This window comes from Apium graveolens, unplaced genomic scaffold, assembly GCF_009905375.1.
Source record: "Apium graveolens cultivar Ventura unplaced genomic scaffold, ASM990537v1 ctg6117, whole genome shotgun sequence".
Lineage (NCBI taxonomy): Eukaryota > Viridiplantae > Streptophyta > Magnoliopsida > Apiales > Apiaceae > Apium > Apium graveolens.
Genome location: NW_027419232.1, coordinates 45,206 through 117,294, shown reverse-complemented (window position 1 = coordinate 117,294; position 72,089 = coordinate 45,206). Strand labels below are relative to the sequence as shown.

Below are 72,089 nucleotides of genomic sequence, written 5' to 3'. Positions count from 1 at the left end.
TTTTCTTTTTGTAATGGATTAAGAATGAAATTAATAATGGTATATACCAAATATTGGTACTGAATAAGAATAATAGGTTTGCTAAAAACTTCTTTCGCTCCAAACATACCAGTATAGAAGAGATAATGTATTTAAACTTCAGAATTGAATAATTTCGATAATTGAATAAAATTCTCTTTGAATGTTATCGATGTTTAAGTGTACATACGGGCTGGTGGGATTTATAGTCCCCACTAAACCGAAAAATAAAAAAATAATAATAATCATATTACGGTATATAGATATAATTTTTGCCCCCACTAGGGAATTTTTTTTATAAAAGATGTTTGACTTGTATGTTTTTAATTTATTTTAGTGCCCTGCCCCTGAGTTAAGGTTTTCTAGCTCTGCCATTGCTTTTTGAGTATAGATTCTTGTGGATCTATTAGTTAGCACATATTTAGATGCTGTTTAGGAAGATCAGGGAAAATAAACATGTGTTTAGCATGGCAAATACTTGTTTTTGATATTTTATTTAAGGATTTCAGTCCAGATCATGCCTTATAGCATACCTTCTTAGCTGTATTTATTAGTACATCACTTAAAAATAGAGATTGAAAGTGTATTACATAAGATGTACATATGCAGAAGTTGCAAGTAACCCTTGTAAAGCTCGGTATGGGTATATATGAATGTATTAGGCATGTGAAGAATACAGAACCTAAGTTTGTACACCTTTCTTTACTTATGTTTAGATTGTAGAATATTATTACAGAAGTAATGCAAAGTTTTGACTGGTGATAATTTTGTAAATTTGAATTGATTATGAAATTAGCAGCGCTGAATTTAATGCCTACTGGTATTCATACGCAGTTTGTGCTGCGACGCTTACATGGATCATGGTGAAACGTTATGCTGAAACATCAAAAATAATGCCAGCCGGGATTGTTGCAGGGATCAGGTAATTTATATCTTCACATCTGCAATTTGTTCATTTAAATTTGCAATTGAATCTGTATAAGATTTTGTTGAATTTACTTATGTGAGGGGTTTCTTAGCACCAGAACAGTCAGTTAATATACATTTTTTGGTCATGGATGCGAAATTCATTTTTAGAGGTTGTCGGCCTTTTTGACATATACCTCTTTGTCCATAATTTAAATAGTCACCTGAATTTCTGTTGAACCTGTATTCCTGTAATTACATGCTACTGCAATGCTTTGTCTGCGTTCTGCTGAATTCATGTCACCAGATGCCAATGTGTGCACTACATTAATGAGCTGCCTTTACTGATCAGCGAGTGAGAAAGTTGTTCTAAATCGCCAATTAATGGTATGTTTCTTTTATATTTTACTTACTATATCTCATATTGCTTTTAGCAATAAGAAAAAATGTCGTATTTGATCTAGGTGGGAGATTTCCATCTTTTGGGTTAAGGAAAGGTTTTTGAAGGATAATGCGGGGCTTTCAAGTACCAAGGCTCAAAGCAGGACGAAAGCCGACATTCATCACAAATCAATAAAGGATCAGAATAGATCTTTCAATAGAGGAAAGCAACAATATTTCAATATTTGGAATCAATCATATGATCAACAAATTCAAGTATCAGGGTTCTCGAGCTTGAAGCTTCATATTAACATAATCAACTCTTTTCAAAATAATATAAACCATTTCCATTTTCAAGAATCAATTTACTGAACAGGATGTTTTAGTTCCCTTTTTAAATAATCACTTAGAACCCTTGATTGGATCACTTTATCTTTCCATTTCATTATATACGGGTAATCAGCCCGTATCGACCTCCATTCCTGTCTTTAAGGTACCAATCGGCATAATTTCAGCCTTAAGTTGGACTAGCCCCACTAGCCTCTTACCATGACTGGACTAGTCCCACTAGCCTCTTACGTCCCAATCTAATCCATCAGGAATTCATTTGAAAAACCTTGAGTTGGAAAAACAAATAGGTTTTCTAAAATTCATTTTATCATTACCAAGCATTTGAAATCATTCGGACTCTTTCAAGTCGAAACTCATTCTTAATTCAGATTTTAAGGAAACAAAGTTCAGGGAGTGATTCAAAGATAAACAAGGAACAATTCATAAGGATTCTGTATTAAGGATAACAAGGCACTAAATTAAAAGGATCAGCATCTGTGTAGGGATCAATAGGGTGATCGAGAAAATAGGGTATCATTAAACAGGATTAACAAGGATAATCAGAGTGTTCAATATAATCCATGTCTTAATAGATAACTTGAACAGAAAGGACAGATTATCAAAGGGTTGAATCATTAAGCTTATCAATAACAGTTTAGGAAGAACAAAGGCAGGGTATCTCAAATCAATATCAGGGTCTCATAATTAAACAGTTCAATACTCTACATGGTATGAAAAACATTCTCTTTATAACCATTTACACAAGTAATCAGAGTTACTTGCCTGAATTTGCTTTCCTGAAGGTTGAACTACTGCCACCTAGTAAATCATTTCCTAGCATGAATGCCCTCACACGCCAAATCTACAATAAAACCAAACCTTAATCAGATTCTCAACTCTCGTTCCCGGAACGATCACTCAATACGATAACTCGATTACATCCTTGACTCGAGTATACAATTATAGCTTATACGCATAGCACATAGCACATAGCATATAGCATATCCCTTTCTCGTAACTTTTATATCTTTATATATACTTAACCATCGAAGGTTCTTGCTTAACCTTAGCTATTTCTCAAATCACACTAATATAATTCTTACGAGTACATGGTTTATTCTTAACTAAACCTTTACGACCATAATTATCACTTATGGTTATCAAAATTAATCAATCTCCACCTTAGCTCACATAAACATATAACACAATCCAAAATCTTTAAAAAGAATCATTCTCTTCTCTTTTATCCTCAAAATTCGAATCCAAATAAACATATAAATCACATAATCTATAAAATTACTCATGCATTGACTTAACATCAAAGCAATTCCTTTTTATTCCTACATTCCATTCGGCTATATCCACAAAACACAATTCAAAGGTCGAACATTGACATGCAAGCATTAGATTTGCTTAAAACTTGAAATTAGTCCAACACTCATCCTTTTTAGCTTATTTTTAACTTGACATTTACATGCAATGCTACACATTAACATGCATCACTAATTCCTTTTGTAAATCAACATGCAAATCTCGAGACTAGCTAATTAACCAAGAATCAAGTTATTAAATTTTAATTCCCTTTTCATTAGTACAAAACTCGACCAAAGCTCAACATGCAATAACAATTTCACTTCTTTTAATCCATTAACCATACTAATAACAATCCGTAATTACTTTATTCAACAAGAAAATTAAATCAATTATTCCAAGGATCAAAACCATTCGGGTTTTCAAGTAAACAACACATGCAAGTGATTTCTCTTAATCCTTTAATCACAAATCAACCCATAATCAAATCGACAACTCATTTCTAATAATCACTTATCAATTTAAATTTTAGAATCAAAACCTTTTTAAAATTTAAACGATCCAAGCATGCAAACACCGAAATCAACTTTTATGGTATTAGAGTTCAGTTTTTAACATCACAACTCACCACCGGTTCACCGGAGTTCATCACCGGTGGCGGTGGTTTCTCGGTGGTGCCCCAATTCGGGGTTTCCAACCTTGAAACCTCCGATTTATGTACACACAAGGCACATGCAAGACTCACTTGGCTTTGAAACTCATTTTTCAATTATAAAATCATCCCCTTAAGCACATACTAGACCATATACACACACGTACACACGCATCAAGCATGAACACACACACACACACATCGAGCTTGCATGCAACAAAATATTCACACATGCACATTCCAATAACCACTTTTGTATGATTAGCAAGAGATTTTGAGAAGGATTGGTGATAATTATCAAAGAAACAAGTGGTTTACCAAGAGAAAAGAAGAAGATCTGAGAGAGAGAAAGAGAGAGAGTAGCCGAGAGAGTGTGTGAGAAAGAAAGAGAGAAGAGAGAGTGATGGTGCTCGGGAAAAAGAAGGAAAAGGGGGAAGAGGTTGAGTTTTATACTCAATCAAAATTAAGGGCATTTTAGTACATTACTAATTCCCTTTTTATTCTTATTTGTTCCTTCCTTTTTACTAAAATATAACAAGGATTAAATATAAAATATATCTCTCTCGGGAAGTCGAGAATTATTGAAAATTACAATTTTAATACATAGGCCTCGAAATTAATTTTCCAACCATTACTCATAATAAGATTTTGAGCGTACGATTGATTTTATATGAATTTCGCAATCTCGCCTTAATAATATCATTTTCCACATAAAATCAATTTAAAAATGCAAAGATCACCAAATTAATCCACTCATCATTTTTAAAAAGTCTTTAGGACCACTATGAAGAAAACAGAACAAATCCCATGTTTTTATCTTACTCGAATGATTTTATAAAAATGCGCGAAGGTTAATTAAACCTTTATTTAAGTCACATAATCCCTTTAAAATTCATAAAATTGTCACAGAACACATAGTCATGCACACAGACAACAATCTCACATATATAATCACGTAACGACTCAGGTCTGATTATAGAATTTATCCTTCTTTAATCTTCATCCTTTTCTACGCGTACCAGGTCACGTTCAGCCTGACGGCCCGACGCTGAGCGTTTCGATTACGCTTCTCATTATCATTATCAATTAACACGTCACTTATGACGAAATACTTTATTTACACATTCATTTCATTCAATCACACATAATTCACATTTTATATTCTTTCACTCCTTATTAGGACGGGTTCCGTTCTACCTGATGGCCCGACACCACAGCTTAACTTCTAAGCTGACTCTTTAAATTGGAACATTTTTATCTATGATCCTATATTCTAATATACAGAAAAGACAATTATTCAGCACTTAGTCACATAATTATAATCACATCACATAACACATACTTTATTGACTTAATTACGTCACAAAATTCTCAGTCGTCACAATCTACCCTCCTTAAAAGGATTCTGTCCCCAGAATATAATCTAAGCAAATAGATGGGGATACTTTTCTTTCATTTCACTTTCTAATTCCCAAGTCGATTCTTCGACTAATGGATTTCTCCATAACACTCTAACTAGAGGTACAACTTTATTTCTAAGCGTCCTTTCTTTTCGATCCAAAATTCGCACTGGCTGTTCCATATAGGACAAATCTGGTTGGAATTCCACTGGTTCCAACTCGATCACATGGCTCGCATCAGTATTATACTTCTTCAGAAGAGATACATGAAACACATCGTGCAGATATTGCATTTGCGGAGGTAGCGCCAATTCATACGCCACTTTCCCAACTCGTCGCAATACTTCAAATGGTCCAATGTACCTAGGAATCAGCTTCCCTTTTTTTCCGAATCGGGTAAAACCTTTCCAAGGAGATATCTTTAACAAGACTTTGTCTCCAGATTCGAATTGCACATCTTTCCGTTCTTGATTTGCGTACTTTGCTTGGAGATCTTGAGCTGCAATTAATCTCTTTCGAATCGTTTCAACCTTTTCCTTCTTTTGCTGAACTAGCTCTGGGCCAATTAACTTACGCTCACCAACTTCGTCCCAATAAGTAGGGGATCTACACTTTCTTCCGTACAACACTTCATAAGGCGGCATGCGAATACTCGCGTGATAACTGTTGTTGTAGGAAAACTCAATTAAGGGCAAATGATCGTCCCAATTTCCTTTGAAATCTATTGCATAGGTTCGCAACATATCTTCAATTGTCTGAATTATCCTCTCACTTTATCCGTCTGTCTGCGGATGATATGTCGTACTCATTTTCAACTTAGTTCCCAAATGTTCATGGAATTGTAGCCAAAATCTCGAGTTAAACCTTGGATCTCTACCAGACACGATAGATACAGGAACTCCATGACGCATCACGATCTCATCCAGATATAATTTGACCAACTTTTCCAACGAAAACCTTTCATTTATCGGCAAGAAATGTGCTGACTTCGTCAACCGATCGATTACCACCCAAATCGCATCATGATTTGACTTTGGTTTTAGGTAATCCTACCACGAAATCCATCGCTATATGTTCCCATTTCTATTCGGGTATGTCCAGTGGCTGAACCAATCCGTTTGGCCTTTGATGTTCCGCTTTGACTCTTTGGCACGTGTAACATTTACTTATCCATTCCGCAATTTCCTTTTTCATGTTGGGCCACCAATAACTTTCTTTTAAATCCTGGTACATTTTCGTACTCCCAGGGTGAATTGAAAATCTCGAGTTATGCGCTTCTTGCAAAATCTCGTGCTTTAGTTCCACAACATTAGGTATCAAAATACGTGAGTTAACACGGTATATCCCTTTTCCATCCTTTTGAGCTTTAATTTCTTCTCCCGTCAACTTATCCTTTTCACGATTCATCACTTGCTCTTGACAACATCGAATCTTTTCCAGAATCTCGGGTTGAAACAACATTGCATATATAGCTTCATCTCCACATTCTGGAGTCTGCACCTCTATTTCCATCTTTTCAAAGTCCTTGATCAATACTTCTGATGACGTTAACATATTCAACCTTTCTTTTCGACTTAAAGCATCAGTTACCACATTTGCCTTTCCAGGATGGTAGTTTATCGCACAATTATAATCTTTGATCAATTCCAACCACCTTCTTTGTCGCATATTCAATTCTTTCTGAGTAAAGATATACTTTAAACTTTTATGATCCGTATAAATCTCGCACTTTTCCCCGTACAAATAATGCCTCCAAATCTTAAGGGCAAACACAATTGCTGCCAATTCCAAATCATGTGTTGGATATTTTTGCTCGTGCGGCTTGAGTTGTCTTGACGCATATGCTATTACCTTCCCGTGTTGCATTAACACACATCCAAGTCCTTTATATGAAGCATCACTGAATATCACAAATTCTCCTTTATCATCTGGTAATACCAACACTGGGGTGGTTACCAATCTCTTCTTTAACTCTTGAAAACTTTCCTCGCACTTTTCTGTCCAAACAAACTTCTCGTTCTTTATCGTCAATTTTGTCAACGGAACGGCAATCTTAGAGAAATCTTGCACAAGTCTTCTATAATATCCGGCTAATCCCAGAAAACTTCTTACCTCCGTTGGAGTCTTGGGTCTTTCCCAATTCATTATAGCTTCTATCTTGGCTGGGTCTACTTTAATTCCTTCTTTATTAACTATATGACCAAGAAATTGCACTTCCTTTAGCCAGAATTCGCACTTTGAAAACTTAGCATATAGTTTCTCTTTTCGCAGAATTTCCAAGGAAATCCTCAAATGCTCTTTATGATCTTCTTTCGTTTTGGAGTAAATCAGTATATCATCAATAAACACAATCACGAACTTATCCAAATACTGCTTGAACACTTTGTTCATAAGATTCATAAATACAGCTGGCGCATTCGTCAAGCCAAATGCCATTACCAAAAACTCATAATGTCTGTATCTCGTTCGGAACGATGTCTTGGGTATATCTTCCGCTTTGATCTTTAACTGATGATACCCAGATCTTAAATCAATCTTTGAGAAACACTAAGCTCCTTTTAACTGGTCAAACAAGTCATCGATCCACGGTAGAGGGTACTTATTCTTGATTGTCAACTTATTCAGTTCGCGGTAATCAATGCACAACCTTATACTTCCATCCTTTTTCTTTACAAATAACACCGGTGCGCCCCACGGAGATACACTCGGTCGGATCACTCCTTTGTCCAACAATTCTTGCAACTGAGCTGCCAATTCCTTCATCTCGATCGATGTCATGCGATAGGGAGCTTTTGACACTGGTTCCGTACCAGGAGCCAAATCAATCGTAAACTCGATCTCTCTGTCTGGAGGTAGTCCAGACAATTCATCAGGAAACACATCCGGGAAATCTCTTACTACCGGAATATCCTCGATCTTCACAGATTCTTTCTCCACGTCCACGACATGAGCCAAATAAACTCCGCATCCTTGACGTATTAATCTTCTTGCCTCAATAGCCATTAGAATTTTCTTCTCTTGCCTCTTTCCTTTAAATATCACTTCTTCACCATCCTTGGTTCTTAACTTCACCTTTTTACTTTTACATTCTATTTGCACTTCATGGTTTGACAACCAATCCATTCCTAGTATGACCTCAAATTCTCCTAACTTAAAAGGAATTAAGTCAGCAGAAAAGTGCCGGCCTTCTATAGTCACATCACAATCAGGACAAATCTTACTAGCAATAACTTTCTCTTGATTTGCTACCTCTATAATCAAATTAGGCTCTAGAGGGTACGCAACACAATTTAACTTATCAAGAATACTTTCAGAGATAAAAGATCTAGTTGCTCCAGAATCCATCAAAACTTTTACTTCTCTGAGTTTATACAAGCATACCTACTACCACGTCCACATCTTGCACCGCATCTTGCATCGTCATGTTAAAAGTTCTAGTTCTGGGTTAAGCTGATGGTGCTGGGAGAGACGGCGGTCCAGCAATTCTGAGAACATTAGCCTTCTGAACAGGCTCCTTGCAATTCCTGGCCATATGGCCCACTTTACCACACTTGAAACAAGCCAAATCAGGCTTCCTTGCTCCACTTGGGCATTCTGAAGAATAATGCCCCTTCTGATTGCACTTAAAACACGTTATATCCAGCTTATTACACCACCCCGGGTGTCTCTTTCCACAATTCCTGCATTCTTGAATCTGGGGTCTGCTATCCTTCCCCGGTTGTCCAGCTTTCTGGAAACGGTTCTACTGAGCTCCATTATCGGGTCTAAACTTCTGGAACTTTTGGTTTTGACCTCCACCATTCTTCCCAAACTTCCCTCTGAACTTTGAGCTTCCTTGCTCTTGCTCAGAGCTTTCAAAATTCCTTTTTCTTCCTTCGTTTTCTCTTCTTGCAGCTTCCCGCTCACCTTCCACTATCATTGCTTTTTGAACCAAAGCAGCATAATTCTTGATCTCCAACATTGCTATTTGACTCATAATCCACGGCTTGAGTCCCTGTTGGAACCTCTTAGCCTTCTTCGCTTCTGTATTCACGTACTCAGGTACGAATCTAGACAATTCCGAAAACTTCACTTCATATTCCGCTACTGACATTTCCTCCTGTCTAAGATCCATAAATTTCATCTCCAACTGATCTTGCATATAGCTTGGCAAATACTTCTTCAGAAATATCTCGGTGAACTTCTCCCAAGATAAGTCTTTGCCTTCCAACAACGCCTTTGAAGATTCCCACCAAAAACTTGCTTCATCTTTCAGGTAATAACTTGCATACTGAGCTATCTTATCGTCTTTAACTTCTGCTAACTCAAAAGCTTTTTCTATTTCTCTCAACCACGACTGCACTTTAATCGGGTCTGGCAAACCTAAGAACTTTGGGGGATGAACAGATTGAAAGTGCTTAAAGTTTCCAACTTTAGGGGCCACAGGTTGTTGCAAAAGCTGAGCAAGTATGCTCATCATAGTGGTTTCTGGGTTTATTTCTGGGTCTTGGGTGGGAATTCATTCTTCTTGGTGATCTGGTGAGTTGGCCATTTCTTACAAACCTGGTTTGAGCAATTATTTAGCAATACGATGGCATGGCATATATATAATAACAGTTTCTATGAAATCTCTTTTGTGGGTTTTAAGTTTTACCCAATTTGCACATGCAATCCTATTACTACATAATTCGCATATCAGTATTGTTTTATCATGGCACAGAACAGGGTTTTATGATCTTTAAACATGGTTATACGAAAACATGGTTGTATTAAAACATGGTATTGAGAACAGTTTATGAGATAATTAGGGTGCACAATGGAAAGCAAGATAATGGATTTATTTAAACAAAGGGTACATAAAGATAGTTCTGGATATCACAGGTTCTGAAATAAAGTACAATAAATAGCAGGGTTAAACAGAGGAAAAACTGGAAAACATCCCCCTATCTACCCCTAACTTCCAACAACTACGACTACGACACAGATCTGAAATACAACAAGATAAATGAAAAGGGATCCCGACATCTGACCAAGTATCCCAAAGCCTACTGGCGCTGAAAAACAACAATCTACGGGCTCAACCAACAGTCCCATCTAATCATCTAGAATCTCTCTCAACACAACCAACATCCAGCGAATGATCTTATGCAGCCTCCGGGCCTCAGCATCAGCATCACTAGTGGATGGTCCCTCATCCAATCTCCTCCTGGAAACCTGCTCCACCAACTGAATCCTAGCTCTCCACTCCTCCATCAACACTGAAGTCCTCTGCCTAGAATCTCGAATCAACCTATCTACCAAAGCTCCCAACCCAGGAATGCGGGAGTACACAAAGTCTCGATCCTGGGCTAACTTGCCACCAACATTGACAGGAACAGTCTTAGGCATCTTGGACTCTGGCTCAGGGGCAGGGGTCTCTGAATCTGGCCTCAAGGGTGAAATCTGCATAAGGATCTCACTACTCTCAGAAGGGTCCTCCTCTGGGTCTGAACTAACATACACAGGCTCCTCTAGAGAGGGTGGAACGGGGTCCACAGGGGTACCAGACAAACTAATCTCTGAGTCTGAGTCACTACCACTACTAGGATCCTGAGAGAAAACACAAAACAGCAACTAAGAAACAATGTTAGGGTTAAATAAAGCTTCCAGCTAACTCACACCCTAACTCTAGTTTCTACTTCACCAATAAACACTTTCCATAGACTATACCTAATAGTCTAACTCAACTCTATATGAGTCGAACTCTCTCGCGATATAGATATATTCCCAAAATACCCCTTTTAAATCCTAACTTGTCTCAGGGTCTAGATCATGTAGCTCTGATACCAACTTATGACGCCCTCAATCTCGGGGTTAGGAAATGAGAACTCACACACCTCTAATCTACTAATTAAATATGCATAAACCCCGATTAACTACTAACAGGATCAACAGGATAAAGTATGAGACAAGATCACAACTACCAATCATAAAATATAACTTACAAACCCAAAATATCATTAAATAAACAATATCGATTCCGGCTGAGAACCGACAGATAACCCATTGTATCTTTAAACATTTCCATCTAGGCGCGAGCTCACTCTTATTTACCATTACCTGCTCTGGCAACCGGAAGCCCTCAACACGATAGGGACCACCAGGTACGCTCTTACGAGCAGTGCGCCTAAGCCTGACCATCTTCTTGTTTAACTGCCATGGTTAGATTAAAACAAAACAAATGAGTATAAAACTCAGCAAGTAACTATATAGCAGTTCTACAATATCAATTCACAATATGCTTTACCAAACTCAGGGCATTCTACTTTATTTGATCTAGGTGGCAGATTTCCATCTTTTGGGTTAAGGAAAGGTTTTTGAAGGATAATGTGGGGCTTTCAAGGAACAAGGCTCAAAGCAGGACGAAAGCCGACATTCATCACAAATCAATAAAGGATCAGAATAGATCTTTCAATAGAGGAAAGCAACAATATTTCAATATTTGGAATCAATCATATGATCAACAAATTCAAGTATCAGGGTTCTCGAGCTTTAAGCTTCATATTAACATAATCAACTCTTTTCAAAACAATATAAACCATTTCCATTTTCAAGAATCAATTTACTGAACAGAAAGTTTCAGTTCCCTTTTTAAATAATCACTTAGAACCCTTGATTGGATCACTTTATCTTTCCATTTTATTATATACGGGTGATCAGCCCGTATCGGCCTCCATTCCGATCTTTAAGGTACCAATCGGCATAATTTCAGCCTTAAGTTGGACTAGCTCCGCTAGCCTCTTACCATGACTGGACTAGTCCCACTAGCCTCTTACGTCCCAATCCAATTCATCAGGAATTCATTTGGAAAACCTTGAGTTGGAAAAACAAATAGGTTCTCTAAAATTCATTTTATCATTACCAAGCATTTGAAATCATTCAGACTCTTTCAAGTCGAAACTCATTCTTAATTCAGATTTTAAGGAAACAAAGTTCAGGGAGTGATTCAAAGATAAACAAGGAACAATTCATAAGGATTCTGTATCAAGGATAACAAGGCACTAAATTAAAAGGATCAGCATCTGTGTAGGGATCAATAGGGTGATCGGGAAAACAGGGTATCATTAAACAGGGTTAACAGGGATAATCAGAGGGTTCAATATAATCCATGGCTTAATAGATAACTTGAACAGAAATGACAGATTATCAAAGGGATGAATCATTAAGCTTATCAATAACAGTTTATCAAGAACAAAGGCAGGGTATCTCAAATCAATATCAGGGTTTCATAATTAAACAGTTCAATACTCTACATGGTATGAACAACATTCTCTTTATAACCATTTACACAAGTAATCAGAGTTACTTGCCTGAATTTGCTTTCCTGAAGGTTGAACTACTGCCACCTAGTAAATCCTTTCCTTTCCTAGCCTGAATGCCCTCACGCTCCGAATCTACAATAAAACCAAACCTTAATCAGATTCTCAACTCTCGTTCCCGGAACGATCACTCAATACGATAACTCTATTACATCCTTGACTCGAGTATACGATTATAGCTTATACACATAAGCACATAGCACATAGCATATAGCATATCCCTTTTTCGTAACTTTTATATCTTTATATATACTTAACCATCGAAGGTTCTTGCTTAACCTTAGCTATTTCTCAAATCACACTAATATAATTCTTACGAGTACATGGTTTATTCTCAACTAAACCTTTACGACCATAATTATCACTTATGGTTATCAAAATTAATCAATCTCCACCTTAGCTCACATAAACATATAACACAATCCAAAATCTTTAAAAAAAATCATTCTCTTCTCTTTTATCATCAAAATTCGAATCCAAATAAACATATAAATCACATAATCTCTAAAATTACTCATGCATTGACTTAACATCAAATAAATTCCTATTTATTCCTACATTCCATTCGGCTATATCCACAAAACACAATTCAAAGGTCGAACATTGACATGCAAGCATTAGATTTGCTTAAAACTTGAAATTAGTCCAACACTCATCCTTTTTAGCTTATTTTCAACTTGACATTTACATGCAAGGCTATACTTTAACATGCATCACTAATTCCTTTTGTAAATCAACATGCAAATCTCGAGACTAGCTAATTAACCAAGAATCAAGTTATTAAATTTTAATTCCCTTTTCATTAGTACAAAACTCGACCAAAGCTCAACATGCAATAACAATTTCACTTCTTTTAATCCATTAACCATCCTAATAACAATCCGTAATTACTTTATTCAACAAGAAAATCAAATCAATTATTCCAAGGATCAAAACCATTCGGGTTTTCAAGAAAACAACACATGCAAGTGATTTCTCTTAATCCTTTAATCACAAATCAACCCATAATAAAATCGACAACTCATTTCTAATAATCACTTATCAATTTAACTTTTAGAATCAAAACCTTTTTAAAATTTAAATGATCCAAGCATGCAAACACCGAAATCAACTTTTATGGTATTAGAGTTCAGTTTTTAACATCACAACTCACCACCGGTTCACCGGAGTTCATCACCGGTGGCGGTAGTTTCTCGGTGGTGCCCCAATTCGGGGTTTCCAACCTTGAAACCTCCGATTTATGTACACACAAGGCACATGCAAGATTCACTTGGCTTTGAAAATCATTTTTCAATTATAAAATCATCTCATTAAGCACATGCTAGACCATATACACACACGTACACACGCATCAAGCATGAACACACACACACACACACACACATCGAGCTTGCATGCAACAAGATATTCACACATGCACATTCCAATAACCACTTTTGTATGATTAGCAAGAGATTTTGAGAAGGATTAGTGATAATTATCAAAGAAATAAGTGGTTTACCAAGAGAAAAGAAGAATATCCGAGAGAGAGAAAGAGAGAGAGTAGCCGGGAGAGAGTGTGAGAAAGAAAGAGAGAAGAGAGAGTGATGGTGCTCGGGAAAAAGAAGGAAAAGAGGGAAGAGGTTGAGTTTTATACCCAATCAAAATCAAGGGCATTTTAGTACATTACTAATTCCCTTTTTATTCTTATTTGTTCCTTCCTTTTTACTAAAATGTAACAAGGATTAAATATAAAATATATCTCTCTCGGGAAGTAGAGAATTATTGAAAATGACAATTTTAATACGTAGGCCTCGAAATTAGCTTTCCAACCATTACTCATAATAAGATTTTGAGCATACGGTTAATTTTATATGAATTTCGCAATCTCGCCTTAATAATATCATTTTTCACATAAAATCAATTTAAAAATGCTAAGACCACCAAATTAATCCACTCATCATTTTTAAAAAGTCTCTAGGACCACTATGAAGATAACAGAACAAATCCCCTGTTTTTATCTTACTCGAATGATTTTATAAAAATGCGCGAAGGTTAATTAAACCTTTATTTAAGTCACATAATCCCTTTAAAATTCATAAAATTGTCACTGAACACATAGTCATGCACACAGACAACAATCTCACATATATAATCATGTAACGACTCAGGTCTGATTATAGAATTTATCCTTCTTTAATCTTTATCCTTTTCTACGCGTACCGGGTCACGTTCAGCCTGACGGCCCGACGCTCAGCGTTTCGATTACGCTTCTCATTATCATTATCAATCAACACGTCACTTAGGACGAAATACTTTATTTACACATTCATTTCATTCAATCACACATAATTCACATTTTATATTCTTTCACTCCTTATTAGGACGGGTTCCGTTCTACCTGACGGCCCGACACCACAGCTTAACTTCTAAGCTGGCTCTTTAAATTGGAACGTTTTTATCTATGCTCCTATATTCTAATATACAGAAGAGACAAGTATTCAGCACTTAGTCACATAATTATAATCACATCACATAACACATACTTTATTGACTTAATTACGTCGCAAAATTCTCAGTCGTCACAACAAGCATCGATTCAAGTTTGGGGGTGTGATAAGTGGCATTTTATACCACTTAGAGTGTCTCGTAACGGCTTGAATTGGTATCTTAAACTCGAGTATTTGTGTATTTGACGTGTTTTCGAGTGTTTTTGTATTTCAGGGTATAACTTGCTTAGATAGGGTGTTTTCATCGAATAAAGCCTAAGAAAGTGCTTGGAATCAGTCCCGGGTTGATGTGCGAAGAATTTAACAAAAACAGAAGCAAAAATAGGAATTTTCCAGAGAGCTTGCAGGCACCCGCCTAATGGGAGCAGGCGCCCGCCTGGAAGAAGGAGGCGGCCGCCTGTATGCGGATTTTCAGAATCTGGATTTTATAATTCTATTACAATTGGGATTCTGTTAGCGCTTGTTCTCTTGGGTTATTATATAAACCTTATGGGAAGACGTTTTCTAGATAATATAGGGGATAATCGAGAGCGAAGGCAAGAAGATCGAGAAGACCGTTTTAGCACGCAACAACGAAGAAGAGGAAGCATACATTTATCTTGTGATTCTTTTAATTCGTTGTAATAGTGGATGCTAGTTTTCTTTATGCTTTGAACCTTAATACTCTTGTGATGTACTTCATTATTTATTAAGTATTTTTATTAGTTTATATCGTTGTGTTATTATTATGCTTTCATCTGAACCCATGGTGACGATGAGTGCTATGATGGGCTAATCGTGATCATGGGATCCTAGCGGATTTACTATGGATTTCTTTAGTTAATTGTTTAATACCTTGGTAGGTGGTGATTGTATGATATCTAGCATAGGTTGTACTTATTCGTCTTATGTGCGTCGCGAACATGTAAGATAGCCTGTTAATCTCTTGTGAAGCGACAGTGAATCTTGAGATTCAGAACTTGCCATGCTAGCATAGGTTCGTGTATTGTATGCATGATTAGTGGGTAACTCTGACCGTTTTACTTGCCTTGTGTAATCATCATGAATAACTTGCGCTTAAACGTTATATTGTCAAATTCTGTAGACATATAGGGTCTCAACATAATTGATGCCTATTCAACTTCTATCTTAATTGTGGATGTTTGGTAGAATGGTATTCGTACAACGAAAGTTGGCGTTTATCAGTTTCGTGGTGTTCGATTAATATTATCACCATTACATGCTAAGGGTAATAACAATAACTATTGAATGAAGTAGTAATAAAGTTATGATCTCATGTGTGTTTAATATTGTTAATTCAAGTGTTTAATTCTCGTAGTTATTATTAGTTAATCAACCTTAATTGTTATTTTCTTGACATTGAAGAATAATCATACATTGGTGAGTAAGTGTTAATTAAATATAATTAATCAGAGTCTCTGTGGGAACGAACTAGAAATCATTCTATATTACTTGTGAACGCGTATACTTGCGTGATTTATTTAGCGCATGCTTTGTGCCTAACAACTTCAATTCCTCTTCATCAGTGTTATTTCCAGCCATTCTCTCCTCTTCACTACCAGCATACTAACTGAAGTCAGATACATCACCTAAGTCTTGTTCATCTTCATTCAAGAAGCCTGTCTTTGTTGAGACATCAAATGCACACATACCATAATTCCTATCCTTTTCATCTGCATACTTGTCTTTTTTGAACTCGCCATTTTTAAAAGATGTTACATCTTCATCTGTTGAGTCCATGTTTGAGCTGTCACCATGAAAGCTGTTGCCATCACTATGATGATCACTATGATCATCAACTAATTCATTTCCAAAGTTAGGCTCTACAATATCTTCATGATCACTGAAGTCTTTATATATACCCTCAAGTTCAAATAATTGCTCAAATTCTTCTTTCTCATATGCAATATGTCTAGGATCATTTACATAAACTTGGTCATCCAAATGCACCTGTGATGGTATGTATGCTTCACTAACAGCATATACATGTATGATTTTACTGCAATCCAGAGCATCACATATTTGCTAGACATGAGCATCACTTGATAAAGGCTTCAAATTGCTCTATAAATCACCATTTGGAACCTTGTAAAACACCTCACAAACAAATGTTGATTCACCACATTCAGTTAACATATTACCTATCTCTAAAAAGCTCATCTCATCCACATCACAGTTGTCTACATATCTTATTTGTCCACCAACATAATTTCTAGGATTTAGTTCAAATTGACCACCAATGTGCATTTTTAAGGAAAATTTATCAAGAGAATCTGCATAAATATGAAAAGGTGGCAGAAACACATAGTAAGCAAACATATTCACTGTGTTCTTCAAACCCTAATCCTCTTACAAACACAAAAATCACACTTTTCTATAACACCTATGCAAACATGATGGTTACAGTCATATGAGACAATATTACAGATAATATCACATTAGACAAGTAAAGATTAAAATTGTATCACTTCAAACTCACTACTGCAATCAAGGAAAAAACATGAAACAAGATAAAGTAAGAGACTGACTATTGTAATCGGGTGCTTCCTTCGGGGAGTATACATCATTTTCAGCTACATGATGCACATACCATGCCACGGGAAATTCAGCAAGAACCTTGGAAATTAAGACATAAATAAGATTAGGAGGGAATCAGGAAGAGTAAAGTAGGAGATTGGCGCCAAATTACCTCCAGCAAGTGCTTATATGGTACAATAATGCATATTTTGTTGCAATTACAAGAACACCCTTCACAATCAGCTTTATTTACTAACGGGAGTAACAGCTGAGTTGACGGGCGTACACAGTCCGCAGAGGATCATCGACTGGAGGTACACAATCTGCAATTTGAAAGAATGAAGGTACACACTCTGCATTTTGTTGATACTGCAGGTACACACTCTGCATTTTAGTCTATTTTTGTAGATTGATGGTTTGATATTTTTTGTAACCTGTAGTAAATGAATTGGGTCATTAAAATGATCAAATCGACCCAACCCAACTCATGTGCAGCCCTAAATGTACGTAGATACTTCAGTCGTCTATTTATTCAAACTAGAAATATATACCACAGTTTAATTCAATTCTCCTGAGGGCAGAATTTTTCTAGGACAACCCGGCCTGAAACCAGACTCAATTTATTGAGAGAACTCAAAATGCCCCTTTGCTAAAAATTTTATTTACTTTACTCTTGAATATACGATTTCATTTTTACTTGATCCGGAATTGGCAGTTTACCAACATGAAAACGACCTGAAATTGGCATTGCTAAATCGGCTAACATACCAGTTCCCCTTTATTTATTCCGGTGTTGGATAGTTCACACTTCGGATTTATTTGCGAAGTTGCACGAGCAGTAATAAAATAGTTATTCAAAAAACTTAAGGATAAAATTCAAATAATAATTTACTCTATCAAACAACAACATTGGCTACTTAATAAGAAAAAACTCAAAAACATGGTAGATAATACATCAAGTCCAGCCCATTAAAAACCCCATAATTATGAAACGGAATCAAGGTCCAATAGCCCCTGACGGGCCTCAACCAAACCAGGCTCAATCCTCAAAGCCCTCTCAAACGCATTCCTAGCCTCATCTCTCATCCCTTTAATCACAAAACACTGGCCTAACAAACAAAAAGCCTTCCCATTATCCTCACTCAACCTCACCGCCTCCACCAAATCAGCCACCGCCGAGTCAACTCGCCGCCGCCGATTCACCGCCATCCTCAACTCGGCCCTCGTAAACAACGCATCCCCCCTCTCCTTATCAGACAAAGTCTTCACCGCCGGAAAAGTCAACGCTTGGTCAACGCACTTAAGGGCCGCCGACTTGTGGCCCATTAGATCAAGGGCCAGGCCTTTGAGAATTAATGTGGTGGCGTCTTTGGGCTGGAGTGATAAGGCCTGATCAGCGAGATTTACGGCGTCTTTAGCGAGGGAGAGTGAGGTGGCGCGATTGGAGGTGGATCGGGCTCGAGATAAGAGGTGGGCCCCTTGAATGAAGTGACGGTGGGCTTGGGCTTTGAACTGGTTTTTAGTACGGATGTTGTTAAAGGATTGTTTGGGGAATTTGTGGATGGCGTAGAAGATGGAAAGAGTTAATACGAGGATTGCTAGTTGCACGAGTATATCTGGAGCCATGTTGTTAGATACTGTAACGAAAGTCGAAACTCAGGATAGACTATTTTATTTTTGGTATTTGCAGTTACTTTGGGGTGCCCGTTTGAATTATGAATTCCAATCATATTATCGGGTTAACCGACTTGAATGATCATGATTCCAACTGTTTCTTACTTTTTGCGATATTATGCAAATTAATCTACTCATGTCCAGCTAATTTGATGTTCAACACTTTGTCGAAAATTAGAGGTTCGGGTTCTGAGAAATGAAAACGAGATTATACAATAAAAATGTATTACAATCTCGTTTTTATTGGTATTAACAGGGTACAAATCCCATGAGTGCCATGGTAAATTGTAATTTTCAAATATTTATTTATATATAAGTTGTGATAAAAAAAAGACCGTGTACAAGTAATTGACAAGACGATATGCAAAAAGATAGAAAAATGCGAGGAGAACCACCAAGGCTGAGAACATCTGCTCAGGGAGACAGAGGCACTAGGAAAATAATGTGGCCTCAGGCGAAAACTCAGAACTACTTAAAATGAGGAAATTTAGATTGATAAAAATGAATATTATATATATTACTCCATAAGAAGTTGTTTATAACGAGTAAGATCCTTGAGGTAAGTTGTACAAGTATAATCTTCCATGTCATCATCATCCACCACCACCATCGACCTCTGTTTCATCTCTAATCCTCCATTTTCACCTCTCAGTAGTTGACTCACCTGCACATAAACCAACATTACTCAAGTCAATTATATAATAACATAAATTCCAGTTTATAAAGATAAAAAGCTTATAATCATAGAATATATGTGATCAAATGTTGATAATTACCCGTGTCATGTTTGGACGTAGTTTTGGCATATGATCAAGGCATGTAGTAGCTGTTGCAATCGCACGTTTCATTTCAACTACGTCATAATCATCGCCTAGTCGCGGATCTGCTAGTTCCTTCACACTGTTTTTCTCCAACAGAGATTTTGCCTACACCACAAGGGTAAAAATCATGTCACAGATGGTTATACTAGTATGCAACTATATTATTTTCATGTCAATGTTATTTTACTATGCTATGATGAAGTGCCACAATGCAAGTCATGAAATTTTTAGGCAATATGATTCTGCTACTCGACAAGTTGTTTATGGCCTAAGGGAAGCTCATAAATCAATATTGCACCCAGATTCAAACTAACAAAACATGCACTTACCCACATAACAAGGCTCTGTCGACAAGAATCAACAGCACAACGCCCTGTTATAAGCTCTAACAGCAAAACTCCAAAAGCAAAAACATCTGTCTTCTCATCAATAATTCCATGCATAAAATACTCCGGAGCCATGTACCCAAAAGTGCCCTCAATAGGTGATACTACATGATGCATCCACTTCTCTGGGAGCCACTTTGCCAACCCGAAATCTGATATCTGAACATTAAAACAAGTACCTCATAAGTCATAAGTATATAAAACATAATATCAAACCACCATATATATTCACAACAAAAATAACAACCTGAGGCACGTAATCTTCGGATAATAGTATATTTGAAGCTGTAATGTCTCTATGGATTATTCGCCTTTGACAATCAGAATGCAGATACTTTAAACCATCAGCTACCCCCATTGCTACCTTAAATCTCATGCTCCACTCCATGCTACTCTCCGTAGTACCGTGTAGTAAAGTTGATAAACTGCCATTGGGAGCGAATTGGAGGACAAGGTATAATCCATTTTCAATACTAAAGCCTACTAATTTAGCAGCATTCGGATGATTAATATGTGCAATAATTCCAAGCTCAGATAAAAACTCGCCAACTAGATTTTCATCTTTCTTTGCCTTCTTGGTAATCTTTTTCACTGCAACAATTTGACCATCTTCCAAGCACCCTTTGTACACTTCTCCATGCCCCCCTTTACCAATCAATTCAGCTATTACACAGAAAAGAGAGAGTTCAGATGATCAGTTGTCAAACTCCAGGTTAACTATCTGTAAACTAATAAGTTACTTAAAAGTAAATATTTACCAGCTTGCAGTAATATTTTGTTTGTAGGGGTCAAATTTAAGTCTGACACTTAATTCAATCAGTAGGTGCACATGTCTAGAAAATTCATGGACATGATAATTCAATAGACTTTAAAGTTTTTAACCAAATTATTGTCTGCAACTAGCCAGCATCTACATTGGACAAGACTTAAGAGAACTTTTTGTACAGTAACTAAAAATCACAAGGTTCGGATGTGCAGAGCTATAAATTAGTAGTTGAATGTTCTAATCACTCTCACAGGTGTTATTTAATATATGATGATGTGGTCAAAATTAAGGTCCCATTCTTACACATCTCTTTCCAAACCAAAGTTTGCTTTGACTGTTAATCTGTAATGTGTAGTTCATTTGACACAAACATTATTATGATAATCTCATGCCTAGAAATCATATTACCTATGCATGTCAAAAAAGTAAAACCCTCCAAGACTAAATATTACAGTAATATTTATAAACAGACTGACATACATATAATTAACTTTGCTTGTTTAAGCTAGACCAAACTTGCCAGATATAAAAAGGTTCAGAATTGAAAAGTAACTAAAATAAATAAATAAGCAAATAAAAAAGATTGAAGAAAAGACAAGAAAGGTGAAAAGTAATTTCTTACCAGGGTCAAAATTGTTCGTAGCAGCTTCAAGTTCTTGAAAAGTGAAGTTTCTCCAAGAAGGCTTTGGCGACATAAACAGATCATCAACAGACTCTTCAGAAACATGACTTGCACTCTTTCGAAACTTCCACCTTAACAATGAAATTGAAGACAACCTTTTCAACACTGATTTCTTCTTGTTTATATTATCAGACTCTTTCTTCTTCTGGTCACCAATATTTTCCTCTTCTGATGATGATGGATTAGAAGAAACTTCTTTATTTTCAGCCAACTTGTCATCCAAAGAAGAGTTAAAACTGCTTCTACTACTACCACTGCTGCTAATAATGCTGCTGTGATCAGAATCTGAGCCTGTAATAACAATATCAAGCACTCCTCTTGGAGACTCATTCTCCTCCATCTTTTCTACTTCTTTGGCTTCATTAGAGACCTCTGCATCTTCTTTTTCTTCTTCTTTCACAATCTCAGCCACTTCTGCTGGTTGGCTCTCATGGGTTTTTGCTATATATCAAGAAAGATTAAGAAAACATTAATTAAAACCAGATATATAAATAAAGTTATAATTTTCTTAAGTACTGTTCAAGAATATGTGTGTAAATATTACATGCAAAAGAAAAAAGATGAATAGAAGAAGTTACCTTCATCAGGAACCATTGTAGAGCTCCACCTTAAAAAACTTAAAAAGAAAGATAAAGATTTGATTGTAGAAGAAAGGTTTAACTTGAAAAGAGTAGTTAGTCGTTAATGAAAGAATAGGGTATGGTATATCTTTGGAGCTACTTCTTCTACCAAAGAGGAGCAGAGTTAATTGAGCGCACACCTTTTTGTCTATTTTGCTTGTGTTTCTTGCTATGTCCACATTATGCAACTCAAAACTGTATTTATAGCTAAAATTTATATTTCAGAAACAAAATCGAATTTGAAATATTCCTAATCCTCTACCCGAATCAATAGTGCTAACCAAGTTTAATAATAGTGCTAACCAAATTCAATTCGATTTTTGAAAGTTATATTTTATTGTAGAGGATTGATAATAAAATATAAATTTGTTCTGAGTATGGATATTTTTGATACTATTAGGATTCGGAAAGAGGCGGCATAATTTTGCATGTAAAGTTTTCTAATGTCATCTTCAATAGTTATGATCCAAAAATCTTAATTTGGATCACCAACTCATGTAAATACTCAACTCATGTAAATACTGATCCAAATTTTTGACTAACTACATCCAAATAATTGATTCAAATTACTTTTTATATATAATAATATATAAATATTATATTAAGCAATTTTATCTTAAATTTATCATTTAATAATTATTGGTAATTTATATAACATTTCATAAATTAATTAAATCAAAAAAATTAATACACATAAAAATATTAAAATTGTGCAATTAATTCACGAAAAACACATTTATTACAATAATTATCATACAAAATATGATTGATACACACTAATTTTCCCAATTAGTATATTCCTCTCATAAATGCTCAATTAATGCATCTCTAAGTGCAATATGTGCCTCTTTATTTTTTATTTTAAATTTTAGTGAAATTATATTTTCTCATTATTTTAAGTTTTATTTTAAAAATAGATTTTGTTAACTATTAATTATATTCTGTTATTAATTATATAATTAAATAATCAAAAATCAATTTAAAATATATCATAAATTACAAATAATAAAACCATTATTTTATATTAAATTCAAGTGATCCAAATTCGTATCACTACTATTCACGATCCAAAGTTTGGATCCGTTTGGGATTTGCCCTAAGAACTATATTAAACTTTTTAGAATTTGATAAGTAGACTTTAGCTGAAATTCAAAACATTAAAATTACTTCTTTTTTTAAGGGATTTTTCATAAATACCCAAATTACAGAAAATATTTGTAAATATACCGATCAACCTCATATGCAAGCACATTGTAACCTCATGTGCAACCTCATATACAACTCGCATCCGTATTTTTGCAAATATTTTGCTTTGGTAAATTTTCTTTTTTTAAATTTCTGAAAATTTAGCTAAATTATTTAGAAACTATAAAAACATCCAAAAATTTATTAATTTTAAATGCCATCAAATTTTTATTAACTACTAAAATTCAAATTTTCATTAAATTTTAAGTTAAATATCATTATTAATATATCATAGTTTCGAGGATTTTTTGAAAAATACTCTAAGTCCAAAAAATATTTATTATCATTTTATAAAAAAGTTGTAAAAATATTTTTTATTTACAAAAAAATATTTTTTTTTAATATGTTTTGTAAAATTATGTTTTTTGCAATTGGATTCAACTAATCCCGATAAGTTTCTATAAGTCCATGCAATCTCAAATGTAATAAAAAAATTTAATATAACTAGTTGCATGGAGTTACATCATTTTTATAAATATTTTCAGAATATATCAAATTTGCAAAAATATTTTAAAAAGTTAATATTTTTGATAAGTTATCATATTTTTATTAAATTTTATTATAAATAAAAATTAAATGGACCTCAATCTTTTTCATATGGAAACAAAACTCTAAAACTCCAAATTAGCCCCTTGGTGGATTAAACATTATCCATGCATAGTTGCATTTGGATGTATTGAGTTTAGAACTCGTTGCTTTTCTCCCTTTCACTTTAAAAAATATTATATTTTTTAGCTATTGCAATACATGTTCTTTCTTAATAATACATGCCTAGACAACAATTATTTAACATGTTATTTCTATTATAATACATATATTTTTTATAAAATCCAAATTAATATGATAAAACAAAATTTAAGTTCAATTTCAATGTAAGTAATAGTACTAAATTTTGACATAATCTTGTTATTAGTTAATCATATTTTATTGGGATTTTTTCATAAATACTCAAATTGTAGAAAATATTTGTAAATATATTGATCAACCTCATATGCAAGCATATATGCAACCGCTGCAATCTCATGTACAACCTCGTATACAACCCGCATATGTATTTTTGCAAATATTTTGCTAAAAAAATAATATTTTTAATAAATTCCCTACTTTATTATCCATGAGACATGAGAGTATGAACTTTAAATTCATTGGTTAATCCTTCGAATTAATCAATTCATTGGTACAATTCATTTAGAAGGAAATGCATATTCGTACAAAATCGGCATTTGGCAGCTCAATTACTTGCCCATCCAATTAGGCCTCTATGCATCTTTTTTAGATCTCAAGTTAATTTCAACCTTTTTTCATTATTAATTTTCTATCTATCATCTCCTACCTTCATTCTTAATTTATCTACATGGGCAGAATAATAGCCTAACTTGATAATTACTTCACACGAGTTTGTATATCACGAAGGCAAAACACAGTATTACAGCTACAGGTATAAAAATTATTATATGATTGGTGGAGTTTCTAAAGGGCATCATAGAAAAAAGAAATTATTAGTGCGTCCTAAAATTATATTTTTTCTCAAATGTTTTTATACGATTAAACTGCACGGATTTGAAAATTAAGTCAGAATATGATTGTAGAAAAAAAATTATGCAAAATATTGATTTTATAGTGATAATATTTTATTAAATAATGTTAATAATAGAGGTCGTACAATTATATTTTTTTATAAAGTGATCGATTCAAATAAGAATATCACTAAAAATTTTGCATGCTTACTAATTTTAACATGATGTGTATATATGTTAGATTTTTAATTTAAAATTAAAAATTATGAATTTAAAATGCACTAATAGAAAAGTTTTTTATTTTGGCTTTTACATTTTCCTTTCCCTTGCATGAATGATATAGTGCCGTTTGGGAAATTTTAAAATAAGTAACTTATGACTTAAAATGAATAAATAAATTATAAGTGATAAATAGAAAAATACTTATAAGTTAAATAAGTGTTTGGATAATTTTACTTATAAGTCGAATTTTTTTTCTTAAATGAACTAAAATAAATAATTATTAAATATAATTATCTTAATTCTTGAATTTGAAGTTAGATTAATATTTAAAAATATATATTTTAAAACTGAGATTAATAAATTAATAAAAAATTAAAATAAGTTGAGGAAAAGTACATTTTTACTATCATTCAACTTATCAGCTTATAAATTATAACTTCTGTTATGGATTTAAAACTAATATATATAATCGCTGTATTTATTACTAAGGAACGTGAGTTTCGAAACTCGATTTGACTGCTCTTGTGTTTCGTGACTCAATCTGCCTTAACAAGATGCCTACGTACCTTGCTGATTGCCAAATATCAAGTCAAAAAACGTAGTTCTGATTTGTGGGGTGAGGCCCCTTATATAGATGCTGGTGGTCCTTGAATTGGACTTGATATAGGAGACTTGGTGGGCAAGTCTCATAATTAGAATGGACTTTGGAGTCCTAGATAGTAGGAAACTGATTCATTATCCTTTTAGGTCCCCTTGAGGCTAATCTGCAAGGATTTATATCCTTATCGGGACTCTTCTCAATAGCTGATTTTTCCCTTATTAATTAATTACAAAATTAATTAATATAAAGGGTTTTTGGGCCTTCTTTGTTCCATCTAGCCTGATCTGGTCCATCAGGCCTGATCAATGTGTTGACCTTTTTGGTCTGAATGTTATACATCTTCTTATTGGGCCTTGCAGCCCAAACTGTAATATTTAATGATGTAATCAGGATTTATTTATCCCCGTCATTTGCCCCAAACTTTTGGGATAAGATTTCGTGAAAGTTAAGTTCATTTATTCCCTTACAGGGTATCGTTTTGCGTAAAGTGTGGAGCGACCTACACGTTTACAACGATTTACTTTTATTCCTTTCATTCAGGAATTATCTTAATTTTCAGGAATTTTTCCCTTAATTCTGGAATTTTTCCTTAATTTTCAGGAATTTTTCCCTTTATTCTGGGATTTTTCCCTTAATTTCGGGATTTAATCCTTAATTTTCTGGATTTATTCCTTATTTCTGAAAATATTAACATTTTCAGAAAATATTTCGAGAAATTTCCTTATTTTCCTGCAATTTTCCATAAATTTTTTCAAATTTTCAGCCCTTTTTCGACCAGGATCCTAGTCGAAATTTCGACCTAGATCCTAGTCGAAATTTGGGCCAGCCTTACAATCCTGGTCGAAGGAGTTCGACTAAGATCCACGACCTGGAATTCGACCAGGATCCTAGTCGAACTTTCGACCTGGATCTAGGTCGAATATTTACCCTTGTTTCTATTCCTGGTCTTGAGGTTTCGACTAGGATTCACGACCTGGATTTCGACCAGGATCTTAGTCGAAACCTCGACCTGAATCTAGTTCGAAATTTCTCTGATATCTCTTGCTTCCTGGTCGATAGATTTCGACTAGGATTCACGACCTGGTTTTCGACCAGGATCCTAGTCGATTCTTCGACCTGGATTTTAGTCTAGGTTTCTAAACCCCATACTTGAAAAATGTTTTGTTTGATTCGACCTCATTCCTGGTCTAAGTTTCGACCTCAATCCAGTTATGTTATTCCCGTAATTTTCGGGTGTCTGTTCGAAAGATTTCGAGCAGAATTTACGACCTGAATTCTGGTCTTTTATACCCGTTATTTTCGGGTGCCTGCTCGAAAGATTTCGAGCAGGATTCACGACCTGGATTTCGACTAGAGTCCTGGTCTTTTAGGACTTCCATTTATTCCATTTTTTACTGGGCCTCAGTTTGGGCCTAGCCTTCTTTATTGGGCCTTACATATTTTAGGGCTTCAATTTAGGGCATTGTATTTTTCCAAATCCTAATTGGATTTGGGCCTTCTTAATTCTTACCGGGCTTTTCCAAAATCCTAATTTGATTTTGGGCCTTCTTAATTCTTACTGGGCTTTTCCAAAATCCTAATCTGATTTTGGGCCTTCTAACTCTTATTGGGCCTCTTATTGATCTGGGCTTAATATACCAAAATACCCTGTTTAAAATTCTCTAGAAATCCTTCGAATATTCTGGAATGTTCCTTTTTCTGGGCTTTTTTCTTTGGGCCTCTTTCCTTACTGGGCTTTTGTCCCTTCAACTTCTCTTTTCCTCTTATATAAAGGAGTGAGGAGAGTCTACTGCTCCTCACTTTCTCATTTCGAAGTTCTTCATCTTTCTTCTCCTGCTAAGAATCTTAGAGCAATAACAGCAAGTCGGAGTATCAAAGCCTTTTTTAGGAGCATTTCTTCAGGTAAAATTCCTCCCTTTACTCCTTGTGCTTACCTTTACATAGTTTGCGCTTTTAAAATTATCTCTTTATTTGCCCTTTTTTCAGATGGCTGATAAGAAAATGACTCGCTTGGCCAAAATGAACGTGGCTAGAAAGTCCAATGAATTCCCTATTCAATCAAGGTACACTTCCTTGATCGACATGATAACACCCGAGGGGACGAGTACCTGTCTGATGCGAATTTGGACGCGCACGATCATATTAGTGCCTTGCGGGATCCTAAAGAGCTGGAAAAGTTGAGCAGCTATTTCAAAATCAAGGAACCTTTCAAACTGGTTCTTGCAGGTCCGGCCGATAGGGCCTGCCAGTGGAAGAAGGACACATTATGCGTCTATAGGGATACTCTAAAGGCAGGTATCAGACTCCACTTTCACCCGTTCATTCCTCTTTTGCTAGCCGATGTGGGCATCAGCCCTTGCCAACTCCCCCTAATTCTTGGAGGCTCATTCTATGCTATCTGTCACAATATGCCAAGCATGATGTCCCCACTTCTGTTGCTGTCTTCAGAAAGATTTTTCAGTTCAAGAACAGCCCTGATAAGAATCCGGGTTGGGTTTCTATAAACCAGCGCCCTACTATTCCTCATATTATGAACGGGAAGTCCATCCCTGACAACAACTTGAGGTGAAAGAAAGATTTTTTGTTCGTCTTTTGGGAGGGTGGCGATTGGGGCACCCTATTTCAATCGTCTTTTGGGCTCGCCATTGATGGGAGCCCAAACGATATAACTTTGTCTGAGGAGGAGGCCAGAGCTTTCAACCTCCTGACGCAAAATAATGGGACTTCCCATTCTTGGGATCTTATTAGGGAGACTGTTCTTGTAGAACGCGGCCTTTCTCCCGTCCCTAAGAAAAGTAAGTTTCCTTCCTTATACATCTCTTTTTATTTACTTCATTTTCAATTTTGCTGATTCCTCAACTTACTTATCTCATTTGTTGCAGTGGCTGAGAAAATTGAGGAGGCTACAAAGCCTAAAGACCTGGAGACAACCAGGATGAAGCGTGCTAAAAAGGTCTTTAAAGACCCGCGCCTTGGGGATCGCTTCCCCGAGTTCCTACTCCAAGCAGTGGAACCAGGCGAAGAAGGCCCCAGCCAAGTTTTGTGCACCAAGAAGAGGCCAGGGGCTTATTTTCAACCTGCTTGGGGAATCCGGGGCAAGGATTCAATCCTTGGCAGCACGGCGCTTGCCAAGGAATGGTCTAAGCATTCCATCTCCCCGGTGGACTATCAAAACTTTGTCCTTCAACATGACTTAGAGGGGAACGAGCTTTTCGGAGCCCAGGCTTTGGCGACGGTACGTCTTTTTCCTTTGCCCTTCATAGTTGCCCTTTTTGATTTTCTCGTCTCATACTTTTGATGTGTCTCTTGTAGGCGAACGCCCATTTTCAAGGGGCGATTCACCAAGCCAAGGCTTGGAAGGTTGGCCTGGAGGATGCTAACAAGAAGTTGGAGGAGGCCAACCAAAGAATAGAGGCCCTTGAATCCTAACTTGCCTCTTCCACTTCTGACCTGGAAACGGCCCGGGCCGAAAATGTTATCCTGAAGGCTCAGAAGGATAAAGCCTTTGACGGCTGGATGGATACTCAGGAGTTTAAGGACTTAATGGTGGAGCACGATGCCCTCCTACACCCAGTTAGCTATAAAGAAGGCTGGGATGCTACCATGGAGGCCATTCAGGATGAATTTCCAGAAGTCCTCGAGCAGTCCTCCTTTCCTTGCCCTGTGCGAGTTCCAGAACTTGGGGGTGTTACCGACAAGCTCGTTGGCCTGATCAAGGACGGCCCGTCGGGGAGCCAAGGCCAAAAGAGGAAGGAGCTTGAGTCCAGCTTCGGAGAGGATGAAGCTTCTTCCGAAGAGGAATCTGAGCCCGTTGCAAAGAAGATCAGGGTGGAAGAGCCTCCAAAGGCAGCGCCTCAGCAACCAGCATCTCCCGCAGCATCCAAAGCGCCCGAAGGCAGTTCTGATGGAACCTCTACGGGGACTTCCGAGGGGACGACTGAGACGTCCGAGGGGACTTCTGATAGTGGTTCCGAGGAATCCCAGCCTTCCAAGGGCTAAGTTTTTTTTATGTATTTCTTCTTTTTAGACAATATGTGAACTTTGTTTATATCAGAACTTGTTACCCTTCGGGGTTGTTTCATATGCGGCTTTTCTTACTCGCCTCTTTCTCCTTTATATTTCCAATACTTAATATGCATTTAAACTTGAACTAATTGGCCCTTTGAATTGTGCAACGTGCACTCTTATAAAAGAATTCGTGAAGTCTTCCTTTTTTCAATGATCAAAGCATGATTTTTTGTTAAAACCTCACAAGGTATTATCACAACTTAAACATCCATAGGTTGAAATAATTTCAAACTCTTTAATATGAAGTGTAGTTTTCCAAAACCTTACATAGTATGGGTCCGACCCTTAACAATAATAACCTGACAATGTAAATTCTACTGGAATATAAAATTCTACGCAAGCAAAGCTTCAAGGTGCTTTTCAACCTACTTGTCATCCTGACAAATGAGAATCGTATTCAGTTACCCTACACATAGTAAACCTTCAAGTTTTGTGCATGCCAAGTTCTCGGGACTTCAAAACCATCCATTGTCTCCAGCTTGTAGGTTCCTCTACCTTGAACGCTCTTGCCTTTATACGGCCCTTCCCAATTTGGGGCAAGCTTCCCTTTCTGTCCTACACCAGAAGCTTCTATCTTCCTCAAGACTAGGTCACCTTGTTTGAAAAACCTTTCTTTAACCCTTAGGTTGTAGTAGAATGAAGCCTTTTTCTGATATTCTACTATCTTTGCATGTGCCTCATCTCGCACTTCATCGATTAAGTCCAGAGCCAACCTTTGTCCTTCCTCATTTTCCTCGGCATTGAAAGCCTGAATCCTTGGAGAGGAATGTGATATCTCCACGGGAACTACTGCTTCTGCCCTATATGCCAACATGAAGGGAGTTGTTCTAGTCGTGACTCTACAGGTAGTCCTGTAGGCCCATAATATTGGAAGTATTTCATCCACCCAATTATTTCTTGACTTCTCGATCCTCTTCTTTAATCCATCCAGGATTATCCGATTTGCTACCTCCGCTTGCCCATTGGCTTGCGGGTGAGCCACAGAGGTGAACCGTAACTCAATTTCATTTTCTTCATAGTACTTCTTGAATTCCTCGTTGTTGAATTGTGTTCCATTGTCGGTGACTAGGATACGGGGAATTCCATACCGGCACATAATATTTTCCCACAGGAATTGTGCAACCTGCTTAGTTGTGATCTTGGCCAAGGGTTTGGCTTCAATCCACTTGGTGAAATAATCAATGGCTACAATCAGGAACTTTCTTTGTGCCGTGGCCATGGGGAAAGGCCCCAGAATATCCATTCCCCACATAGCAAAGGGAATGGGCGAGTTTATAGAGGTCAGCATCTCGGGGGGTCGTCTAACAACAGGTGCATGCTTCTGACAACGATCACACTTCTTTACATATTCTTTGGCATCAGCCATCATTTCTGGCCAATAGAAGCCTAAACGGGTTATCTTATGAGCCAAGGCCCTGCCCCCCAAGTGTTGCCCACAAATACCTTCATGCACTTCTTCAAGAGCCAAGCGTGCCTCATCGGGCCTGAGACACTTTAAGTAAGGAACCACGAAAGCTCTTTTGTACATAATCCCATCTATCAAAGAGTACCTTAGTGACCGAACAGCTAACTTCCGTGCTTCAATTGCATCGTTTGGCAACCAACCGGTTTGAATGTGGGCCTTAATGGGATCTATCCACGACGTCCCCAGGCCTATAGGAGCTACAAGCTTAACATCAGTGCTCCGTGTCTTTAAAACACGGAAGTATACACTTCCTGAACTTTCCTCTATCTCAGATGAAGCAAACTTGGATAAGGCATCTGCCTTAGCATTTTCCTCCCTTGGAATGTGCTCAACATGGCATTCATTGAATTGGGTCATCACAGCCCTTACTAGGCGGACATACTTGGCCATCGTATCGTCCCTTGCCTCAAATTCTCCCTTTACCTGGGATATGATCAGCTTCGAGTCCCCGCGGACCTTTAAGTTTTTGACTCTAAGTGTCCCAGCTAGGCCAAGGCCAGCTATCGGGGCTTCATATTCTGCCTCGTTGTTTGTGGTTGGGAAGTCTAATTTCATGGCATACTCGATCAAGAACCCGTCAGGGCTTTGTAAAACTAATCCTGCTCCACTGGAGTTTGTTTTTGATGCTCCATCAAAATAGAGAACCCAATATTCTTTCTCCTTATCATCCTTCTCTTTGTCCCCATTATTGACTCCCTTGTCTTGAGGTATAATATCTTCCTGCCCCCGACTTCTTGGTTGGGTATGGTACATTCCACTACGAAGTCAGCTAGTGCCTGGGCTTTTATTGTCGTTCGTGGCTTATACTTGAGATCGAACTCACCCAGCTCTATTGCCTACTTAATCAATCTCCCACTTGCCTTAGGACTGTGAATGATATTTCTCAGGGGCTGACTTGTTAGCACCTCAATCTGATGAGCCTGAAAGTAAGGACGCAGCTTTCTCGAAGCCATTACCAAGGCTAGAGCAAATTTCTCAATAGTTGAATAATTCAACTCAGCACCATGCAGAATTTTGCTGATATAGTATACGGGTTTCTGGACTTTCAGTTCCTCCTTAACCAACACCGCGCTCAAGGCACTCTCTGAAACATCCAAGTACAAGAATAACACTTCACTCAAAACTGGCTTGGCCAACAACGGGGCCTGCACCATATATTTCTTCAATTCCTCGAAAGCCTTCTGGTTTTCTTCACTCCATACAAAGTCCTTAACATTTTTTAGTGACTTAAAGAATGATAGGCACTTGTCTCCTGACTTGGAGATGAATCGTCCCAGCGCAGCAACCCTTCCTGTGAGCTTCTGAACATCCTTGACAGTTTTTGGTGGTTTCATGTCCAGGATTGCCTTTATTTTATCGGGGTTAGCCTCGATCCCTCTCTTGGAGACCATCAATCCCAAAAAATTTCCAGATCCTACTCCGAAAGCACACTTTGTAGGATTCAACATCATCTTGTGGTACCTCAGGACCTCAAAAGCTTCTTCAAATGGGTTATATGATCAGTCTTTACTAGACTCTTGACTAACAGGTCATCAACATAGACTTCCATAGTCTTACCAATAAGATCCTTATAAATTTTATTTACCAACCTTTGATAGGTGGCTCCTGCATTCTTAAGACCAAATGCCATAACAAGATAACAATAAACACCAAAGTCAGTGATGAATGATACCTTTGTAATGTCATCCTTGTGCATCTTAATCTGATTGTACCCGCTAAATCCATCCATGAAGCTCAGCATCTCATGCCCAGCAGTGGCATCAATCAAAGTATCAATTCTTGGCAAAGGAAAACAGTCTTTAGGGCACATATCATTCAGATCAGTGAAGTCTATACACATCCTCCATTTCCCATTAGCCTTCTTCACCATTACAGGGTTTGCCAACCACTCTGGAAATTGAATCTCTTCAATGAAACCAGCCTCTAAGAGCTTCTCCACTTCCTGTTTTATAGCTTCTTGCCTTTCTGGAGCAAAACTTCTTTTCTTTTGTTTTACCGTCTTCCGATTTGGGTCTACATTCAGCTTGTGAGTAATCAATTTCGGGTCTATACCAGGCATATCAGCTGCTGACCATGCAAAAACATCACTATTTTCTTGCAAAAACTTCACCAACTTCCCTCTAAGGGTCTCCTTTAATGTGGCTCCAATGAAAGTCATCCTCTCAGGATTCTCGGGGTCTAAAGGAATCGAAACCAAGTCTACTGCTGGCTTTCCCCTTTTCTCATCATTTTCTCGGGTATCCAGATCTTCAATAGGAAGAACCTTCCCCCCAACTCCATTTTCCCTCAAAGAGGCCACATAACAGCTTCTTGCCATTTTTTGATCTCCTCTTTCTTCTCCAATCCCATCTCGAGTCAGAAATTTCATAACTGAATGATAAGAAGAAGGGACTGCCTTAAAGGCATGTATCCCTGTTCTTCCCATGATAGCGTTGTAGGTTGAACTAGCCTTTACCACCACAAAGTCCAACATCTGAGTTGCTTGCCTTGGTTCCTGTCCTATGGTTGTTGGCAACTTGATTATTCCTTCTACGGGGCATTCCACTCCCGCGAATCCATATATCGGCATGTCGGTTGGGGTCAATTGGGAGTCATTATATCACATCCTTAAAAAGGTGTCATGGAGCAAAATATCCACTGAAGCTCCATTATCCACAATGACCCTCTTGACCGGGCTATTTCCTATTATCGGTGTTATGACCAGCGGGTCGTCATGAGGAAACTTCACACCCTCTAGGTCAGAATCATCAAAAGCCAATGTTACTTTTATCCTGGCCCTCTTCGGGGCTTCTCCAACAATATGCATAACCTCTCTACTATATGCTTTTTTGGAGTTTTTGGATAATCCAGCAGCATTTGGTCCTCCAAAAATTATGTTGATTACAGGCCCCTGTGGGCGCGGTCCTCTAAAGATTGAATTTATCACTGGTCCCCTAGGTTGAGGATTTCGCCCCTGATCTTCTCGATCTCTCCTTCGGTCATCAAAGTTCCTTCTCACGTTGTTGTTTCTATCCCCTCCTTCTCCAGTATATTTGTTCAATCTTCCTTTTCGGATCAGAAACTCAATTTCATCTTTCAATTGCCTACACTCATCGGTGTCATGGCCAACATCTTTGTGAAATCTGCAATACTTGCTCTTATCTAGCTTGGCGGGATCAGCCTTTAAGGGCTTAGGCCAACGGATATCTCTATCTTTCTCGATCTCCATCAAAATCTGGCTTCTAGGAGCATTCAGCTTAGCGTATTCAGTGAACTTTTGCCCAGGTCCTCCCTTCTTGGGGGTTGAATCAGAGTTTTGTTCGGTTCTAGGATACTTGTCCTTAGCAATATACTCCAAATCAGTTTTCCGCTTCTTGCCTCCAGTGGGCTCATTACTTACTACGGTCTTCCTCATGTTTTCTTCAACCTTGATATACTTCCCTGCCCTATCCTGGAGCTGCAACATACTTTCGGGGGGACGTTTGGCCAAGGACATCTTAAAAAACTCATCCCTAGTTCCTTGTTGCAGTGCTATCATGGCTACCTTATCATCAAGGTCCGGGACTTTTAGAGCCTCTTTTGTGAATCGATTCAGGTAATCTCTCAAGGATTCCTTTGTTCCCTGCACAATGCTCATAAGTGATGCTGAACTTTTCTCATGAACTCTCCCACTGATGAATTGCTTAATAAAAGCCTGGCTTAATTCTCTGAACGACCCAATAGAGTTTGGGGGCAAGCGACTGTACCACCTTTGAGCCATACCCGACAGGATTTGAGGGAAGGCCCGACACTTTATAACATCATTTACGGGCTGCAACAGTAGTGCATTAGAGAATATTCTAACATGATTAGCGGGATCTCCCGTGCCATCATAAGCTTTGATAGTTGACATCTTGAACTTTCTTGAGATATGGGTATTCATTATTCCTTCAGTGAAGGGTGGAGTAGGATCATCAGGATCTCCAAGGGGAAGAAGATTGCTCGGATCAGCCCTTGGGACAACAGTCCTTCTCTGTACTGGTACATGTACTTGTTGAACTTGAGGATTCATACCTTGAATAGTTGGGGGAGTTGTCCCTTGTGGTTGAGGTTGAGTTGCCCCTGCCTGGGCTTCTCCTTGAGTAGTTGCATAAGTTGAGTGAGGGGGTATCTCTACAGTTGACGAAATCACCTGGGTTGTCCCATGTTAGATATATTTGATAATGTCATGGCTAATATGTTTTATGTTTAGCTTTCAGATCTTACTTGAACAGGATAAATCAGTACTTAACTGTTGATCAGTACTTATACTGGAAGTCAGGACTTAAGGATATCAGTACTTATGTTATCAGGAGATAATCATCAGAAGATAGATATCAGAACTTAAGTGCTGAAGGACGATCAGATAAGGACAGTAGCTGATTAAAGGAAAGAAGATCAAGATAAACATAAGAAGAGATATGCATGAAGAAGGAATTCTGTAAAGAATGGAATACTTGGAAGAAAAGATATCTGATTGATATATTTTAGGAAGCAAAATTATATTCCATATCAATTAGCGATTATCTTGTAACTGTGTAGTATATAAACACAGACATAAGGTTTACACTATAAGTGTTATCATTATTAGAGAAGATTATTCATTGTAACCCTAGCAGCTCTCGTGATATTTGTTCATCACTGAGAGGTAACAGTTCCATACTGTAACAGAGTTTATTGTTTCAATAAAGTTTGTTTTCTGTTACTTAAGTTCTTAAAGTTCGATTTGAGTGTACTATACACTGTATTCACCCCCTCTACAGTGTGTGTGTGACCTAACAATTGGTATCAGAGCCTATCTGTTAACAAACATACAGTTAAAGATCCAAACACAATCATGTCGGACACAGAAACTCCAACTAAGCCTACCAAAACTGAGGAACCACCAAAGACACAAATTCAGAGTCGGTATGAGACCATCAGAGTTCCCATACTGAGACCATCTGAATATCCCATATGGAAGGTAAGGATGACCATGTTCCTGGAAGTAACAGATCCAGAATACCTTGATAGAATCAAGGAAGGCCCTCACGAACCAACCAAGCTCGCTGTTGCAGTTGCAGGTGAAGCAGCAAAGACCGTACCAAAGGAGAAGAGTGATTATACTACTGAAGACATAGCATCAATTGCTAAGGATGCTAAGGTACGACACTTACTGCATAGTGTCATTGATAATGTAATGTCAAACAGGGTAATCAACTGCAAGACTGCTAAGGAGATATGGGATGCTCTGGAAATAAGGTGTCAGGGAACTGACACAATTAAGAAGAACAGGAAGACAATACTCACTCAAGAGTATGAACACTTTGACTCAAAGACTAATGAGTCATTGAATGATTTATATGATAGATTTGTCAAACTTTTGAATGATTTGTCATTGGTTGATAAAGAGTATTATCTTGAAGATTCAAACCTTAAGTTCCTGTTAGCTCTTCCTGAATGCTGGGATTTGAAGGCAACGACAATAAGAGACAACTACAATCTTGATGAAACAACTCTTGACGAAATCTATGGAATGCTCAAGACTCATGAGCTGGAGATGGAACAAAGAAGCAAGAGGAAAGGAGGAAAGTCAAGGACAGTTGCTCTTAAGGCTGAAGAAGAATTCCCCAAAGCAGCTTCCTCAAAGAAAGACAAGGGTAAAGCTCTTTTCATAAAGTCTGATACTGAGTCATCAAGTTCTGAGAGTGATGATGACTCAGATTCTGAAAGCTTGCCTGAGACTGATGCTGATGAGGAGATGATGAAGCTGTGTGCTCTTATGGTGAAAGGAATCACAAAGATTGCATACAGGAAGTTAAGGAAGGGAAAGAAGTTTTTCAGGAAAGGCATAAGTTCTGATAAGAAGAATTTCAGAAGATCTGAAGGCAGAGGAGGAAAGTCTGACAGAGGAGATTACACCAATGTTAAATGCTATAACTGTGGTGAGAAAGGCCACATATCTCCTGACTGCAAGAAGGTAAAGGGTGACAGAGGCAAGGCTCTTGTCACAAAGCAGAAAAGCTGGACAGACACCTCAGACTCTGAAAGTGAGGAGAACTATGCATTGATGGCAAATGCTGATAAAGAAAGTGCTGAGAGCAGTTCTGAAGCTGCTGAAACAAAGGTACCTCAGACTACTTATGCTTTTCATACTGATGATATTAATGAGTTGAGAAGATATCTTAAAACCATGTTTGTTAGTTATAGAGATCAAACTTTAACATGTGAAAGATTAACTTCTGAAAATCTTGCATTTAAGAAAAAATATGATTTCTTAGAAAAAGAGTTAGTCATGTTCCATCAAACTCAGAAGGATAGAGATGATGCTTTTTATGTTAGGAATGAAGTGCTAAAAATAAATGAATCTCTAAAAACTGAGTTAGAAAAGGAAAGAGAGATTATCAGGACTTGGACTAACTCTGGCAAAACAACTCAAAATTTGCTAAGTAGTGGAAACTGGAAAGAGGGCTTAGGTTATGGAGAAGATAAGAATGATAAAGGAACTGAAGAAATTAAGTTTGTTGATAAGCAAAAGCCAAAGTTAAAACCTGTTAAGTTTGTAACTGTAAAGTCTGAAAATGAAAAATCAGAAGTTACAAAGAAATTAACTTCTGACAAACTAAAACAGGAAAAGACAGCTGAAGTGAGCATAGGCTTAATGACAAAGAAGCAGCTTAAGCATAAGCTGTAAGATGTTAAGAATGCAAATAAGGTAAAATCACCTAGGAAAAATAGGAATGGAAAGGAAGGTGTGAATAAAAGCAATAATTATAAACCTGTTCCTGATGCTTCTAGGAAAACATGTCATAACTGTGGAAGTTCTAACCATCTGGCTTCATTTTGCAGGAAGAATAAGAACATTAACTCCTTACCTTCAAAGTCAGGAGTTAAGAGTCAGTCTGTTAGATACAAACCACAAAATCCTTGTTTTTATTGTGGTAGTTTATGGCATTCCATTTATACTTGTAAGGAATATCATAGCTTGTACTATGATTATTATCAAATAAAACCTTCTTTGAAGAAAGTTTCCATTGTTCCTTCTAGTGTAAATTCTGATTCAAAGTCTGATAGTGTAAGTTCTGATAAGAAAAATATTAACATAAACTCTGATGCTAAATCCGCTGCAAATGTTAATAAACTTAATAAGGCCAAAGGATCCAAGCAAGTCTGGGTCCTTAAAACTAATAATTAGTGGTCTTTGTGATTGCAGGGCAACAGGAAAAATATTCTAGTTCTGGACAGTGGATGTTCAGGACATATGACTGGAAATAAGGCCCTGCTATCAGACTTTATGGAGAAACCTGACCTAAGTGTTTCTTATGGAGATGGCAACATTGGAAAGACATTGGGATATGGCAATATCAATCTTGAAAATGTCATAATTAAACAAGTAGCTCTGGTCTCAGGACTTAAACACAACCTACTGAGTATAAGTCAAATCTGTGACAGAGGTTATCATGTTGATTTCTTTGAAGAACACTGTGAAATTGTGAGTAAATCTAAAGGCAAAGTTGTTCTGAAAGGATACAGGCGTGGTAACATTTATGAAGCTAAGCTTTCAACAAGTACTGATGGTTCTGCAATCTGTCTAATGAGTAGAGCATCAATTGAAGAAAGCTGGAATTGGCATAAGAAACTCTCTCATTTAAATTTCAATAATATAAATGAACTGGTCAAGAAAGATCTTGTGAGAGGATTGCCAAACACAGTATTTGCTCCTGATGGTCTTTGTGATTCATGTCAGAAAGCCAAACAAAGAAAATCTACATTCAAGAGCAAGACTGAATCATCAATTCTTGAGCCTTATCATCTACTACATGTTGATCTATTTGGTCCAGTAAATATCATGTCTATTGCAAAGAAGAAGTATGCGTTGGTCATAGTGGATGAGTTCACCAGATACACATGGGTGTATTTCTTGCATACAAAAAGTGAAACTGCATCAATCTTGATTGATCATGTCAAATATCTGGATAAAATGGTCAAAGATTCTGTGAAAGTTTTAAGGAGTGATAATGGCACTGAGTTCAAGAATTTGATAATGGAAGAGTTCTGTAAAAGCCATGGAATAAAGCAGGAATTTTCTGCTCCTGGAACTCCACAGCAAAATGGAGTTGTTGAAAGGAAGAATAGAACTCTCATTGAAGCTGCACGTACAATGCTTGAAGAAGCAAAGCTTCCAACCTATTTCTAGGCTGAAGCTGTGCAGACTGCTTGTTTTACTCAAAATGCAACACTCATTAACAAGCATGGAAAAACACCATATGAGATGGTGAAGAAAAAGAAGCCAAATCTGAAATACCTTCATGTATTTGGATGCAAGTGTTTTGTTCTCAAGACTCATACTGAACAGCTATCAAAGTTTGATCTAAAAGCTGATGAAGGAATCTTTGTTGGATATCCACTTTCCACAAAAGCCTTCAGAGTCTATAATTTGAGAACAAAAGTAGTCATGGAATCTATCAATGTCTCTTTTGATGACAAGAAGATTACTGGTCTTGAAGATTTCATTGACCATGATCAGCTGAGATTTGAAAATGAAGACTCAAATTCTGATACTGAAAATCCTGAAAGTCTAAGTCCTGATACTGTAAACTCTGATGGAATAAACTTTGATGTTATTGAAACTATGGTGGCTACGCCAAGGGAAGATACACCGATGCAGGGGGAGCATACTCAAGATCCTACCACAGCTCAAGAAACATCAGAACATACATCTGGCTCTTTAAATTCTGATTCGTCAAGTTCTGATAAGCCAAGTTCTGATAGTGCTGAAAATTTAAATACTGAAGACTCCAACTCAGAGAGCATATTTTCAGGGGGAGCATCAGAAAATGAAAATGAAGATAGCATGGATCATGGGGGAGCATCCAGTTCTAGAGAAAACCTTCCATCTGCAAGGAAGTGGACAAAATCACATACACCTGATTTGATAATTGGAAATCCTGATGCAGGTGTCAGAACTAGAACATGTACTTCAAATGAATGTCTTTACAATTCTTTTCTCTCTCAGACTGAGCCAAAGAAAGTGGAAGAAGCTCTTCAAGATGCTGATTGGGTGCAAGCAATGCAGGAAGAGTTGAATGAATTTGAAAGAAACAAAGTCTGGACCCTAGTGCCAAGACCGAAGAATAGATCTGTTGTTGGTACAAAGTGGGTATTCAGAAACAAAACTGACAGTGATGGCATAATTACAAGGAATAAGGCAAGGCTGGTTGCAAAAGGATATTCTCAACAGGAGGGAATTGATTATGATGAAACATTTGCACCAGTTGCTAGGTTAGAAGTCATAAGGATATTCTTGGCTTATGCTGCTCACAAAAAGTTTATTGTCTTTCAAATGGATGTGAAAAGTGCTTTTCTCAATGGAGAATTGGAGGAGGAGGTATATGTTGAACAACCTCCAGGTTTTGTAGATACCAAACATTCAGATTATGTCTACAGGCTTGATAAAGCACTTTATGGACTTAAGCAAGCTCCTAGAGCATGGTATGAGACTTTAGCTCAGTTTCTTCTGGAAAGTGGATTCAACAGAGGGACAATAGACAAAACACTGTTCTACCTCAACCATGGAAAGGACTTACTTCTGGTCCAGATTTATGTTGATGATATCATTTTTGGATCTATAAATGACAAACTTTGCAAGAAGTTTGCCAAACTAATGCAGTCAAGATATCAGATGAGTATGATGGGGGAACTTAGCTATTTTCTGGGCCTTCAAGTCAAGCAGAATGAGGAAGGCACTTTTATTTGTCAAACCAAGTACACCAGAAACTTGCTGAAGAAATTTGGAATGCAAGATTGTTCAAGTGCATCCACTCCAATGGCCACTGCAACAAAACTGGATAAGGATACCGGTAAATCAGTAGATATTACTGACTACAGAGGTATGATTGGCTCTCTTCTCTATCTAACTGCTAGTAGACCTGATATCATGTATGCTACCTGTCTTTGTGCAAGATTTCAAGCAGATCCAAGAGAACCTCACTTAACAGCTGTAAAAAGAATCTTTAAGTATCTTAAAGGAACAGCTGCTCTGGGATTATGGTATCCTAGAGAATCAGATTTTAAACTAATAGGTTACTCAGATGCAGATTTTGCAGGTTGCAAAATTGACAGGAAAAGCACAAGTGGAAGCTGTCAATTTCTTGGAGGCAGATTGGTTTCTTGGTACAGCAAGAAACAAAAGTCAATTTCCACATCAACTGCAGAAGCAGAGTATATTGCTGCAGGAAGCTGTTGTGCATAGATTCTTTGGATGAAGAATCAGTTACTAGATTATGAGTTAACATATTTCAAAATCCCTATTTACTGTGATAATCAAAGTGCTATTGCTATGACAGGTAATCCAGTTCAACACTCTATGACAAAGCACATCAGCATCAGGTACCACTTCATCAGGGAACATGTGGATGAAGGTACAGTGGAATTGTATTTTGTTCCCACAGATCAACAACTAGCAGATATCTTCACAAAACCACTGTGTGAAGCTACTTTTACAAGATTGGTAAATGAACTTGGAATGGTTTCAGGTTCTTTCTCTAAATCTGCTTAGTCTTGTTCTGTGTTATCAGACTTTATGCTCAGTATTTACAGAATTAATCTCATTGTGTATTCTGTGCTTAATTGATAAATGTCTTTAAGTACTGACTGTTGTCTGATATATGTTTCTAAACTCTGATAAGTGATATATCTGTTCAAGTACCTATTCAATCCTATGAGGATAACTGTGCTAGATACTGATCTAGTAGTCTTCAATAAACAAATGATTCCATATAAGAAGTAATTATTTCAGTGGAAATCTTATGACACTAGCAAATTCTGATAATTGAGCTTAGTTAAGTTTACTTTGTATATCTTATTACTAAGTCACAAATTAGAATAATGCTACTCATCTGTTAAGTTCTGATACTAGTAAAACTGCTGAATGTACTAAGTGCTGATAAACCTCACTTATCAAAAGAAAAAGCAAAAAGATCAAAGAATAAAATCAGGTACTCCTTTGAGATCTAGAGTAAAAATATGGAAGGGACGACCCAAGTGCATTGCTGGTATTAAGTAAATATGCATTAGAAAAGCAAAATATTTTCTTGGTGACTTTTCACACTCTATGATTACTGGAGAAATACTATGATAATAGCATAAATTCTGATAAACAGTCGTGACTCACTTACACTGAGAAGCCACTGTAAAATGGAATTTCAAAAGATGCATAAAATTAGCACAAAACAGTTGAGGTGGACTCAAGCATGAACTCATTCATCAGTAGGTTTCAGGACAATGACAGCTCTTTAGCAAAATTTTAGTTATGCCTTATTTCTAAGATGTACTGAAGTGACTCAAACTTTACTCTTTGTCTATTATTTAGCTTAATGCACACACTAATCACTCCATATGAATGATGAAAATTACTGTGGTGGTCTATGTTATTTTAGATAAACAGTCACTGTGTCACTTTGCACAAATTCTGAGGACAAGTTCTAGTTACACGTTCTAATGATTAAGTTCTGAAGTCTATAACTCAGAACTTGTATGAGGATTTACTAAGATGGGCATTCCTTTTTCGAGTTAAGAAATTATGTTCTAATGACTGTTAAGTTCTGATATAAGTCTAAGTTCTGATATTACAGTCTAATATTTTACTTGACTTATCTGTGAATAAAATTTGATAACAGTCTCAGTTAATAATTGAATATGTTGAAGTGGAAGATTAATAGTCACTATGGTTAGGGTTAATGATATTTGTACCTGAACAGTCCAATGTTACTTGTTTCTTGTGCGCTTTAAACCATGTTTCCTCTTTCCAATGAATGTTATTCTTTTTCAAAGTCTAGGGAGACGAGGTAGAATTAATTCTACCTGTCAGCATTCAATTTCTTTGTGTCTCCTGGCATTCTCTTGCCTATATAAGCAGCCACTTCACATCAGTCTTTCCATCAAATTCTTCTCACACACTTATCTTCATACTTTTTCTTTCAAAAACACAATGGTCAGATACAACATGTTTTTGAACTACCAAAACTTCAATATGGAGCTAAGCTGTGCCGATTGGCAGCAGGAATGGCATGTCACAGCCATTCCTGAGGAGATATGGGACTCTGTCCCACAGGAGGTACTGACACACCTCCTGTTCTTCTATATGGACTACCATCGCCATCTGGAGCGATTGGAGGAGGAAAGGCTGGCAGCTCTCCGCCAGCAAGAGCGAATCATCAGACTCGCCATTCTGTTTGTCGAGAGTAGGAAGAAGAAGAAATGATTTAATCTTGTCTTCTTCCTGTTTTTCTTCATCATCAGCTTTGTCAGGCTTCTTAGCTAGGACTAAGGCTGTTGATGTTCGGTTTAGCAGCTTAGGGAAAATCTTGTATAAGTATTGATGTAATTTCCATTTCATAAATGTATTGTCTTGATATATTAATGAAAGTTGTTTTTACTTCAAGATTTTGTCTCTGAGTTATTTTATCTTGTGTTGATAAATCCTGATTGATATTCTGATGACCATATAAATTTTGTTTTATATTAAGTTCTGATTCATTTTCAGCACTTACTTATCTAATTTATCTTGGTCATTTTCATGTGATGTATTTTCAGAATATTAATGATGCAGTGAAAAATAATTCAATCAGTGATAACGGTTTAAATTTTGAATTAAAATTGTTTCTCTTGATAAATGGAACGGTTTTTCCTTGAAACTAGGCAAATGGGTAAGTAATGATTCCTGTTTTCTCGAGCCCAGTAACTGTCCGTTATTACTGCATGTCTGACAGGTGTCCAACGGTAACATTTTTGTTCAGAGTATAAGTACAATAAAGAGAAGATTTCTTTAATCTTTTATTTTCTTCATATTTTATCTCTCTCATTACTTTTACTCTCTTTCTCTTTATTTTTCACGTTGGTTTTTCATACAGACATTATATCAAACACCTAACAGGCATACTTGAATCTCAATTTTTTTTCACATGGCACCAAAGGATTTAATCATTGATGGAGCTAAGTTTGTCCCCAACAACTATGCTGCAGTTCTTGATCACACTGAAGCTCCATCTGAATTGCACTTTGTGCAAGATCTTCTTGCACATAGTGAGGTTGGGTATGCATTAACACAGCCTGAATTCTTTTCAAGCCAACAAGTTCTGAGGTTTTGGAGGACTGAACTTTTTGATGATGGTGGTCAACGTGGAACTCCCAGTATTATCTTCCAAGTGGGTGATTCATCCTTTGTAGTCACTTCTGGTACAGTACGCAGGGCTTTACATCTTCCAGAAGATTGTACTTTCTCAATTCCAGAGGACTCAGCCCTTCGGGAGTTAATGGCTGAATTGGGATATGAAAAGAGTCTGACGAAACTTGGACAGTTGAAACGAGCTAATATCAGAAGAGAATGGAGTTTCTTCTTTGATTGCATCACCAAAGCTTTTGGGAACAAATGTTCGAATTTTGATGCTATTCCAATTATGAGTCAGCACATCGGGTATGCAATTATCAATCAAACTCATTTTGATTTTGCAACTGCTTTAATTGGTTTTATTGGGGATAGGATGACAGAGGATCGAGATGTTGTTTATTTTGCTAGATTCTGTCAACTTATTTACACTTATTGTACTGATGAACCTCATTTAGTCAGCACCCAAACCCCACCTTTTAAGGTTGCAAAATGATACTTTAATGACCTGGTAAATGCTGATACTAAGAAAAAAGTGGTTAGACCATTACAGATTCCTCAGTCTGTAAAACAGATCCTAGTAAATGCTGATCCTGATACTTATAGATCTGTTTACTCTGATGTCCAAACAACTCCATACACCCAAAATCCATCAACCTCAGTACCTACCTCTCATTCTACTCAACCTACCCTCAGAACATATCTCAAATCCTATCTCTCCACTTCACAGACTGCTCAACCTTCATCTTCAGCACCTACTGTGAAATCTTCATCTTCCAAGCCAAAGAGGACAAAGAATGTTCCTCAAACATCTCAAAAGAGAAGGAGGATTGCATTGAGAGATGAATCTGATTCTGAGGAACCGGTTCCTGCTAGAGAACCTGTTGTAACTGAAGCTGAGAAAGAGATTTCTCAGAAGGATTCTAAAATTGGGGGTTCTAGGCTTCTCAAGAGGCTTAGACGAATGACAGTTCCTGAAACTCCCAAGGAATCCAAATCAACAAGGAAGTACAAGAAACAGAGGGCACAAAGGCCAGTTTCAGATGATGAAGAGGAAGCAGCTAAAGAAGGGGATCAGGAATCTCTGATCTCACAAGACAAGGAATTTGCTCCAGTCACTTCTTCTCCATCAACTCCATCTCAGGAAGCTGTATCTGACAAGGCTAACTCACCATCTGTGTCTCTTGTTGATCCAGGCACAAGTGTTGATATTGATGTTCAACACTTGGTTGTGTCTGAAGTATTTCTCTTAGAAGCTCTAACAGCAAATAATCCTTCCACAACACCTGTTACTGATGCTGTTCAAACTCCAGAGTTATCAACAACACCTTCTCTGCATCAAGATGCTGATGATCAGACTTTAGGTGAGCATCAGGATATGGCTGTTGATCAGAACTTAGTATCAGATCAGCAATTAGAGGATGCTGAAGCCTCCATTGCTACTCACACTGTTGTCTTATCAGAAGATACTGATTCTTTAAGTTCTGATGCTGCAAATGCTAGAGATACTGGTGATGCTGCTCCAACTGTAGATGCTGATGAAGCAGGTCCTTCAGGACATACTCCTCAACAGACTCTTCCTAAGTCTGAACTGGTAAAGAAGTTTGTTACCGGGGAAGCACCAGTACCTTGGAGTGAAACTCCTGCAGGTCAGGAGTGGACTAAGGAATGGAACTCAGTTTCATGTGTTCCAACTGAAAAACATCTTGCTGAGCACTTGACTAAAGCTGATGAAATGTTAAATTCTGATGATTTTAAAACCCAGCTTAGAGTCACTGCATTGAGTACTAAACATCTACAAGGTCTTCATTCAACTACTCATGCAGAGCTACACAAGATTCAGGAGAACTTTATCAAACATGAACAAGTTTGGAAAATTGATAAGAAAAAGTTCTTTCAACCTACCATTGACAGAATTGCTTATATTGAGAAAACTCAAGAGAAACAACAAGCTCAGATTGATGAAATTCTGATAAATCAAGCTTCTCAGCAATCGTAACTTACTGAACTCCAATCCTCAGTGGAATTACTTATCTCTCTTTTACTACCTGCTGATGCCAAAAAGGGGGAGAAGGTAATTAAGTCCAAATGCAAAACTAACAAGACACTGCAAGGAAAGGATGATGGAAATGATGATCAAGGATACTCTGGAATGGGTAGCAGTCATAGTCAAGGTAGAAGGTTTACATCAAGACAAGCTAGTCACAGGACAAGTTCTGATACTGGGAAAAGAATAAGTTCTGCTGCTGGTAAAAGGATAAGTTCTGATGAACTTCTAGATCTTGATGAGGAAATGTCAATGCAGTTATTTCTTCAAGAAAATCCAGGAATGGACTTGGAAAGTTTAAAGGAAGAAGAAGCCAGACTTAAATCAGAGAAAGTCACATCTAAATCTGAAGCTTCTGGTAAAAAATCACTTCCAAAACTCAAAGGCATTGTGATCAAAGAAAGGACACATACTGAAGCAACATTGGCTAGATCACAACCACAGATAGATCCAAGATCCAAGGGTAAAGAAAAGGTTGGTGAACCTATCAAGGTTTATGTACCTCCTGAGGAAGAAGAAATTACTGATGAAAAGGATGATCTTGCTCTGACTTCAAGAAAAGTTCTTAAAACAACCTCTGACATGGCTCAAGTTGTTCAGAGTCAAGAAATTGTAAGTTCTGATATTCAGAAGAAGCAAGTAACCTCTGACATAGCTCAAGTTAACTTGATATCAGAAAATAGATCAAAGACACTCCTACCAGGATTCACTAAAGCAAAATAGACTCAATCTTTGAAGACTACTGCAAGTGGTTTTGAAGCAAGAGTAGTTACTGAAAAGGAAGCTAGAGATTAAACTGGATTGGGAAGTGCTGATGAAAGAAGAGTACACAACACTACCAATGATCCAACTTCCTTGAGTGAACCAGGTATTGGAGCAACTCCTGAGAGATTGAATCAACTGAAATCTGTACAGATGATTTACCATACCTACTTGAAAGAATACATCATGTTGTATTTCATGACAGATGGTAGGGTTTATCATATAAGACAAAATGCCATTCCATTGAAGTATTTTGAAGAATTGGAGCATGTACTTTTCTTACTTCAAGTGGATGACAGAATAACAGGGACTGCTGCAAACTACTTAAAAGAACAGATTCAGAGACAGAAAAGGCTTTATTCTGTTAAGTCTGATAGCATATATGTTCCAAAGTACAGAGATCACAATGGTGATATTGTTGATATGAAGCCTAATACTGCACAGATCAGAACATATCTTGGTATTAAGGGACTTGAATTCAATCTAGAGTCTGACAAAGCTTATGTCATAAGACTAGATCAGGAGTTGAGAAAAGCAAAGATCAATGATCTCAGAGCTGCAATCTCTCAAACTGGTGAAGATACTGCAGAACTTAAAGATGTCAAAAGGAGAATGATTGATGAACTCAGATATGCTGAGAAATGTTTGTTGAAGAACTATCTCAGAACAAATCCTGACATCAGAGAGATCAGAAAATGATGAAGCCAAGTCGAAGATCTACAACTGCTTAAATTCTGATATTTATACAGACTGAAGTTGTTATCAGAAGTTGAAATTGGTAAAAGCTTTAAGGACTGTAAGTTGTAGTTATCTAGTCTAATTCTCATGCATTTGTACTTAATGTTTTTGACATCATCAAATATCTGTTAAACTTGTATATTATGTTAATTTACAAGTTGGGGGAGATTGTTAGATATATTTGATAATGTCATGGCTAATATGTTTTATGTTTAGCTTTCAGATCTTACTTGAACAGGATAAATCAGTACTTAACTGTTGATCAGTACTTATACTGGAAGTCAGGACTTAAGGATATCAGTACTTATATTATCAGGAGATAATCATCAGAAGATAGATATCAGAACTTAAGTGCTGAAGGACGATCAGATAAGGACAGTAGCTGATTAAAGGAAAGAAGATCAAGATAAACATAAGAAGAGATATGCATGAAGAAGGAATTCTGTAAAGAATGGAATACTTGGAAGAAAAGATATCTGATTGATATATTTTAGGAAGCAGAATTATATTCCATATCAATTAGCGATTATCTTGTAACTGTGTAGTATATAAACACAGACATAGGGTTTACACTATAAGTGTTATCATTATTAGAGAAGATTATTCATTGTAACCCTAGCAGCTCTCGTGATATTTGTTCATCACTGAGAGGTAACAGTTCCATACTGTAACAGAGTTTATTGTTTCAATAAAGTTTGTTTTCTGTTACTTAAGTTCTTAAAGTTCGATTTGAGTGTACTATACACTGTATTCACCCCCTCTACAGTGTGTGTGTGACCTAACATCCGCGATGGTGTTCTTTCCTCCAGAGCTCTAATTGTTCTCCGTGTTCTCGCCATGGTTGTTGTTGTGCTTTCCCACAGACGGCGCCAAATGTTATGGATTAAAAACTAATATATATAATCGTTGTATTTATTACTAAGGAACGTGAGCTTCAAGACTCGATTTGACTGCTCTTGTGTTTCGTGACTCAATCTGCCTTAACAAAATGCTTACGTACCTTGCTGATTGCCAATGATCAAGTCAAAAAACGTAGTTCTGATTTGTAGGGTGAGGCCCCTTATATAGATGCTGGTGGTCCTTGAATTGGACTTGATATAGGAGACTTGGTGGGCAAGTCTCATAATTAGAATGGACTTTGGAGTCCTAGATAGTAGAAAACTGATTACTTATCCTTTTAGGTCCCCTTGAGGCTAACCTGCAAGGATTTATATCCTTATCGGGACTCTTCTCAATAGCTGATTTTTCCCTTATTAATTAATTACGAAATTAATTAATATACAGGGTTTTTGGGCCTTCTTTGTTCCATCTGGCCTGATCTGGTCCATCTGGCCTGATCAATGTGTTAACCTTTTTAGTCTGAATGTTATACATCTTCTTATTGGGCCTTGCTGCCCAAACTATAATATTTAATTATATAATCAGGATTTATTTATCCCTATCAACTTCCCTAATAAGTTGGGTCGAAAAACAGTATATAAGCTCACTTATAAGCGGCTTACTGCTCACACAGTTGCTAGTTTGCATTCTTGTTATGTAATATTTCCAACACACTTCAAACGCTACACACGTTTGTCCGTTGACGGTAAAAGAAAACAGAAAATAAATTTGCATAATGTTGGAAATTATTAGAACTGTATAATTCGAGTCAAGTGGCTGTGTTGTTATATTTAAAAATAGTAGGGTTAATTTTTTTTTTATTTAAATCTCAACATCAAAATTCAGGAAAAAAAAAACTTTTGTTAATACTTAATGTGTGAAGTATATCATTGACATACATTGAAAAAACTGTTTTTATAGAAAATAGTTTCCCGGACGTAAGTTACAAAAATCATTGTTATACAAAATAGTTCCCGTGTACCGTAACAATGAAGTAACTCCTCCAATAAATTTAAGCAATACAATGCCCCCATACAAAAAAATGACCATTATCTGTTAAAATTAAGGTCGGGAATATGACCAGAAGTGCATACCTAATAATTCCACACACACACTGCATACTTTTATGAAGGTCAAGATTTGTGCATGCTAACACGATCCTACTTGTATAATTAGATGTCATTGATGCATTTGTCATGTTTTATATTGTACCCCCCTCCCTCTAGGAAAGTCGAAAGTTTCCTGTAGTGTGATGTTTCATCACTATCACTGACCAGTGACCACATAAATAAAGAGAGAGGAGATAAAAATGGTTAGAAAAGAGATGGTTAAGTAGTTGAACTAAACCTACGAAGTGCCATTTATATGGAATATACTAAACCCATAACCCATCACACACCAACCCCTCCCTCTCCAATGGGTCACTTCAGTTAGCCAAGTCTGTTTAACGAAATTCTACCCCCTTCAACTACATTAGACACAACTAATTTACATTCACTTATTTGACCCCCCCCCCTCTTTTTTAATTGAATCCTTCATTCATCCTTGGTTAGTGGATATTAAACCATTTTTCTTATTTAACATTTAAATGGAAAAAAAAAAATGGTAAATTAATATTTAACATTTCCGTTTCCTCATTGGATTCGGTTGTCCAAATTCAAGGGTGGGGCACCAACCCCTAGCCACACAAATACACACATGAATAGTCTAGTCTCCCTCATAAATACAAACATGAATACACTCAAAGATCTCAGTTGCATCTACAAGTACAAGTACAATATTCGAGTTGGATGTACAATTACAATTTGTGAATGTAGTTTATTTTATAAAGGTCTTGTGCCAAATTAACACAGAAACCATATAATATAACCATAATTTTTTTATAATAAGGTTTATTGCAAGGCTTATCCGATGTATACCGCTGCTTAACCCTTTTATTAATTTATTAAGAAAATATAATTTATCAAGAAAAAATTATCCACTTTGAATAAGGATCTACAGGCTACATAATTGTCAACAAACATGACGATGGAGCCCGTCTCTCTGGTGTTTATATCCAGATTGAAAAGAGGAAATGTCTCGAATAAGTGTAAGAAATTATATACCAAAAGAAAAGTAATTAATACACTTCTAGTAAATCAGGCGTAATAAAAGAAAAGAAAATATACACTTCTAGCAATATACAGTAAAACCTCTGTAAATTAATACTCGATTAATTAATAATCTCTCTAAATTAATAATTTTGTCCGGTCCCGACTTGGACCAGTTCAAAAAATGATCAATTTCGATAAGATAATAAGATAATAATTTTTTTGAAAACCCTGTATAAAAATATGGTCCCAATAAAACTATAAATTAATAATTCCCTTATATTCATAAAAATATAGCTATTACATCTTTGTAAAATATGATTCAATTGTAGTTTGCTTTTTCATATAATTTAAATCAACATGAAACTCATCCCTAATCTTCCTTATTGCATCCAAAAGCTCGGGTGTGGTGCTTTCATGTTGCATCAAAAAATTATTAAACATTTTTGATGCCTTGAGTGCTTCTTTACGTGTAACCGGCTCCAACGGTGTTGTATCGTCTTCAAGATCATCTTCAACACTATTTTCAAGGATGGTGTTTCAATCTCTTCTATACTCTGGATCTCGGAACATGATTCATTTTCACCCGGATAATCTAAGAAGTTATTAACATCCATAATATATTATACATTACATTGACTTTCTAAATTCATATACATTGAATTAATTGAATTAAGTATAAAATATAAATTGTACAATTCATTTTATTTAAATTTATGTGAATAAAAATTTAATCAAAAGTTAATTTTGTTTGCTACCGAAAATTCTCTATAAATTAATAATTATTAATTTATCGATTAATTAATACCTCTCTAAATTAATAGAATTCTCCAGTCCCAACTATATTAATTTATTGAGGTTTTACTGTACTTGTACTTGGTACTATACTACATGAACAATAACATGAGATTGGTATTACCAGGATGTCATAAGAACTTCTATAATCTTACATGTTAAATCAAGCATTCCACTACTTATTTCGAAGGGGAGGTCAGCTTGTTTTCATCATGCTTCAGTGAAGCATCTCCACCCATCAATTCTGAAAAGCCTTCAACCTTCACTGGGGGGGCCCTAACCATGCCCAAGCTTCTGCATGCACAAAAGGTAACTTCAGAACGTAACAAGGGTATAAATTTCAACAAACTAAAACATTAAATTGATTCTTTAATCCTTACTGAGTTTGTGCTTGCATCTGCATTTGAGGAGGAACTTGAAGGGAAGCCAGGGACCTAAATTGATTTCCGGCTTGGGCTTGAGCTTGAGCTTGTAAGGCAGACATGGCAGTCATTTGTTGCTGCCGATATTGCATTTGCGAATGTCTTGAATTCATGGTGGTGAAAGTATTATCAACCGGAAAATCAGCGGTGTTTTCAATCTTGACTTGCAACATTGGTCTTTCTTTATCCATATTTGAATTATTAAAACCCATGTTCACATTCATGATAGGACGTTGTGATGTAGGTGGCTGGCGCCTCCGCATCAACTGTTGTTGTTGCTGAAGTGTCAAATTTTGGGACTGAACCATGTGCTGCAACTGGGGATGTAATTCCCTAGCCATCTGTAGATTCAACAAAATCACTTGTCTATTGCCAAAATTGCATCATCATAACAATTGCAATATAAAAAAGGCGAAGAGAAAGATTTAAAAGGATGTTCAACAGAATTAACAAAAAAATTGAGCTTCTAAAGATCTAAAAGATGTGCAATGAAATTAATACAAGAATCTGAGCTTCGGTGATCTTTCGAATCACAGCTCAAGAAACACAGTCAGATAAACGTCTCTAAACCCCCAACCTCTCTAAACCGGCCAGACCTACAAGGTAGACGGTAACCACAAACAAGGTAACGAGAAGTCTGGCTCCCTTTTGAACATCCAAAGGAACTGAAGGGCATGATTAACATGTAATTAGACTAAACATGATTATTCACCAATTCAACTAATTTAGATTCTTATAAGAGCTTCAGAAACCATATGCCTAGATTTTAGGGATAAACAACTGAATACATCAAACGTAAGGGGAAATAGAATATATCAAATACCTGTTGCGGCTGACGAATAAAAGCCTGTTGTTGTAACTGCATTTGTGACTGGAGATTCTGAAGTTGCTGAGTTTGTTGTGCATAATTCCTGCTATTATCCTTCACAACTTGTGCTAAAGCCCCAAAATTACTGTGATGTAATAAAATTGTCAGTTTAAATTACTAGAACAATAAATATCATGAAATTTAAAACCCAATTTGTTTCCACAAAATTCAATACGTAAACAAAAGCAAAAATATATAATCTTGGGACCCTACGAGCAAAAAAAATGATCAAAATAAATAGATGATGATTCAATACAGGAAGGATGGCAACAAATTAGAGCTACAAGATCTTTCAATCAAATGGGTTATTATTAAGACTATTGTGAGTTTCTCATCAACTACAGATAAGAGAAGCACATGTCTATCGAAAAGATTGACCAATATAATGTCATGAACAAGCTACAAACAATAGTAAAAGATATCTTTATATTGTAGGACTTGTCAATGCATGCTCTACAGTTTCCGAAACCCAGGGTTGTTTTTCTGGTACTAGATTACTAAATTTTATAAACTAGTGATGTTTGTTAGCTCATTTAATTAACAGTTCCGCCCTATTTGATGGGGTCAAGGGTCCCAAGAGCATATAAGGACCCACAATTTAAAGATAGAAATTCTTCTCCAAATAAGCACTTATATTGGGTCACCCCGACACCCTCTATAGAAATGAGAGAACAAAGAAAACAATATGCCTATACATATTCTACATTACTGTGTAACACAAGGTAAGATGTGGAACATTGAAGGCCATAAATACCAAAAATTTTGAAGCCGCCCATGAGAATACCAGATTACAAACATGTGGCCAAAAATATCAGCAAGATACGCTTTCTCAGACGGGGTAATCCCATAAACGCTCTCTCAGACTAGGCAGCTTGTCTTGATTTATTTAATTTTTTTAAACTAAGATACACTTTCTCAGTCTGGGTAAATATACACATTCTCTGACTGCTTATCTTTCATATAAGCGCTTTCAAACTGGGTATCTCCCCATTAATTTGACTCCCGTACATGCAAATACGCGTATCCCTGTTCTGAATATAAACGCTCCAAACAATTCAAGAACGATGAACAAAGAGATAGCCAAAGGCCTGTGCGTAAATTACTATGCATATATTGTGACTTTGAAGAGAGAGGCATGCATCTGCCTTTTTCATTTTCTTCAAATTAGCTTTCTCTAACGGTGGTGGTAAAAACTAAAAGCAAGTACGCTTACCAAGACAGAGCATTAATTGGTATAATTGATCTCCAATTTGGATTAGGTTATTCTTGTAGAATAGCTATAAAAAGTCGGTAGGTATTATTGTCATTTTTTCTCAAATATGACAACATAAACCATTTCACTTCAAACATAAAAAGGTAACTACTTCAAATCATCATTCTTCTTTTCAGTAACAGAACCATTAGGAGATGATGTAAACCTAAGTATCATGATTGAAGTAAGATTCAAGTGGTTTAACTAATAATTTGTTTGAATTGCATACTTAAAAAAATTAATACAAGAATTGTTCCTTCTTTTTTTCTAGAATAATCATAATGAACATCGGAATGACAAGGTTCCAGTATGTCATAGAATATAACCTGCAATAATATTCATGCATTGCAAATTTCTTTACTGCACAGCATATTATATTCACATAATACCAATGAAAATACATCTTATATTATGTTAAATTTTCAAAAGTTAATATGTACACTAATTCTTAATATTTAAAAGAGAAAGATAAAACAAATTAAGCATCTGATACAAAAGAAATCCACTCACCTATGTCCTGTGGTTTGTAGAAACATCTTGATTAGCTCCACAGCAGAGTACTGCTTCCTGTAATTATCAGAAAGGACTTTCAAAATACGCCCTAATTTGCATATATGACCGCTCATTAATTGAGAGAGGACTTCCACTGATTCCTCAGAAGCACTTTCGAAACCCACATTTTTAAGTGTATGAGCTATCACTTTCTTCGACATTTCCAGCGCTTGCTCTTTGCCGAGATTTTTCTTGTCCATGCTAAGGTTTTCTGGCCTGATACCAAGCCTCTCGATCATAATAGGGCTCTTGGTTTTGATTTGGGGTAAGGTATCAAGAATTCCATTAAGATCTACTTTCTTGTTATCTTCGACTCCAGTGCTAGGAGGGAGTACACTATCAGGGACACAGTTCACTGTAAACATTGTTTCAGGAAAAAACAAGTTCTCATCGTCAGTTGTCCCTAAATCATCTATAACAGAGTTTGACCTCAAGTTCGATACTTCAAATACAGTATTTCCGAAGGCTGCATTTTGATCATCCTTAAAAACTACACGTCTTTTCTTATGCTTCTCAGCAACATTAAGATATGCAGACATCTGCTCAGGTGTACGCTTGTCTGTGTCTCTGTCACCAAATGACAGCCTATAAAGTTTGCTGGCTCTGTATTTATCAAAAAACTGACTGTACCATGATTCTGGAAATTTTTGAGACATATTCTCGGTCTCTGACGCCCCGTATCTTGCCCCAGTACCAAAAGATGCTTTAGAATGAGCCTATAAACAAACTATCTAATATCAGCAACCTACAATTATAAAGTCAAAACTACAAATCCAGAAAAACAATCCGAGAAGTTCAACTGGAAGCACGGAAATATTACGCTTGAAAATAATGACCGTAGCGTAGCATTAAAGACAACTTTAAAGTCACAACATCCTCAACAGATGTCTCCTGAGGCTTATGATACACTATACACGTATATTTTATATTACACTCTACTGAAGTCAATAATATTAAAATGAGGGTTAAAGGGAGTTGATCTTTTCATCTAAGAATATATATAGGGGAATAAAAAGTAAAAAGTCTCAGGCAAGTTGCACTGAACAAAGTGTCATCTGAAACTGAAAAGATAACCACATTTTACCAAAATTCTAATCGACCATCTGTAAGTTATAATTACAACATTCCAATGCGGTTTTATGTATTCCAGATGAATTGGCAAATTAATCTTCTCTCTATTGGTCAGGATTTTCATAAGTTCCACCTTTCTCTATATTCACCTTCTGTTTTCTTTTCAATATTTTCATTAATTCTTGGAAACCCAGCTCTAAATATTTAACTGCACTCATCAATAGATACTAGATATTACACTCATCTACATTCGAAGGTGCTATCCTACAATAATCTTTTAGCCTCTATTTGGGTTTTGACATTGATTATGTTAGCTTCTGGTATGGTAAAAGATTTGAGTTTAAAAAGATGGGATATGAAAAATAAACCCTTCTTATGATTGTTTCAATTGATATAAGCTTTAACATGACAAATTACATAATTGGGACCTGCTTGAACACATTTTCCGGTCAATTTAGCCGAAATTCGGTGACGGGTATATCAAAACCAATTTCAAAAAAATGGATGATGTGTCGTGTACGAATGGAAAAAAAAATTGGTGCAGATATATGAAAATTTACTGTGTTCAAAGTGACAAACTTTAACTGTCAGATTGTTAATAACCCTCGTAAAAAGTTTAATAGTTCCACTGTAAGCTTAAATTTCAAGCAAGAAGCAGCCATATCAACGCAATAAGTTTCAACTCTTTTATCTATAAACTTTTAAATCATGGCTAGTGACCTTGTGTGCATGAGCATTTAAATTTCTATAATTGACCATAACACACCCACAAAAGAGGTAAACACAACCTCAGTTTTTTCAGTTTGTAAAAAAACTACAATAATCAAACTCTGCAACAGTAAACATACATTTCTTACACCGATAAATTGAAAGGAAATAAAACTTCATATAACCTTTAAAGATGCAGTATTAGTTGCAAGAACTCCTTCGCGCTGTGGAGAAGAATTCTCGAGAGTAAAGTAAATATCATCGCCATGTAACTTTAAATCTGAAAAAAAAGTCAATAGATCAAGTAAATAAACCACATTAGTGAGACCACATCAACCTCTACATCATATAACCTAAAAATTAATGTACCCAGTTTCTCCACACACATATATGTAACAAATCAATACAACAATCAAGTAAATAATCAACATTACATCAACATTATATACATACATACAATTAGAATTTAGCTTGGTAATAATTACACACAGAGAGGGGTGAGAGAGAGGGGGAGAGAGGTAGAGAGAGAGAGAGGGAGGGAGGGAGAGAGAGAGAGAGAGAGAGAGAGAGCAGCTTGAATATTAAAAGAAACAAGCAGTTGAAAAATCAACACATAAACATCTAAATACACATACAATTAGGATTAAGCTTGGAAACCAGTGATGCAGCTGACGATATGGAAGAGTGATTGGAGTTGATGTAGAGAGAAATGGAGGCTTTATCGAAGAGAAGAGCACGAGCTCTGAGCTGAAGCTCAATTTGAGACCTAGTTTTAGAAGCATCAGTTTTCATAAAATTGTTCCAATTAGATTGTGAGCTTAAATTATTAACAAAGGCTGTGTATATCGAATCGCCCAGCCACTGTCGCCACACGCCGTGAATTTCGAGTTTACGAGCTAGCTCGTAGCCTTTGCCGTCGTCGCCCAGAAAATCCATAGCTTGTCTCACACACTCGCACTGTATGTGTTTAGTGCGTGTTCTTTGTTTCGAGTCGTTTGACCACAGAGGGGCTTTGAAATTGAGTCTATGAATTTATGGATTAAATATCAGTCAGACGACTAATTGCGTTCATTTGACAATGAACTCAAATAGGTAGTTACTAATTACGTTAAATTAATCAATCCCTAAGAGTAAAAGATATAAGTAGACAAATTTAACGGTAATTAATAATGAAACCGTTAGTTTGCTAACATGTAGTCAATTGGCGATGATTGGACATGCCATGTAGGCATAGACATACCTAATATAAAAAAGAAAATCAGATGAAAATCAGAATGTTAATTTGCTAAAGCGGGAAGAGGCGACAACCCTAATTTCTGAAAACCCCTCTTGCGATTTGATCGGAGACAGTGATTTCTCACAGGATTCTGCAATCGTACACTCAATAAAATAATCGGTAAACATTTAACACTTTTATTTCATATGTTTTACTTTCATCTTAAGGGGTTTTGTGTGTCATGCAAAGTGGGGTTTGTGTCATAATCATATTTTTCAAAAAATTGTTTAATCCTCTTCGATTCGTGTTGTTTATGTTTCATTTGTGTTCTATTTTGTTTTGTAATCGTTGTTTCGTTTTTAGATAGTAATGAGTTCTTGGATTTCAATTCATCTACACCATCATGGCTCATTTACCCCTGAGTCCTTCAAATCTAATGTTAATTATGTTAGGGGAAAGGTTGATATCATTAATGATGTTGACACTTATCATCTTTCAATTCTTGATTTTGAAGATTATGTCGACAAGTTTAATTATAGTAAGGGCATCAGATTCTTGTATGATGATGATTCAATTAGGGAGTTGATTAGGATTTCTAGGCCATTTAAGAAAATGAATGTGTTTATTGATCATCCGGGGAATAATGCGCAATTGGCTTGTAAGGATGTTGTAGAAACAGGTGGTAGTGGTAAGGATGTTGTAGAAACAGGTGGTAGTGGTAAGGATGTTGTAGAAACAGATGGTAGTGATAAGGAAAATGTTGAAGATGATGTGTTGGAAGATGATATTGGTGAATGGTCAAGTGGCGGAGACAGTGAAGATATTAATTATGAGGTAGGTAGTGAGGAGGAAAGTGATAAAGAGCTCATTGCTCGTAGAGTACAAAGAAGAAAAATAGCAGTTCATAGTGATGAGAGTGAGTATGATGAGAATGTGTATGCTAGTGATGAGTTAAGGTCTGATGATTCATCAAGTGAAGATGAAAACATATTTGGGTTATGTTGGGATCCCCCTGGTAACAAAAGAAAGAAGAAAGCAAAGGTGTTTAACCCGGAGAAGGAAGACATTGTCAAGTTTAAAGTTGGGCTGAAATTTCAATCTATAGATGCTTTTAGGAAGGTTGTGAGAGAATATGGTATTAAAGAAATGAGAGCTATTTATTTCATAACAAATGATAAGAGAAAGGCACGGGTTGGATGTGAAGATGGGTGTACCTTTTATCTATGGTGCAGCAGACTAGAAGATTCAGAGACTGTCCAAATCAAGACATGCTTACCTGATCATATTTGCACCAAATCACAATAGGCTAGTGACTGTGACTTACTTAACAGAAGCTTATGGGGGGAGAATAAGGAAAAATTCTCAATGAAAGATAAAGGAAATGCAAGAGATATTTAGACAAGACATTGAGATTGAGGTTGCAAGGACCAAATGCTCTAGGGCTAGACATGCTGCTCTAGCTGGTATTTTTAAAACTTTAAAAGACCATTACTCCAAAGTATGGGATTTTGGGTATGAGATACTGAAAAATCATCCAAAAAACACTGTGGATATCAGGGTTAGCAGGGTGATTGATGATGATGTTAAAAAGTTCCAAAGAATTCATATTTGCTACTATCCATTGAAGCAAGGGTGGAAGTTGGGATGCAGGCCGATCATAGGTCTAGATGGTTTATTCTAAAACATGTATGTGGTGGACGGTTATTAAGTGATGTGGGGAGGGATGCTAATAATAATATGTACCCAGTGGCATTTGCTGTAGTAGAATATGAAAATACCGAGAGTTGGAAGTGGTTTCTAGGTTTATTGAGGGATGATCTCGAGCTTAGAAATGATCAAGAATTCACAATTATCAGTGATCAACAGAAGGTAAACAAACATATCTTAATTAGTTGTTGTCAAGATTGCCATAATGTGTATGTGACTTATGTATTTCTTTTTCTTAATTTTTAGGGTTTAATAAATGCTATGAAAGAATTGCTATCAAGGGCAGAGCATAGACTGTGCACAAGGCACTTGTACAACAACTTCAAGAAGAAGTTTCCTCAAGGCACAGTTAAACACTATTTCTGGACTGCTGCATGTGCATCATATCCAGCCTTATTTCACAAGGCAATGAAGCTGCTTCTCAGAATTTCTAAGAAGGCATATGAGGAGTTGGACAGGCTTGATCCCAATAGTTGGTCCAAGGCATTCTTATAAAAAACTCATTTGCTGACAATGTTGAAAATAACATGTCTGAATGTTTCAATAAATGAATTATTAATGAGAGGTACTTGTAATCTCAACTTATACTTTTAATTATTAATGTTTTAATTGTAGATTATTGTTTTAATTAGTCTTGTCATTGCTTGTAAATAGGTTCATGCCACTTCTCACTATGATCCCAGATATCCATTTCAAGATCATGAGAAGAATCAGAATTAATAGGGAACAAATGTGCTCCAGTGACCAAGTAATTTGTCCAAGGTTTAAGGCTAAGCTTGATGCGGCTGTTAAGTTATCTAGAAAATGGCAAGCTACATGGGATGGAGAGAGCAAATACATGGTGAGATATTGTACTAAGTCTGTCACAGTTAACCTAGATGCCAAGACTTGTAATTGCAGAGCATGGGAACTAACATGCATCCCATGTCCCCATGTTGTTGCTGCAATACATGACAGAAGACACCAACCACTGGCTTATGTTTCTCATTACTACACAAGAGAAATGTATCTGAAGACCTACTCATTTTAATTACCAGCACTGAGGGGTGAGAACTTATGGGAGATGACTGATAAGGCACCTATGTTGCCACCTGACATGCCAAAAAAATTAAGGGGGAGGCCAAAAAAGCTCTGAAGGAGGGAAGACTGGGAGGGAGGTAGTGGGAGTAAAAGCAAGGAAGTGACTGTGACTGCATAAGGGTTGCAGAAGATGTCAACTGGTAAGAAGATGCACTGCAGTAACTGTAGGAAGGCTGGCCATAAAAAACCTAGATGTCCAGATCTACAAGTGCCAAAAGAGGGACCAAAAGAGAATGAAAATATTGTTGAAAATGAAAATGTTACTGAAAATAAAAATGAGGGACCAAAAGAGAGTGCAGAGTCTACTTCAAGGAGAGATGTGCCTACTACAAGGCCATTTAATAGGACAAGGAAATTGCTAGTGAGGAGGAGGGGGAGGGCAATGCCTGGCATTGTTATTAGAGAACCATCTTCCCAGGACAGAGCAAAATCAATCATTTCTGCAGTTGCTAAAAGCACTCATGTTTCCAACATCAAAGGGAAGCAGAAAGCCACATCTGATAAGGAAAAAGCCATTGAGGAAAGTCAGAGTGAAGACGAGGAAAAATACATGCCACATTGGATGGAAGTAGAAATCATTCCTAACTTTAAGAAAAAGCTTATTGTTTGGGGTTTGGGAAGCTTTTTATGCCAACTCCTGGTTTTAGTGAAGCCAGTCGTATTCCAAATGGAACTCCCTCAGCGGACACTCCACCATTTCCTCAGACACAATCAGACATTGTTAAAGGAAAAGACCCTGTTATTGAGCAAGTTGCAGAGCATTAAGAGGATGAACAAGAGACTGAAGATGAGCAAATTGGAGATGACTTTGAAGAAGAATCACAAGTAAGGAGGAGCAATAGACTTTGGATGAAAACCAAATTCAACTTCAAGAATACAGTAGACAGTCCGGTGATCTAGGGGATGACTAGTTTATATGTTTTAAACTTTTAATTTTGCATTAGCAGTTAAACTTGATAACTTGAGATGGTTTAAAAACTATTTTGTGCTACTTTTGGGATGTAATGTTGTTTTGCGAACTCTGTGACTAGGTCTTAAGCATTGTGGGATCGCTTTTTTAGGTTGTAATGTTATAACTTTCGACTGTAAACCAATATAATGACTCTAATTATGGTTTTAATGAATGACCTATTTCATGATCAGTGTATGGATCAGTTTTGTTCTTTTAATTGCTACATAAATATAACATTGTCCTTCATCTATTGAAATATAACATTTCTTCAAAATTCATCAGTTGAAACATACATGAACAAATTATATTAGTTTTGCTAGAGCCACTAACAATACTGTAACAATCAAGTAGACCTTCCCAATCTTGGCATTGTTTTGCTCCAAACTTCTCTTCTTCTCTTCACTGGCTGCTAGTTTCTCTTCTAGCATTGTAATTCTTTCTTCAAGGAGTGAAATCTTTTCATCTTGAAAAATTCTCTTATTATTCAAGTGGGTGATAACACCACCATGCCTTCCTTCAGTTTCAACATCATACCATTGAAAATAGTTACATCTTATTTCCTGCACTTTTAAACATTTGATTAGAATCTGAAAATTAGAATATAATTTGCACAGATTTAACTAGTACATGTTGCTTACTCGTGGTTGACAACAAGTATGAAATCTTCTCCCAGGATTATTCAATGACCAAGAAGTATACATTTTGGCATTTCTCCCACAATAACAAAGATACTCACTCGTCGATACTTGTGATGATCTTCCAGAGCTTGTTGCCATGGGGATTTCGATCTTCAATATGCTACGCCTAAAATGAATTAGAGGAATAATATGGAATTATATAGTTATGACTCTTTTCTCTCAAGAACCCTAAAATTTCATTACATGTTTGAGGTTTTGTATAACTGTTTTTACCAGTGGACTAACAATGAGATTTACAGAAGGGGGGTTGAATGTAAATCTCAAAACTTTTTCAAGTTTTGAGCAGTTTCTAAGGCTAAGTGTTTAAGTGAACAAATGTGTGTGAATTGCTTGAAGCTGATGCAGACAGATATATATTCAAACACAAATTTAAAGAACACAAAGAACTTAAAAACTTTTCTGGTGGATTTGTTGTTCCACCAAAGATGTGTTATTTTAGAAAATCTGTGATTCAAAGAATTAAATCACAGCTGCTTCCTAGTACAAACTAGATGATTTTCTCTCTTGATATTTCTAAACAGCTCAGGAAAATTCTTATCTAATTACTAGCTGCTACTTGGTTTATATAACACCAAGTTTACAAGTGAAGACAAAACTGTAAAATACAATTGAAAGGATTCTTCACATGTTTCTTCTTCATTTCTCTATCCAATGCAATCTAGGATAATCTGTGAATCTTTGAATACTTCCTTGTTTGCATCAGAATGGAAATGCTGCATTTTCTTGATTCCTCCTAGAGGCTTCCACATTCCAGTTTGTCTCTGTCAACCCATGTGCCTCTGTCAGCTTGTGAATCGTCACTATCAACTGCTAATGAACTAAGCATCCGTTGAAGCTTTCATCCGTTGATGCCTTATCCGTTGAGGCTTTATCCGTTGAAGCTTTATCCGTTGATGCATTATCAGTTGAAGTCTTTATCCGTTGAAGCACTTATCCGTTGATGGATATTATCCGTTGAAGCATTAGAGACATCCGTTGAAGCTTTGTTTCTTATCCGTTGAAGATCTTCAATATCAGTTGATACTTCTTCACTTATACAGAATTACAAGGCATGAAATATTTACAATTAGCCCTCCTATTTGCATATCCACTAGTAGTCAACATGACTGATACTTTCCTACAACATCTAAGAATTACAACTTGAATCCAGAGAATGAAATGTGCTACAATACTAAACTTATTGCTAAGTAAAGCTAATCCTTCAACGGATAGCCAAGATGGTCTTATCCGTTGAGGCTACAAACACTAGATTTCTACTTAAGTATTTTGTTTAACTTATCATCAAACTAATGCACATATTCTTAACAATCTCCCCCTATTTATGTCTACTAGAACTGTAGGCATAAATTTGGGTTTAGCTTGATGATAACAAAACACTTGACAAATATATTAACTGTAATAAAGCAGAAATTCAAAAGTGCTACAAAAATGTGTATGCTGAGATGGAATTGAAGAGTTACATTATTTCCAAGGGTGCTCCTTTAGCCTGAGCAGATTACTTCCTTTTCCTTTGATCCCTTGTTTTCTTTCCTAGCCTCCTGTCATTCTCCTCTATTTGAAGTTGAAGTTGTCTGTAGAATTCAGCTTCATCTTCTTCATTGATGTCCAACTTAGATTGCATATCCTTGAGAGTTTCATTACTGGCAATCTTGAGCTGATCTTCAATTCTAAAAAATCTTCTGACTCCTTTGTTGTCTCTGAACTCCATCAACCAATGAGGTGATTTGTGAATTGTAATTCCTCTTTCTTGAATGAGTAAAGTTCTAGGCAAAGCATTGGGCTCCCTCCAAGTTTTCCTTATGTTGGCAATCTTGTTGAGAATCTCAATCTTGGCAGTCCTGGTAAAGCCAGAATCCCTTTGTATGGCTGAGTAGACTCTAATCAAGGTAGAGTAGCCTTCATTCAGAATTCTGTAAAGAGGCCAGGTTCTTTCCCCATCTCCTTTGTATTTGAACACTAGTCTTTCTGGTAGCTGTCTGTAGGCAGCTATTCCCCTTACTTCCTCCAGCTCATCCAGATAAAGTTCAATGTCTGAAAATTCTTTTATGTCACAGATGTGAACATAATCATCTTTAGAGGCTTGAGGTTTAGTTTTAGGCTTCTGTGTGAATTTGATTGAGGCTCTAGAGGGTGTTGATTTGATTCTTCTTTTCTGCTTCTTTGATGGTGGAGAAGAGGTTAGGAAGGTGGGCAATTTGATGGTGTCCCAATCAATTGGTTCCTCCTTGGGAATGATTGTTTCACCATGAATGTTCATGAAGGGGTCAGGCACAATGGGTTCAGGAATAGAGGGTAGTGGTTTGGATATTGATTGGGTTTCTTCAGTCTTATCTACCATTTTTCTCTTTGCATTGACCTTCTTTCTGTTCCCTTTCTGCCATTCTTCTCTTCCCTTACTTCTTTCCTCCATCTCAGTACCAACCGTCCCCCATAGCTTCATCTTCACTTTTGTCTTCAATTTCTTTCTGTTCTTCAGCCTGACTTGACTTTAGCTATTTTTCAAGCTTTGCTTGTGCTCTTTTGTCAGCCTTTAGCTGTTTGGCTTCTTCCTTTAACCTTCTGGTTTCTTCCCTCTTAGCTATTGAGAATTTGGGATGTCCTTGCATCACACATATGCTCTTTCCCTCTCTGAAGATAATAGCCATATTTCTCCTTACAGCCACATCCATGGTCTCTTTGAGATATGAGATACTTCTACCCAAAAGCTTGTCCTCATCAGCCTTTGGAAGAGGAAAATCCACTTCTTTTAGAGGATTCTTTGTAAAGTCCTTATTGGATCTGTTATTGGGCTTGAGGACCATAGGTTTCAAATCCTTGGAAGAAGTCTCTCCAACCTTATTCCTCCCTACTGGCTTGAGTTCCATAATAATTGATTCCACTTTTGTGCTGTGCTTCACAGATTGTGATTGAGAAGTTGTAGAACCAAATGTTTGTTGCATCTTTTCATCAATCTTCTTCCTTTGCTCTTTGACTTGCAATTCAGCTGCTGCTATCTGGATTAGATCAATTCCATCAAGCTTTCTTTTGAGTTGAATAATTGGAGAAGTGGTGATGACAGGAACTAGCACTTGAGAAATTTGAACTATTGTTGATGGCTCTCCTTCCCCTTTCCCTTTATCCTCCCCCTTTTTGTTATCATCAAGGGTAGGAGTCAAGCCTTGTGCATTGGCCAGCTGCATGAGTAGATTTGTTTGAGTTTGTTGATTCTGAAGAATTGTGACCATAGAATCTTCAATGATTTGAACCCTGTTTTCCAATCTGGCCAGTCTCTTAGCAGCACCAGATTCTTTCCTCAGTCTCCCCAACAAATCTTGCATAGTACCATAAGGTATGACTGAATCCAGCTTCTCAGCATTATAGGATTTCAGATCAGCAATATCCTGTTTGAGCTCATCCACACTTAGATTTTGTTGGAAATGCTGCAACTGCAAGAGATGCAGAGATTCCAGATGAGCTTGAAGAATTGCCTTGGTACCAGCATCTGTAGTCTCCTGAAGGGCCTGCTGAATTGTCATGACTTGTCTAATCAAAGTGACACTAAACTCTCTTGGTGTTGAGGCTTTTGCCCATGCCCATTCAGGAAGATCAGGAACAGAACTTAGGCCTGCTACTCCCCCTAAGTTCATGCTCTCATTCAAAGAATTAGAGTCATCATCATTAGAATTCACTCCAAATTCTTCAGATGGCTCACCAGCTTGAGAAGGCAGCCTGTTAACAGCAGCTTTGTCTCTGAGAAGAGATTCTGAAGTGTGTACAATGTGTAATGTCTTTTCTGCCTCCACATTGCCCTGAGCAGCCAATAATTGATAGGCTGAAACAGGATGAGTAAAAGTGTCAGCATCCAAGGAAATGTTATCAATTGCAGCTTTGAAATTTTGCTGAAATTGTCTTTCCTTTTCTGCATCATCCACTTTCATTGACTCACTAGCAATGGCTGGATCCACCCTTATAGCTTCTGTACCTGCCTTTCTCTCTTTTTCTCTATTTTCTTGCATCAGGGGCTCCCCCTGGCTCACACACACCCTCACACCCTCACCCTCACCTTCTAAGGTGGCACTCCCCTCACTCACTTTTGCCATGCTGGAAGAAATAGCATGCATATGGTGACTCTCAACCTCTCCTTTTGCCTGGGAGCAACCCAGCCTCTCACTCAAAAGATCACTCCCTTCCCTCAAACCTAAAAGTGATTGTACAGTAGCCATGTCCTCTACAGTTGGTATTGTTTCTGTTATGTGTGTAGAGACCATCAACGGATAGGGAGTATCGGTTGAAGTGGAAACTGATGGTATCAACGGATAACTGCTGTTAAGCTTATCCGTTGAAGAACAACCACTTGTCAACGGATGAGAGATATCCGTTGAAGAAGGAAAAGATGTAGAGATAGAAAGTGACATAATTGTTGAATCTGTGGGAATTGATTTTAAGTGAGGTAACACAGATTCTTCAACTACATCTGAAAGAATTGGCTGATGATCCAACAAATCATCTAAAAGATGATGATCATCAGGTTTTGAGTGGGGCTCCTCCCTGAGTTTTAATGAGGGAGAATCAGGAATTGATGTGAATATCATATCCACATCCAGAGAGGGTGATGGAGAGTTTGATGATTGGTGTGTTTCTATTATGAGATAATGGGGCTGTGATTCCACATTTGCTGGAATCACATCAAGCTGAATTTGTGAAGGCTCAGATACAGGTGGATGTATCTGTGCTGTGTGTGTCCCTTGTGTGGAAACTAGGGTCTTGGCCTTCTTTTTCCTTGAAAAGGCTTTAATTGGTGAATATGTGGCTTCAGTGTCCCTCCCTCTTTTTTTCTGTGTCCCTGGTTGGGGATTATTTTCAATAGTTACATCCTTTTGGGAGGATGCAACTAGGGATGTGTTGGACTCCTTTTGAACCACCACAGTCTTTTGAGAGACTGTGGCTTGGCTGGCTTGGGTACCACTCACCTCTCCCACCTTATCCTGGGGGGTTTCTTGATGTTCACCCCTCCCCTCACCACTCACACCCTGTTCACTCCCTTCAGGGTTTATGGTAGTTGTTACAACTGTTATCTTTTGAGAAACAACAGAGGTAGGTTTCTTTGACTTGAGTTTTGAAACTTTGGTTTTGGTGGCTTTGGCAGGAACCTGTTTGGACAAAGACACAGATTCCATGACCACACTAGAGGGCAAAGAAACAATGGGGTTGGAAATAGTAGGAGTTATAGAAGTGTTTACCTCACTTACCTGTGGTGCATTCATGATTGACAAGTATACCAATGGCACCTGGCTGTTGAGGTTCATTCTCAAAAGGTCTGCGAGGACCCTTTTCTCTTGTGCCCAGCATTTGAGTTTATTATTCTCATTTGATATAACCAAACCTTCAGCAACATGGTTAGCCAATAACATAAAGAATCTAGCATAGTAGATGTTATGTGGTCTATTAGCTTTGTTACCTAATCTGGATCCTAATTCTAGCATAACACAGTCGCTAAAATTAAAGTACCTATCAGAAACTAGCATATAGAGCATATTAACAAGAGATGAAGTTATGGCATCAAAATTGCTAATCTTCCCAGAGAAAACTTTAATGAAGGCATCTCCAAGAAAACTCCATTCTTTCCTAAGGCCTTTCCTTCTAATACTACCTAAACTAGCAGAATCAAAAGCATAGCCTATGGAATCTAATATAGCAGATACATCTTTATCAGTGTGTGGTGTCATGGCATTATTCTCAGGCAACTTAAAGCAAGATTGTATATCATCACAGTTAATTCAATAGTCCTTACCTTTGAGAGAGAAGGCAATAGTCATATCTGTGGAGTTGAACTCTGCAGTTGTCCAAATCTCCTCAATCACCTCACAGTAGATGGTTGGGGCTTCCAGCATTGCATAGCTTAGTTTGCAGTTTTTGATGAAGTCCATCATCTTGTGATAATCAGAATGGGCTTCATTCTTTTCAACCAAGGCTACGAAATTATTCTTTTCATGAACAAATCCTGTTTGAGACATAATTTTGACTACTGGTTCCATTGTTGTGAGTAGAGGTTGCAGAGAAAAAAAACTTGAGAATTTTTGGGAGAGAAGGAGAATAAGAATTGCAAGAAAGCGTAAAGTGAAAATAAGAGTTCAATTGGGCTTTTATACTTTCTTGAATTAAAACGTAAATAAAATGATTAAATGATACTTTTAAGTAAGTTACAGCCGTTCAAGAATAAATAAAACTGTAGAAATTCTGAAAACTACCTTAAATACAAAGACACACAACACTGTATATCTGTATCAACGGTTGAGTAAAAGAATCAACGGCTGTGACTCACTTATAGTAACTGATGTGACACTTCAACGGATAAGGTAAATAGTTATCCGTTGATGATCAACACCATTTTATCCGTTGAAGGATAAAATTACCAGAAATGTATTTGTCTTTCAATGGATAATGAACATCCGTTGATAGAACAATTTTGGCTTTCAACGGATGGGGAATATCCGTTGATAGGATAAGTCTTACTTAAAGCCAACTTTGTTCTTGCAGCAAATTCATTTCAGGCTTCAAGGCAGATTATATAGATGACATAAATTATGAATAATTAAGCATACCTAACTCACTTACTAATCTTGTGAATGTTGATTCATCAAGTGGCTTGGTAAATATGTCTGCAATCTGCTTTTCACTTGGAACAAAATGAAGTTCCACTGTACCTTTCATCACATGTTCCTTAATGAAGTGGTACTTGATATCAATGTGCTTGGTTCTTGAGTGCTGCACTGGATTTTCAGTAATGGCAATGGCACTTGTGTTGTCACAGAATATTGGAATCTTGTCAATAGTCAGACCATAGTCAAATAGTTGATTCCTCATCCATGATATCGGTGCACAGCAACTACCAGCAACAATGTACTCAGCTTCAGCTGTTGATGTGGAAACAGAATTCTGCTTCTTGCTGAACCATGACACAAGCTTGTTCCCTAGAAATTGACAGGTACCAGTTGTGCTTTTCCTGTCTATTTTGCAGCCTGCATAATCTGCATCTGAGTAGCCAATTAGATCAAAACCAGACTCTCTAGGGTACCAAATTCCTAGATTTGGAGTCCCTTTGAGATATCTGAAAATTCTTTTAATAGCCACTAAGTGAGATTCTTTAGGGTCAGCTTGAAATCTAGCACAGAGACATGTAGAAAACATTATATCAGGTCTACTAGCAGTTAAATATAAAAGTGAGCCAACCATGCCTCTATAACTTGAAATATCCACAGACTTTGCAGCCTTGTTTAATTCAAGCTTGGTGGCAGTGGCCATGGGAGTTTTTGCAGATGAACAATCCATTAAGTCAAACTTCTTTAAAAGATCATAAATGTATTTAGTTTGACTAATGAAAATTCCATCACTAACTTGTTTAACTTGTAAACCAAGAAAATAAGTTAGTTCTCCCATCATGCTCATTTCATATTTACTTGGCATTAACTTAGCAAACTTTTTACAAAGCTTATCATCTGTAGATCCAAATATAATATCATCTACATAAATTTGAACAAGTATTTTAGAGCCATTAACATTTCTAAAGAAGAGAGTTTTGTCAACAGTACCTCTTGTGAAGTGATTATCTAGAAGGAATTTTGACAAAGTCTCATACCAGGCTCTAGGTGCTTGCTTTAGTCCATAGAGTGCTTTCAACAGATAATACACATAGTCTGGAAAATTTGGATCTTTAAATCCTGGAGGTTGGCTTACATAAACTTCTTCCTCTAATTCCCCATTTAGAAATGCACTCTTGACATCCATTTGATAGACTTTGAAATTGGCATTAGCTGCATAGGCTAGAAAGATTCTGATGGCTTCAAGTCTGGCAACTGGAGCAAATGTTTCATCAAAATCTATTCCCTCTTGTTGAGAGTAGCCTTTAGCAACCAATCTGGATTTATTCCTTATGACAATGCCATTTTCATCCATCTTGTTTCTGAATACCCATTTTGTGTCAATAGAACTCTTGTTCTTTGGCTTGGGTACCAGCTTCCATACTTTGTTTCTCTCAAATTGGTTTAGCTCTTCTTGCATTGCTAAAATCCAATCTGGATCCAATAGAGCTTCTTCCACTCTCTTAGGTTCCTCCTGTGATAGAAAGCTACAGACATTCATCCTGAGTTGCCCTTCTAGTTTGCACTTTAGATGTAACATCACCAATGATCAGTTCAAAAGGGTGATTCTTGGTCCATTTCCTTTGAGGTGGTAGATTAGCTCTAGATGAGGTTGCCTCAGTATCGTCATGATGTGAAATAGAATGTTGATTGGTTGATACTCCCCCTGAGTTGCTGATCCTTTTAAAGGAATTGGGAGCTCTATCAACTGATGAAGTGAATTGATTATCCGTTGACAGACTGTGATCAACGGATGCTTCATTATGAACTTCAACGGATGATGCACTTTGTCTTTCAACGGATGCTGCATTGCTTCTTTCAACGGAAGCTGAATTATGACTTTCAACGAATGCAGCATTCTGTGCATTATCCAAAGGCAGATTCTGAATTCTTCTTGAGATGCCTTCTTCATCATTCTCATCTTCACTATCATCACAATATATCTCAATGTTGTCAAATTTGAGCCCTTCATGATGTCCCTCATCTGTTAGTCCATCAATCTTTTTATCATCAAACACAATATGCACAAATTCCATGACAATGTTTGTTCTAAGATTGTAGACCCTATAAGATTTTCTAGCAGAATAACCAACAAATATTCCTTCATCAACCTTTGCATCAAACTTCCCTTTGTGATCAGATTGATTCCTTAAGATGTAGCATTTACAACCAAAGACATGTAGAAAGTTTAAAGTTGGTTTTCTTCTCTTGAATAATTGATAGAGAGTCATGCCTTTTGCTTGATTGATTAGAGAAATGTTCTGAGTGTAACATGCATAGTTAACAGCCTCAGCCCAAAAATAAGTTGGGAGTTTTGACTCTTCAAGCATTGTCCTTGCAGCTTCAATTAGTGATCTGTTCTTCCTTTCCACCACACCATTTTGTTGTGGAGTCCTTGGAGCTGAGAACTCATGCATGATCCCACTTTCTTCACAGAACAACTTCATGGTTGAATTCTTGAACTCAGTTCCATTGTCACTCCTAATATTCCTTACTTTGAAATCAGGATGATTATTGACTTGCTTGATATGATTGATAATGATTTCACTAACTTCATCCTTTGATCCAAGAAAATAGACCCATGAAAACTTAGAGAAATCATCAACAATCACTAGGCAATATCTTTTCCTTGAAATTGACAATACATTGACTGGTCCAAAAAGATCCATGTGTAGCAGTTGTAATGGCTCATCAATTGCAGATTCAAGCTTCTTACTGAATGATACTTTCTTTTGCTTTCCTTTCTGACAAGCATCACACAGTCCATCCCTTGTGAATTCCACTAGAGTCATTCCTCTAACTAAGTCCTTTTTGACTAGATCATTCATTGTCTTGAAATTCAAATGGGATAGCTTCTTGTGCCATAGCCAACTTTCAACTGCACTTGCTTTGCTGAAAAGACAAGTAATGGATTCTGCATCTGTAGAGTTGAAGTCAGCTAGGTACACATTCCCTTTTCTAACTCCAGTTAGAACCACTTTATTGTCCTTCTTACTTGTGACAATACATGCTTCAGAATTGAAGGAAACAGTATTCCCTCTGTCACATAGTTGACTGATGCTCAGTAAATTGTGTTTGAGACCATC

General features: G+C 36.8%; 4 protein-coding genes across 4 annotated transcripts; 1 reads left to right on the top strand and 3 right to left on the bottom strand.

Moving 5' to 3' along the window:
* Positions 1–18,237: 18,237 nt before the first annotated feature.
* Positions 18,238–19,072, bottom strand: LOC141703049 (uncharacterized). The gene has a single exon (XM_074506664.1). It carries the CDS (start codon positions 18,965–18,967, stop codon positions 18,326–18,328), a length of 642 nt encoding a protein of 213 aa, XP_074362765.1. The 5' UTR covers positions 18,968–19,072; the 3' UTR covers positions 18,238–18,325.
* Positions 19,073–19,484: 412 nt separating this feature from the next.
* Positions 19,485–22,451, bottom strand: LOC141703048 (receptor-like cytosolic serine/threonine-protein kinase RBK1). The gene is made up of 6 exons (XM_074506663.1): positions 22,249–22,451; positions 21,611–22,111; positions 20,470–20,885; positions 20,166–20,381; positions 19,792–19,941; positions 19,485–19,679 (listed from the first exon to the last, which is right to left on the bottom strand). The coding sequence occupies exons 1-6, from the start codon at positions 22,262–22,264 to the stop codon at positions 19,533–19,535; spliced, it is 1,446 nt and encodes a 481-aa protein (XP_074362764.1). The 5' UTR covers positions 22,265–22,451; the 3' UTR covers positions 19,485–19,532.
* Positions 22,452–51,878: 29,427 nt separating this feature from the next.
* On the bottom strand, positions 51,879–57,775 carry LOC141703047 (uncharacterized). Its single transcript, XM_074506662.1, has 6 exons — positions 57,369–57,775; positions 56,919–57,013; positions 54,913–55,670; positions 53,106–53,235; positions 52,241–52,623; positions 51,879–52,154 (listed from the first exon to the last, which is right to left on the bottom strand). Exons 1-6 carry the CDS (start codon positions 57,667–57,669, stop codon positions 52,040–52,042), a joined length of 1,782 nt encoding a protein of 593 aa, XP_074362763.1. The 5' UTR covers positions 57,670–57,775; the 3' UTR covers positions 51,879–52,039.
* Positions 57,776–59,330: 1,555 nt separating this feature from the next.
* On the top strand, positions 59,331–60,686 carry LOC141703046 (uncharacterized). Its single transcript, XM_074506660.1, has 4 exons — positions 59,331–59,412; positions 59,577–59,818; positions 59,903–60,132; positions 60,311–60,686. Exons 1-4 carry the CDS (start codon positions 59,331–59,333, stop codon positions 60,684–60,686), a joined length of 930 nt encoding a protein of 309 aa, XP_074362761.1.
* Positions 60,687–72,089: the final 11,403 nt, after the last annotated feature.

Coding starts and splice junctions, on each gene's coding strand:
- LOC141703046 (XM_074506660.1), top strand. CDS start 59,331: ATGCAAGAGATATTTAGACAAGACATTGAGATTGAGGTTGCAAGGACC. Junction 59,413..59,576: donor TAGACATGCTGCTCTAGCTG/GTATTTTTAAAA, acceptor TATCCATTGAAG/CAAGGGTGGAAGTTGGGATG. Junction 60,133..60,310: donor AGGCTTGATCCCAATAGTTG/GTCCAAGGCATT, acceptor GCTTGTAAATAG/GTTCATGCCACTTCTCACTA.
- LOC141703048 (XM_074506663.1), bottom strand. Junction 20,382..20,469: donor CCGAAGATTACGTGCCTCAG/GTTGTTATTTTT, acceptor TTTAATGTTCAG/ATATCAGATTTCGGGTTGGC. Junction 19,942..20,165: donor GACAGAGCCTTGTTATGTGG/GTAAGTGCATGT, acceptor CTTGTGGTGTAG/GCAAAATCTCTGTTGGAGAA.
- LOC141703047 (XM_074506662.1), bottom strand. CDS start 57,669: ATGGATTTTCTGGGCGACGACGGCAAAGGCTACGAGCTAGCTCGTAAA. Junction 53,236..54,912: donor CTACAAACCACAGGACATAG/GTGAGTGGATTT, acceptor ATTACATCACAG/TAATTTTGGGGCTTTAGCAC. Junction 52,155..52,240: donor CAGATGCAAGCACAAACTCA/GTAAGGATTAAA, acceptor TTGTGCATGCAG/AAGCTTGGGCATGGTTAGGG.
- LOC141703049 (XM_074506664.1), bottom strand. CDS start 18,967: ATGGCTCCAGATATACTCGTGCAACTAGCAATCCTCGTATTAACTCTT.